The 72,089-nt window shown below is 41.8% G+C and overlaps 3 protein-coding genes across 5 annotated transcripts in view; all 3 read left to right on the plus strand.

Moving 5' to 3' along the window:
- The first annotated feature begins 12,050 nt into the window (after positions 1-12,050).
- Positions 12,051-13,577, plus strand: LOC147886477 (uncharacterized). The gene is made up of 2 exons (XM_087395780.1): positions 12,051-12,073; positions 12,117-13,577. Exon 2 carries the CDS (start codon positions 12,218-12,220, stop codon positions 13,244-13,246), a length of 1,029 nt encoding a protein of 342 aa, XP_087251906.1. The 5' UTR covers positions 12,051-12,073; positions 12,117-12,217; the 3' UTR covers positions 13,247-13,577.
- Positions 13,578-29,231: 15,654 nt separating this feature from the next.
- On the plus strand, positions 29,232-49,296 carry LOC147886478 (small acidic-like protein). Of its 2 annotated transcripts, none has more exons than XM_087395660.1 (9): positions 29,232-29,334; positions 29,408-29,450; positions 29,539-29,621; positions 29,749-29,787; positions 29,966-30,018; positions 30,147-30,210; positions 41,246-41,288; positions 41,367-41,445; positions 48,837-48,965. In XM_087395660.1, the coding sequence occupies exons 1-8, from the start codon at positions 29,279-29,281 to the stop codon at positions 41,424-41,426; spliced, it is 441 nt and encodes a 146-aa protein (XP_087251786.1). In that variant the 5' UTR covers positions 29,232-29,278; the 3' UTR covers positions 41,427-41,445; positions 48,837-48,965. The 2 variants fall into 2 exon arrangements, with proteins under 2 accessions (XP_087251786.1, XP_087251785.1); XM_087395659.1 differs by having other exon boundaries at positions 29,234-29,334; positions 41,367-41,414; positions 48,837-49,296.
- Positions 49,297-70,259: 20,963 nt separating this feature from the next.
- Positions 70,260-72,089, plus strand: part of LOC147886479 (putative pentatricopeptide repeat-containing protein At3g13770, mitochondrial) — a 3,229-nt gene continuing 1,399 nt past the window's right edge. The window contains exons 1-2 of one of the 2 annotated variants that reach the window (XM_087395443.1): positions 70,542-70,655; positions 70,805-72,089. The exon at positions 70,805-72,089 is cut by the window's right edge and continues 1,399 nt beyond it. In XM_087395443.1, the coding sequence (XP_087251569.1) occupies positions 70,863-72,089 (1,227 nt within the window). In that variant the 5' untranslated portion in view covers positions 70,542-70,655; positions 70,805-70,862. The other variant, XM_087395442.1, reaches the window with a different exon arrangement.

Genomic DNA, 72,089 nt, shown 5'->3' on the forward strand with positions numbered 1-72,089 from the left:
ACATGACTGACTCTATTTTTGAAGGCACGACATCACATTGGGATGATACGTTTGAGTCTAAGACCATGATGCAAAATTTGGCATCAACTTGCTTGTATGATGGTGCCAGGATGACAAAACTACGAGCTTGCCCCTTGATCTTGAATTTGAAGGCAAAGTATGGCTAGTCAAACACCAATGTCTCCAGCCTTGATGAGGCTAGTGCAAATCATGTTTGGATCTTAATTATTTTAAAGTTCCTCATTCTTAGTGTCTCCTTCCTAATTGTTTTAATTTTAGTATCTCATTCTTAAGATTTCTTGGATATGCAAATTGCAATAGGTTGCTCCTCAGAATGTTGCTTGCCCCAAATACCATCCCCAATTCCAAAGATGAAGCAATGAATATGTTGACAACGGTTGGGATGGATTATGACACCATCCACGCTTGCCCTAATGATTGTATTTTTTTTCATCATGAGTATGGAGATTTGGTTAATTGTCCAAAGTGTGGGGCATAGAGGGGGCATAGTGCTACAGATAGGACTTCTATGTGAGAAGATCTCAATGAAGGTCTTGAGACATTTTCCCATCATCTCCAAAATACAGATGCAAGTCCATTGCATAGCTAATGACATGGCATGCTTACATACTGGCCTACTGATGACACTTTGAGGATCCCTGTATTATATGCTGGTTGGAAACACATAGACAACATGTGGCCGGGGCCTTTGCAAGGGAGCCATGCAATTTATATCTTGGGCTTGCAATGGACGATGTGAACCCTTTCGGGTTACACTCGACATCTTGGTTGACATGGCCCATAGTCTTGGTGAACTACAATATCCCGCCATGGTGAACAATAAACAAGGGACACCTCATGCTTGCCCTATGTGTGCCAGAAAAGTACAAGGCCAAGAATATGGACATGTATACCACACCCTTGATCGAGGAGCTCCAGACCTTATGGAGGGGTATACATGTCTTTGATGTTTCTAGAGCGCCGAGGCAGACCACAGACATTGCCATCAGGGGAATTTTGATGTGGACCATGCATGACTATCTAGGATATGGGGAGTGGAGAGGATGTAGAAGAATAAGGAGAGGATGTAGACTGAAAGGGAGAGCTTGAGAGGATGGAGACACAAAGGGAGAGCTTGAGTGAATGGTGAACTTGAGAGCATGGAGAAAGCATAAGAGAGCTCAAGTGCACAGGAGATCTTGAGCTTAAGGAAATTCAAAATTTGGCATCACGTCAAGCTTTGTTTAAAAACTTTAAAAAGAATACCATCAAAATGAGTGTCAATACTAGTAAGTTCTCAAAAACACTCTAAACTATCTATATTAGCATTGAAACCTATTTCCAATAGCCATTCTAATTATATTATCGATGGTTCTATTAACTCTTGTAGGTATATATATTACCAATTTTTTCAATGGAAATATCCATGGTTAGGGTTTTTTCTATTTATTTTAAAAAGATGCATATTGGTAAGAGCGAAATTTGAGTCCAAGGGTTTAAATTTGTGAAGATCCATTGGAACTCCTCCATCAAAGTTTCATCTTAACTAAATATTATTAAGCCATCTTAAAAACTTACCCAATAAACATTTTGGTACTATATGTGCAATATGACGTCAGCATTAAAGGGTTTTGAATGGATCATCGAATTCCAACTGTGGTACAGAATTTCATATACTAATTATGTTCAAAAGTAGCCCATGAGAAAAACATTAGTACACTTTATGCACTTGCCCTATGGAAAAGTAGTGAGGATAAAGTGACAAATGTATGGCACATGGAACCATAAGATAATAACTTGTATGATTCTAAATCATCTCTCATAATAATGGTGACTTGCATATATTTTCATTATATAAACTAATAGAGATTAGACTTTCCTTGGTCTAACTCGATTGGTTAGCCCATTGTATGGTGTGAACTTCCACTGGTTGTATCAATGCTTGTATTGACATCCATCAATTACATCAATGCAAAGGGTCGGAAAAGGTCTCGTATTATAGTAGTGACACGACTACCTATTGCCCGTGACACAAACTAGTTAGGATGTTCACTCCATGGAGCTACACCATAAAATATTTTGGGAAACCATTTGCAAAGTAGTGCTACATTGCACAGCCAAATATCAAAAAGCCCAAGCCCACTCGTTAGCTTAAGAGCCTCATAGAGCTTCCCAGGGGAGGTAGTGATCTCTTGTTTTCCCGCCTTTATATGCCCAAAGGAATTTTTGGAGCATCTCACAATTTCCAACCACTACATCTTTCAAAATTTTCTAATTGAAGATAGATAGGCAGTTGTAGTTGAGATAACATGTTGGATGAGTAAAGAGTGGGCATTCCACCCTAGGCATATCCCGCAGCATCCCTAAATTTCATTTTGATCTCCTCTTGAAGCTAGTGTAAGTCCAAACCACAATGAGGTGCCCAGGTACCTTACAATGGTTCCTCCACCCACCTTGTTAATTGAAATGTTGTCAAGCCATCTTGGCTTGGAGCCTGCATCCACCCAAACCAACCCAAATCCTCATAAAATTTCTTCAAGGCCTCTAACAAATGAGCTATCTTCTATTGGTTCTCCTCCAAAAAGGCAACAATGTCGACAACAGACAATAGGGAACACATATTTGTCGACGGGAAGGACTAACCCTAAGAGGAGACCCTCGGCCAAGACTTTCTTCAACATGGTGACCAGTGAAATAATTCATAAGGGAAATAGATGAGGGGCTATCAGGAACCTATTGGAGAGCTGTCAAACTGATCTGTGTAACACAAAACCTCCTAATATCCCTCCATTCAAACATAAAATTCTCGAGGCATTCCCAAATAACCTCTCTACCATTCTCATAAAATAATCACCAAAACCCAAAGGCCTTAACACCAGACTAATAATGTCCCATTGAATTTTTCCATATGCTTTATCAAGATCAAAACAAAAAATAATTCATCTCTTACTCAAGGCATAATCATAATCTAGGGTAACCAAAATGTTCACAATGTTCTCAAAGGTGTCTCTTCCCTTAATAAAACCATTGTTCCCAATCCATTACTCTCATACAGATTTCCCTGATCCTCAAAGCTAGTGCCTTGGCTATAACTTTATACGATGTGTTAAGAATTGTGATTGGGTGCCAATCACCCATTAAGATGATTCTGTCTTTTCAAGAAAAAATTTACAAGACTTGCATTAATGTCTTCAGAGAGAGACCCTCTTGCAACATCTGCATTGCCCATTTCAACCAAATTCTCCTTAAGCAAATAGAAGAGTCCATTAAAACATTCCTTGGTTAGACCATTTGGGCCTGCTGATTTCTTTTTCTTCATGATATCAAGTGCCTCTCTAAGCTACCCATCTGAAAAATCTCAAGCCGCAATCCCAAGTGCATCCCTTCAAAACCCTAGAATTGCCCAAATCTTAGCTAGCCATGCATTATGAGTCAAACTAAGGGCTCCAATGATTGCCCCCATCCCTTATTAAAAGCTTCAACAATTTTCCAAATTTCAATTAGCACATCCCCTTCGGACTCCTCGACCCTGTCTATCATCTCCCTTGATTGATTGTGCTTTCAGCTTGAAAGAAGATATGTGAAAGATAATCACCGGATGCTAGGCAAAGTTGTTGACTTTTCAATCTTTCTTGTTCTAAGGCTTTCCTTCTCCCATTCAATCTTGTCATTGTGCTTTCAGCTTGAAAGAAGATATGTGAAAGACAATCACCAGATGCTAGGCAAAGTTGTTGACGTTTGTCATAAGATATTAGACTGACTGCATTTCACCTCTTGTACCAATACAACAACTAGATGAATATCTTCCTATCGCAACAACCATGAAGGTTTGAAGACATCAATTGTATTGATGCTATGTCAAGCTTGAAAGAACAAACACCCCTACTTGAATCCTTACTAAGTTAATTGATTTGAGTGTACTTTTGAAAAATTGAACATGTTCTCCTTACCACCACCAAGGTGCTGGGTCGCATCTTCAAGACAATTTGGAATGCATCCTTCATTTAGCACATTCCACTCTCTGAACAGTTCCTTGGACAATGGCTTCGAGAAGATCCACATCTGGGCATAACTTCTAGAGCCATGTCCAACCACAGACCCCAGGGATCATATGTCCACTGCGGGTTCACCTTCCTTACCCTTGATCTAAAATTAGCTTTCGTCAACAAATCTCAACCTTTTTTTTCCATTGACAATGAACAACCTTCCACACTTTGCCCTCATTTGGACCCTTCTCAACCCTCTCTTTCTAGGAAGAACCGGAGTCTACTTCACACTATCAGAGCTCCCTTTATCTTCTTCCAAATGTTCTTTGTTCTCCAACCGACCAAGGTTCGTTGGTCTTTGCACTAGCTAGTCCATTTTGCTCCTCTAATAATTAATATGCTGCATGGATCTCCTTTCCAACCTTACTAGGGTATGTGTAGGCAAAATGGACATGCTTTTTACAAATGAAACATGTATGAGGGACTGAGCCAACTTTACTTGTACAAGCTTCAACAATCTTGATCTCCAATTGATCCAGAACATCCTGTGCACACCCCCATAAAATCCAAGCCCGCTTAGCTCCAAAATGACTCTTGGTAGGGTGAATGATCAAAACTTTGCCCAATAGACCTACGATAAACTCTACAGCATCTCCCAACCACTTTGGCTGGCATGTTAGGGAACTCAATCCAGACTGGGCATTCATGGTGAAGGAACTCATCAATGCCGAAGGTATCCATGTATAACCAATAGAGCCACCTACTTGAACACGGAAAACTTTCCATCCATCTTGTTGTGAATGGTCTCGAATACACAATGAAGAAGAAAAACCATTTGCCAAGAAGCTTAGCTTGAGGCATGTCATACTCGAACTCTAAAAATCCTCATGATAGAGCTTGGCATGTGAAGAAAAGGCCCCCTATAGAAGCTTTTCTAAATTAGCTTTTGATCCGGTCCATCAGGATCTCACAATAGTGAGGGCATTTATGGCTCAATTTGCACCAACCTTTAATCTCCAACACTCAATCATCCTTTTACATGTCTAAATTATCAATCTTCCTCTTCATAAATCTTTGAAAACGCCTCTCCAAATTGCTTGGCAATGGTGTCCACATACAATGGTGCCCTTTCTTGCTCAACTCCTCCTTCCATAGAGGCGACAGGCGACACACGTTCACCAACTCCACATCCATCTTCATTGGACTACCTAGCTCCTTTGACATCGACACAGAATTCACATACTCCTTGAGAAAACAACTTTTTCATACAACCCTTTTTTGACAACCTTAACATTGATGCAAACTTAGACCTCTTTGACTCCAACTAATTTAATACATTTTTGAATTTTGTTGGATGCAGCCTCTTCTTCTTTTCAAACATCATGTTAGCAACACCCTTAATATCCATGCAAACTTAGACCTCCTTGACTTCGAACTAATCCATACATTTTTAATTCTTTTCAATTTGGGGGCCAACATATATATTATATATTTCAGGGGGTGCAATTTGGGGGCTTATATGTTCTACATTTCATGGAGTGCAATTTTCAAAAAAAATTTATTTTTTTGCCACAAATACATAGGCCAACTATGAGGAGTACATTGCTCATAGCCTATGTTCAAACGGTGGGTAGTAGTTGAGGTGGGTGAGTGCCCAAGCTATGTGAACACCACACAACCATATATTGAACTCCTGAACACCCCCTGACACACACAACTGTGTATTGAAGGGTACATTTGCTAGAGGCCTACACTGAGAGACAGCAAGGGTTTTCCCAAGGCAATCGAACAACCAAGGGTACATGTGCATGGGGCCTGAGACCAGGCAGGCACGCAAGAGCATACATTTCTCGAGGGAATCAAATGTGGGCAACGAGCTGATGTGGAGCTCCAACCACCGCAAATCTAAAGGGGGAGGAGAATTATATGCAAGCAACAAGAATAGATGCGTGAGCCACAAGAAGAGAGAGACACATGCATTGGTACTCAATTGCTCCACATTGCTACTCAATCCCGTGTCAAGAAGAGAAAGAGACACACACACACCCATGCTTGCCCTAATGATTGTATTTTGTTTCGTCATGAGTATGGAGATTGGTTAATTGTCCGGAGTGTGGGGCACAGTGCTACGAATAGGACTTGTTGGGTGAGAAGATCCCAATGAAGGTCTTGAGACATTTTCCCATCATCTCAAGAATGCAGATGCAAGTCCATTGCACAACTAATGATGTGGCATGCTACATACCGGCCTACCGATGACACTTTGAGGATCCCTACAAATTATGTTTCTTGGAAGCACATAAACAACATGTGGCCGGCCTTTGCAAGGGAGCCATGCAATTTACATCTCAGGCTTGCAATGGATGATGTGAACCCTTTCAGGTTACAAATTTTTCAATGGAAATATCCATGGTTAGGGTTTTTTTCTATTTACTTTAAAAAGATGCATATTGGTAAGAGCGAAATTTGAGTCCAAGGGTTTAAATTCATGAAAGATCCATTGGAACTCCTTCATTAAAGTTTCATCTTGACTAAATATTATTAAACCACCTTGAAAATTACTTTATAAAAATTTTGGTACTATATGTGTAATATAACATCAGCATTAAAGGGTTTTGAATGGATCGACGAATTCCAATTGTGGTAAGGAATTTCATATACCAATTATCTTGAAAAATAGCTCGTGAGAAAAGCATTAGTACACTTTATACGCTTACCCTATGGAAAACTAGTGAGGATAAAGTGACAAATGTATGGCACATGGAACCATAAGATAATAACTTGTATGATTCTAAATCGTCTCTAATAATAATGGTGACTTGCATATATTTTCATTATAGAAACTAATAGAGATTAGACTTTCCTTGGACTAACTCGATTGGTTAGCCCATTGTATAAACTCAAAAAAATTAGAATGTATCTTATCAAAGTGAGATGGAAAATTGCACGAGGTTGGCACAATTGCAGTCTTTATCTCATTAGCATTATTGATTCTTATTTCAAGGTTTATTTTGATGCTTAAGTGGTGCGAAATTCAAGTGGTTGTATTGATGCTTGTATTGACATCCATTAATTGCATTGACGCAAAGGATCAGAAAAGGTCTCGTATTATAGAAATGACACTACTACTTGTTGCTCATGACACAAACTAGTTAGGACATTCACTCCATGGGCTACACCATAAGATATTTTGGGAAACCATTTGCAAAGTAGTGCTACATTGCATAGGCAAATATCAAGAAGCCCCAGCCCACCCATTAGCTTAAGAGCCTCATAGCTTCCTAGGGGATGTAGTGATCTCTTATTTTACCACCTTCCTATGCCCAAAGGAATTTTCTCGCCTTCCTGCCTTCCTATGCCCAAAGGAATTTTTTGAGCTTCTCACAATTTCCATCCACTACATCTTTCAAAAATTCCAAATTAAAGATAGATAAACAGTTGTAGTTGAGAGAACATGTTGGATGAGTAAAGATTGGGCATTCCACCCTAGGCATATCCCACACCATCCTTGAATTTCTCTTTGATCTCCTCTTGAAGCTAGTGTAAGGCCAAACCCCAATGAGGTGCCCAAGTACCTTACAATGGTTCTGCCACCCACCTAGTTAATTGAAATGTTGTTAAGCCAACTTGGCTTGGAGCCTGCATCCACCCAAACCAACCCAAATCCTCACAAAATTTCTTCAAGGCCTCTAACAAATGAGCTATCTTCTGTTGGTTCTCCTCCAAAAAGACAACAATGTCATCAACAACAATCGAGGGGAAGGACTAACCCTGAGAGGAGACCCTCTGCCAAGACTTTCTTCAACATGGTGACCAGTGAAGTGAAATAGTGCATAAAGGAAACAACAGAGGGGCTATCACGCACCTATTGGACTAATCTATGTAACACAAAACCTCCTAATATCCCTCCATTTAAACATAAAATTCCCGAGGCATTCCCAAATAACCTCTCTATCATTCTCATAAAATAGTCACCAAAATCCAAGGGCCTTAACACCAGACTAATAATGTCCCATCGAATTTTTTCATATGCTTTATCAAGATCAAAACCAAAAATAATTTGTCTCTTACTCAATCTAGGGTAACCAAAATGTTCATGATGTTCTCAAAGGTGTCTCTTCCCTTAATAAAACCATTGTTCCCAATCCACTACTCCCATACAGATTTCCCTAATCCTCAAAGTTAATGCCTTGGCTATAACTTTATACAATGTATTAAGCATTTTGATTGGGTGCCAATCCCCCATTAAGATGATTCTATCTTTTCATGAAATTTTTTACAATACTTGCATTAATGTCTTCAGAGAGAGACCCTCTTGCAACATCTGCATTGGCCATTTTAGCCAAATTTGCCTTAAGCAAATCAAAAAATCTATCAAAGCATTCCTTGGTTAGACCATTGGGGTCTATTGATTTCTCTTTCTTCATGGTATCAAGTGCCTCTCTAAGCTACCTATCCGAAAAAGCTCAAGCCACAATCCCAAGTGCATCCCTTCAAAACCCTAGAATTTCCCAAATCTTAGCCAACCATGCATTATGAGTCAAACTAAGGGCTCCAACGATTGCCCTCATCCCTTATTAAAAGCTTCAACAATTTTCCAAATTTCAGTTAACATGTCCCCTTCAGACTCCTCGACCCTGTCTATCATCTCCCTTGATTGATTGTGCTTTCAGCTTGAAAGAAGATATGTGAGAGACAATCTCCGACTACTAGGCAAAGTTGTTGACTTTTCAATCTTGCTTGTTCTAAGGCTTTCCCTTCAATCTTGCTTGCTCCACTCTTTTCAATCTTGCAATCTCCATAGTCACAGTGGCCAAATAGGGACCAACGGTGCATAACTTCAATGCTTCTGATGTTGCTTCCCAAGCATACATTGGGGATGACCTCCTTGAATCTACCTCTATAGATTATACCACTAGTCCCACTTTCTTATATATGCCACAACCCCTCTAGTTGCAGCATCCCACTAAGCGCAAGGGTCCATACTCTTAGTACAAGAAATCTGCCACAACTTATTCTGCAGGAACTTCGAGTGAAACTTGAATTGTATATGAAAGGTTCGCTCAACCGGGATGGGGAGATTAAAAATCACCAAAATATGGACATATGGTTAGATAGGCTAGTTGAAAGCATGTATCATCGATGCTCTAAGAGGGGCTCTCTACCACCCCTCCCTAGAAGCATACATGTGGTTAATTCTACCATCATGAAAATTGACCTTTCCTCTTGTTATTCCATGAGAATCGACCTAGGCCTTCCATATCTAACTCCCCACACAATAACTAAGTCCCAATCCCTTTCAGCCTTTTCCTAGTTTTTTTCCATACTCGGCATCTTCGGGGTTGTTGTTTTGCATGAAGTCTTTCAAGCATTAATAGAAGGTTCCTTTCTTTGCAAAAAAAAGAAAGAAAAAGAAAAAGTCCCAATCCAAACATAGATACTCCATGCCTCACATTACAAAACCAACAAAGACAACTTACAATGAAACCTATCAGACTCCTCAGTCATGTTCCAATCACCACACCGCAACAAGTGGGACCTTGATAGATTCTCTTTTTTAAAATACCCAACAGTTACTACTACCCTTGCTTGATCTATTAGGGGCATAAAGCCATAGTACCCCATAACAAAATCCTATAATTCAGACTTCTACTACTAATACATGCTCAAGCTTTTTAATTAACACAGTCATACGCCCCTTACCTAATAAGGACAATTCACAAAAACATCAAAACCCAAGGACTGGAACATATGTCATAAGATATCAGACTGACTGCAATCCACCTCTTGTACCAATACCACAACTGCTCCCTATCGCAACAACCATGAAGGTTCGAAGACATCACTTGTATTGACACTATGTCAGGCTTGGAAGGGCCAACACCCCTACTTGACTCCTTACTAAGATAATTGCTTTGTATGTACCTTTGAAAAATTGAACATGTTCTCCTTACCACCACCAAAGTGCCGGGTCGCATCTTCGAGACGATTTGGAATGCATCCTTCATTTAGCACATTCCACTCTTTGAACAGTTCCTTGGACAATGGCTTCTCTTCATAGGCACACTTTTTGTGGTTGGCTTCGAGAAGATCCACATCTGGGCATAGCTTTTAGAGCCATGTCCCACCGAAGACCACAGGGGTCATATGGTCCCCTAAGGGTTCACCTTCCTTACCCTTGATCTAAAATTGGCTTTCGTTAATGAATCTCAACCTTTTTTTTCCATTGACAATGAACAACCTTCCACACTTCGTCCTAATTTGGACCCTTCTCGACCCTCTCATTTCTAGGAAGAGCCAGAGTCTACTTCACACTATCAGAGCTCCCTTTATCTACTTCTAAATGTTCTTTCTTCTCCAACCTGCCAAGGTTCATGGTCTTTGCACTGACTAGTCCATTTTGCTCCTCCAATAATGAATATGCTGCATGGATCTCCTTTCCAACCTTATTAGTGCATGTGTATACAAAATGGACATGCTTCTTATGAATGAAACATGTATCCGGGAATGAGCCAACTTTACTTGTACAAGCTTCAGTAATCTTGATCTCCAATTGATCTGAAACATCCTGTGCACACTCCCATAATATCCAAGCCTGCTTAGCTCCAAAATGAGTCTTGGTAGGGTGAATGATCAGAAGTTTGCCCAATGGACCTACGATAATCTCTAGAGCCTCTCCCAACCACTTTGCGTGGCACGTTAGGGAACTCAATCTGGACTAGGCATTCATGGTGAAGGAACTCATCAATGCTGAAGGCATCCATGGTATAACCAGTAGAGCTTTCTCCTTGAACATGGAAAACTTTCCATCCATCTTGTTACGAATGGCCTCGAATACACAATAAAGAAGAAAAACCATTTGCCAAGAAGCTTAGCTTCAAATCTATTCGAGGCATGTCGCACTTGAACTCCAAAAATCCTCATGATGGGTCTTGGCATGTGAAGAAAAGCCCCCCTAGTGAAGCTTTTCTAATTTAGCTTTGTTCTTGTCCATGAGGATCTCACAATAGTGAGGGCGTTTATGGCTCAATTTGCACCAGCCTTTAGTCTCTGACTCTCAATCATCCTTTTACATGTCTAAATTATTGAGCCTCCCCTTCATAAATCTTTGAAACGCCTCTCCAAATTGCTTGGCAATGGTGTCCACATACAATGGTGCCCTTTCTTGCTCAGCTCCGTCTTCCATAGAGGGGACATGCAACACAAGTTCACCAACTCCACATTCATATTTATTGGACTACCTAGCTCCTTTGACATCGACACAGAATTCACGTACTCCTCGAGAAAACAACTTCTTCAAACATCCCTTTTTTGACAACCTTAACATTGATGCAAACTTAGACCTCTTTGACACCAACTAATTTAATACATTTTTTAATTTTGTTGGATGAAGCCTCTTCTTCTTTTCAAACATCATGTTAGCAACACCCTTAATATCCATGCAAACTTAGACCTCTTTGACTCCAAACTAATCCATACAATTTTAATTCTTTTCAATTTGGGGGCCAACATATATGTTATATATTTCACGGGGTGCAATTTGCAAAGAAATTTTTATTTTTTGCCACAAATACACAGGCCAACTATGAGGAGCACCTTGCTCGTGGCCTATGTTGAGAGGGTGGGTAGTAGTTCCGGTGGGTGAGTGCCCAAGCTACGTGAACACCACCACACAACCATATATTGAACTCCTGAACACCCGCCGACACACACAACCGTGTATTGAAGGGTACATTTGCTCGAGGCCGACACTAACAGGCACCAAGGATTTTCCCAAGGCAATCGAACGACCGAGAAGGGCACATGTGCTCAGGGTCTGAGACAGGCAGGGAGGCAAGCAAGAGCAGACATTTCTCGAGGGAATCGAACGTGGGCAGCGAGCGAGCGGAGGTGGAGCTCCGAGCGCGGAAATCTTAAGGAGAAGGGTGTGAGGAGGATGTGTGAGCCACAACTTTTATTTTCTTTTATTTTATTTTTAGTGATCCACATCCTCTTCTTCTTCTTCTTAGTGAACCACATACTCTTTTTCTTCTTCTTCTTCTTCTTCTTCTTCTTCAAACATCCTGCTACACATTGCTACTCAATTGGTGCACATTGCTACTCAATCCCGTGTAAAGAAGAGAGTGAGAGACACACACCCACAATACTCATGCATTCTTACAGCTCCCCTAGCACAATAATTTGTGGCTTTCCCATCTCCCGGCTGCAAAAGACTCCCTGCCCATCCTCCCATGCTGCACAAGCAGTTGTCCTTTGACTCCAGAATGATTGCGTTTCATAACTTGGCCGCCGCAGGCAGAATCGGGACAAAATTTCGTTTCAAGATTGAGCCTCCTCGGATGGTTTGGAAGGGCCGCGGCCTTGACTTGGACTCGGCAAGGTCCTTTCAAATTGCCGTACGCGCAGGAAAAGGTATTGCAAAGAAGCAATTGGAGCGACGGAAGGACAATCGGGGGAAATTTAAAAACCTGGACTTCGAAGAGAAACTTGAAACAGAAGTACTCTCCACGGGTCGGGGCAAAGATGCGATTCGTGCCGATCATAAAAATAAACAGTTTACGAAGGGCTTTGCTGCATTGGCTGAGCTTGTGTCCCAGCAGGATCGCAATTCAGGGTTATTCAGCGAGGGACGAAAATCAGCGTCTACCGTTCGAGTGCATAATCAAAGCGTGAGCTCCTTGTCCAAAGGGAAATTTACTAAAAGCAATTCATTCGGGAAGAATGCTATCCAGCTTCAGGATCCTGATGTTGCTGACAAAAAGTTTTCGCCGGAATGGGAGAATAGGGAAGACATGCTCAACGTACCTGAACGAGAGTCCATTGAAAATCTAATAATGCAGGGACGAGCACAAGCAAATACCTTTCTGGGCACTATGTTCACCATCAATGATGAGAAGGAAAACAATGTAAGCTTGTGGAATCAGAGCCTGGCTGAAGCTACTTTGACCTCGACAACATCATCTGGACGAGGATCAAAGAAAATTGAAGAGGATTCAATCGTAGATGGGACAGAAAAACCATCTCTTCGAGGCCAAGAAATTTTACTGGCTATGCAGAGAGCTGCCATGGAAAAAGCGAAGCTTAAGCAAAAGAATCGTAAAGCCTCTGGCAGGGCTGAAAAAGCCAAGGAAAATGAGTTGTCTCAAGCAACATTGGATTGGAGGAATGCACGACCTCTTATTATACGCCCTGAGTGGGCTTTGCGGATCGAGGACCTTGAAAGACGCATAAAAGAGCTGAAGGACCAGATACAAACATGAGAATTTTGCTCATGCTCGGAAATCTTTTGAGCTATTGACATTCAAATATGTACAGGGATGTTACAGATTGTTTTTCATCGATGATTACAAGAGATAACTCTCGCAATTAGCACCTAAGTCTTCCTTCTCTTTGTCTTTTGCAAGAAGGCTTTTATTGCCACTCATCCAAGATTGGCAGTAGAGACAAGCCACTTTTATTGTGACATCAATGGATGTGTAAGTTGGCAGGTTCGTTGCGGCACATAAAGTCGATGGCTTCAGCTGAGTCCAAGGTTTCTGATTATGCATTTTTGTCAAGTAGTACACAAGCAGTGATTATGTAGACTGCAAGGCATTGGGTTAACATTGATTTGTACGGATCTTAAACACAAGTCTCCTCGATTATACTTGACCTAAAGATAACTACTTACGTCTGGTTTGCTGTTAAAATGCTATCCTTGGGTTACCAGGATCTGTTTTCTTTGCTTGGCTTTGCTTGTTTTCACGTTTGAAGGGTCTTCCTCTCCAGGATTCTTTCCTGCATTAATTTGTCGTTGATAGGGTCCCTCAAACGGCACGATTAACAGGCTTATTTCTGGAATGGAGACTCCCGAATTGGTTTGTTCTTCAGAAATTCAGTCTGACCTGCAAACTCAGATGACTTAGCTTTGGTGTGTTCACCACTTATGTCTCTGCATCGTTGAGACTAGATCGTCCATGTTCTGCTTATTAGTTTTAAGTTCTTCCTTAAGTTCATGAACATCTTATTCTTTTTTGGCCTCAATAGACTCTGAAACTACTTTTGCTGACATCAGTTATTAGTTCCTTCCCTCTGGGAGACTTGTTTACTCCCAATCTCCTAATTGGAACGGAGTGGAAAGGAGTGAATAGGAAACGAGTTGCCCTTCGACATATTCATGGTTTGCTGAAGAAAATCCACTCATTCATACTTATATAGTATTGTGGGTGGGCAAAAGCATTCTGCTATCTGGAAGTTGGACTTGCTCATCACTCTAAATTTGGGTTGAGAGCTGAGAAGTTGTACCTTCACTACTTCCTCTACCCGAAACCTTCACTCAAACCCAAATCTTCTGTCAAAATTTGGGTTCCAAGATTAGCCTTAATTTTTTTTGCTTCAGAGCCATTCTGAGGCAGCCATGCTATCTTCTTCGATTCGCTAACCCAAATGTCCTCTCCATTGCTTCATGCTCTCCTTCCTACTCTATTCGGGGAGTTCTCCCCCATTTTCGTTCCTCCAGCATCTTCATTTCTGGATTTTCATCCACAATCGAAATACTATGTTCCTATCGGAAAGAGCTGATCACAGAAGTATCAACTGGATGGGTAAGTAAAGGGAGGCCCATATCAGCTTTGATCATGGATTTTGCCGATTGTCACGTGCATAGTCTGAGAAATAGCCATAACCGTTATACTTGACAAGCCCATGATGCAGCTCACCATAAGCAGATAAAGAGACGCAGTTGGACCCTGGACCAAGTCCTGCTCAGAGTAACATTTTTGAATGAGGAGCAGTTAGGCCAGTAGAGCACTGGCCTATTTTCCTATCAGCACTTTATTGACAGCAGGATCGTTCTTGGATAATTGAGTACCAATTCTGTGGATTGTCATGTGACAAGCTCCATGACACAGCTTGCTGTAAGCAAATATAGAGCCATAGTAGTAAGTAGCTTGAACCTCAGGGTAGCAGAGTTATATACTTGAAATCAAAAGCAAGCTGCTGAAAATCGATTCCAAAGCTAAGTCCTTGAATAAGGATAGCAAAAGATAGATAGGAGCAGGTTGTCGAGGGCAATGTCTTGATCAGGAGCTAATGAGAGCAAGCAGGCTGGTCGAGGCTTAGAGAAGAGCAGCACACAGGCTGGTAGAGTTGGTGAAACTACAGGTTAGCTGAAGCAACTAAGATGCAACAGGTTGGGGCGGCCAATACTTCTAGAAGCTACACATGCAGGGGTTGCATGTGTAGCAAAGTTACTGTGGCACATAATATGAAAGCTGGGCACGCAAGCCACGTAGTTTCCTTAACTTTAGGGGCAAACCCTATTACAAGTTCATGCAAAGTACAACAAACAGTACTTTTAGGATTCCCAAAAAACCTGAAGACAGATGATTTCAAACCACTTCCTTTTGCCTGTCAAGCATGCTACACCATTCACTATCTACCAAGCCCGTCTTCCTTTGTTGCATCCCACAAGTTCTCTCAAGAGGACCTCTTCATCGCAGTACGCGGGTTACGTGGGAGAGGGAAGGCAGCCTGGACGAACCATGAGTTGCATCCATGCAACTACATGTAGTCGTGCATGCATGCATGCACCTACTTATGCATGCAGCCATAAAGTACCCATACAACTCACATGCAAGTCTTAGTTCAGATACATGGCGACTTGTGGAGACAATCATGGAACGCATGCATGTGAGTCAGTAGCTTTTCTGATCAGCAAGGTGTCATATCAATTTCTATTCCTTCCACTAACAGACCTCAAATGAAGCCAGAATCAGTAGCAATCCATAAGCAGTCCCCCTAAAGCATGTATGCATCCACATGAAAGAACATCAACAACCAGATTCACTGCTGATTGTGATTAAGTAAAATGGCCGGTTGCTAAAGTCTGTTGTCACTCACATACCAAACAGCGAGATGTGATGTTTGCAAACAGCACACTCTGTCACAATACCTATCCCTACTCGCAATGGTCCAAAGCAGCTTTTCCAGCAGAAGGTACCCAAACAAGATTAAACGAGTTTCCTAGCCTGACAGTTTAAAAAATGCTTATAAACTAATAGACTAGGAGGAGCACTCACAAGCTCTAGTCATCACAGCACATACAGACTTGAATTAAGAACTGTTCAGCTATGAAAACATACAGACTCTGTATAAATGGATGCTCAAGTATGTGTGGGTGTGTGGATTTGTATGTGTGAGAGCATATTTTTATACTATGGTCTACACCCACTGTTGGGCGCTGATGACGTCAGTGGGGATGTCATAGTAGCTAGTCCTTGCTATGCGTGAAGGAGTTTATGGTTTTCAACCTTATGAGTGACTATCATGAGATTGAAACTGCACTATGTTGTGTTTTTAGAGGATGAGTTTGGGGATGTTCCTGGATTCATCTAGGTATATGAAAACCAAAATTGAAATTGCAATCAACAAGCACGTATAGGAAGCAACCAGACAGTCGGAAGCCAAAAGATAGAGTATGATCTGATATAGGTTAGCCATGGCTACCCTAGGCGTACAATGCAATCCTCTCCAAGCTAGAGGTCAAGCAACCTCGATCTAGTGAGCTTCCAGGTAAGATCTTATGCACAAATGTTGTCAGGGAATCATAGGCCTAGATAGACTCCATCCTAGCCGGATATTCTCAGGAGGGCCCACTCCCAAGAATGCCTCAAATGAGATAAAGCTCATACTTTATAGGCATAGGGCATCCTAGCTATTTCAACCTTAACACTATTTTAACTGTACCCAAGGGTACGTCATGTCCTTACTATCCTAGGGTTATGTTAATGATCCCAGATTAACCTGACCTTCATAACACTAGCCACTTCATGTCCAAACTGACATAACAGCATAGGAAGGTACATAGGAGCATTAGTAGAGAGAGCTCGTACATGTGTGTGTTGTGTTGGGATAGAGATGTCACTCCCCCACTAAGCCCCCATATGAGGACAAGGAGGAGAATGATCAGGAGGCCCCACTCCCAAGAATGCCTCAAATGAGCTAAAGCTCATACTTTTAGGCATAGGGCATCCTCGCTATTTCAACCTTAAGACTACTCTAACTGTACCCAAGGGTAAGCCCCCATACGAGGAGAATGATCTGCAGTAAGGAATGGCTTGAGAGAGGAGCCACATGGTCAGAAGAAAAGGCTACCACGAGGATAAATGTGAGAGTAAATAAAGGGCTGCCACATGACCAGCATTCAAGCTGCCATGTGGGCAGCAAGTATTGTATGTGTGGCTTCATGCAAGGACTGCACAGAGGCCTTGGAAAGGGGCACAGATGCTGGCAGCAGCAGCAAGAGCAGCCTACGAGGGCTGCCACAAGAGCCACATATAGGCCCCGGTACTAGTCCACACAGGCTGGGGACCAAGTTTTGGCAGAGACAGAAGACAGTCGGCAGTCTGCAAGGACTCTGCAGAGACTAGGTTGGCCGTACTGGTGCCATGTGGCCTGGGATGAGTTGGCAGCCTTGTAGGATGTGCCATCCTTCACACGTCAACATGCTCACAAGCCATGTCACGTCCTCATTTGCCATTGGCAAGTACAGTCACCCATTGAGTAAGGTCCCTTTCAATATATAAAGACCCCTTCCCCACCATTTTCTATGAAACAAGTTCCGCCATTCCTCCACCTCCACTCTTCTCTTCCTAGTCTTCCCCTCCTCCTCTCCTATCTTGTCATTTGCATGAGTAGCCCTATCCCTCACTTTCTTCTCTCAACTCTATAATCCTCTCCCTTCCCCTCTTCCTCTCCGTAATCACTTTTCCTTCTTCATGTTGTGACCTTGACTTGCTTCCTAAGGGTGACAAGGTCTCGACACCCTTGTACATGGTTTCACCCTTGGTCCATGTGTATCTATCTACATGGCAATTTCCCCCATGTTGGTTGATGGTCTTATGCTCTTGTGATACTACTTTATCCCGCCCCCCCCCCCCTCCCCCCCAAATGCGGTTCTTTGGTCTTGTATTTACATGTATATCCACCTTTGGGTCAAGAAAAGGGGAAGGGATTGCTATGTTCACGTGTATCGATTGTGAGAGTGGGGAGTTCCACGATGTTACATTTGGGTGCGATGTGTGGAATTTAATACTAATCCTTCGGATTGGTTTTTCAATTGATGCTCCCCCTCATAGTTTTCTCCCCACTTATTGTCTCCCCATCTCATCGTGCACTCCAATTTCCTCTCCTTGTGGCACTATAGTGATTCCTCCCTCCATAGGTTTCCTTTTTAGTTCTCCTCCCTTTTACACTCCACGCCCTTTCTCCTTTCTTCCTAGCTACTCCCCCTCCAGACTTTCTTGCCTAAAAAGTAATGTATGGACTGGGTGAGTCATAGTTGCACGTAATGCTACTATTAGAGATTTGTTCTTGTAATGATAAGAATGAGATCTAAGCTTTGTTCACGTAATTATAGGAATTGATATCTAAGCTTGGTTAAGGCTAATATAAAGTTGGTTTAATTTTGTAAATGGTTGGTTTGCCGAAGTGTAGTAAAAGAAGGTCATGGTGTGTTTTCTGCATCCATAGCTCAAGTGGTTTCAGAGTTTGGAGAGCCCATTGTTGACGTTGACTTTTGGTAAGATATATTGATTTTCTTTATAGGAATTATTTTTTTGTTTTGAACAAGAGAACTTGTACAAAATGATAGTGAAAGTAATGCATTGCCTTGGTATGCTGAAAATATGGTTAGGCACATGGAGACACAATTTGGGCAATATGTGAGAAATGCACCATCAAAGAAGAGAAGAAACTCTTGCATTTACATGGATGATATTGCTGCGGAGAAGTAGCTTTTTTTTTGTCCATCAATGAACACCTCAACCGACTTTCATGTCTTGCCTTTAGCTTTCTTTTACTTTTGTCTTCACTTTGGAGACACTTTACATTAGATCAGGTTTTGGTGTATTCGCCTTCATTTTGAGCAAAATTTTACTCTTTTTCAAGAGCTCGAAGATTTGGTATCCTTCCAATGAGGTTGGTGGCGTGGTCTCCCTTCATAGCTCCGTCAGTAAGCACCATTTGTGGTGCAGGAGGAATCACCTGGTGGGGAGGGCACTACCCCATACACGGGTTGTCCTGCAGGAGGATCATAAAAGGTCATAGGTCAGACAAAGGTAGGGTTGGTAGTTCTTGAACCACTAGATCCTTGGGCTGGCGTACGTGGCAACAGGCTTGGTCTTACCAGTTGCATTGGTGGCAGCCTAGACATAGGCATTGTAAGAAATCCTAGATTTACTATATTTAGAACTGTGCTAAGGAATAGAAAAGAGACTGAGATAGCAGAGAACAAGGAATAATTGTATTGCTTGAATATCTGTAGGGTGGATGTGATTGTGTCATCCATACAATTGGGCCTCTCTTATATAGAGAGTGAAGAGTCACACATGAAAAGGTGTGTACTCCAAAGGGTATGTGCATGAAGAGGTGTGTACCCCTTGTGAAGGGTGTGTCCCTTGATGAGAGGGTACATTACAATAGGAATGTCTCTTGTGAAGGGTTGTGCCTCATTAGGAAGTGTCCCGTCGAAAGGGCAAGTGTCCCGTCGAAAGGGCATACCCTTCCACAAGTGTCCATTCATCAAACCATCCATAAGTCTAGAAATAGAGAAAGGAATACGTCACAGATCGTGACATCCCCTCCCACTCAAAAGAAGACCCTGGTGGAGATAATGAACTGATGTAGAAAATATCACTGTAAATTCTGAAAATACTGCTGTAAAATGTCAGGGTACTGCTGTAAGTCTTCATCAGACTGCCGAGTAGCGTCGGAGTCGTCCAGATCTCGAGCGTTCATGACTGGCTGAGTGAAGATATTCTTTTAGAGAGTGCTGGTCTGTCTTGACCACCGAGTTGGCTCCCATGAGATAATGTTTCCAAGAGTGATAAGCATGTACAACAGCAAGAAACTCCTTATCATAGACCGGATATCGGGTTTGGATATCAGAATGTTTATGGCTGTCAAAAGCAATAACTCTGCCTTCTTGCATCAAGACTGCTCCAGTAGCGATGTCGGAAGCGTCGGTCATGACCTCAAATGGGAGATTTGGGTCAGCAATAGCCATAACTGGTGTGGTAGTGAGTGCTTGCTTGAGTTGTTGTAAACTATACTCTGTTTCGGGAAGCCACTCGAAAAATTGCTGTGCTTTTCAATAATTCGGACATAGGAGCTGCGATTTCGGAAAACTGATAGACCTTTGTATGGTAGAAGTTTGCCAATCCGAGAAAAGAGCGGACATCATGAACATTCTTAGGAGTAGGCCAGTTTCGGATTACCTCGACCTTCTTGGGATCCATAGAGATACCTTGAGCTGAAATAACATGTCCCAAATATTCGAGTTGGTTCTTGAAGAACTCACTCTTCTCAATGTTGATGTAGAGAGAATTTGCACGGAGAACTTCAAAAACTTGGTGAAGATGTTGTTTGTGCTCATGTAGGGATCTGCTGAAAACGAGGATGTTATCGAGGTAAACGATGACGAACTTATCGAGGAAAGGCCTGAAGATGTCGTTCATTAATGTCATGAATGTGGCCGGGGCATTGTTTAACCCAAAAGGCATGACCAAACATTCATAGTGTCCATACTTTGTTCGAAAAGCTGTCTTGTATTCATCGCCTTCTCGTATGCGTATTTGATGATAACCTGAACGAAGATCAATCTTGGAGAATTGTGTTGCATGTAGAAGTTGATCGAAGAGGTCATCGATGCGAGGCAATGGATACTTGTTTTTTATAGTGAGCTTGTTGAGGGCTCGATAGTCGATGCAGAGGCGCATTGACTTGTTCTTTTTTTCCACAAGTAGTACAGGAGATCCGAAAGGGCTGCGACTGGGCCGAATGTGACCTTTGTCGAGTAGTTCGATGACCTGTCTTTGGATTTCTTCATTTTGAGTGTAAGAAACCCGATAAGGAGGTTTCGACGGTGGATTACTGCTGGGAATAAGTTCGATTGGGTGATCCACTGGTCGTCGAGGTGGTAACTGCTTTGGCAATTCCTGTGGAAAAATATCCAGGTAAGGCTGGAAAAAAGGTTGGTTGAGGTACTCAGGAGGATCCTTTGTTGGTGTCTCCTCGACTGCCGTAACCAACAGAAGTGAAGTCTTTACTTGACGTTTACGAACCCACTTCTTTGCTTGTAGGGCAGAGGCAACTGGGGTTGAAGGAGAGTCCCTAGAACCAGTTAGCTCAATAAGTTTTCCCTGGTGGACAAACTGGATAGTATGGCTGCGAAAGCTGATTGATGGATCATAATCGTATAGCCACTGTTGTCCGAGTATGACATCATACCGAGAAAGAGGCATAATGTCGAAGTTCAACTTGTCCGTATAATGTTGGATGCGAAAAGACAAGTTTTTAATCCTGGTGTTGCACAAGAAAGTAGTTCCATTTGCGAGTTCCAATCTGATAGTCCATGAGGCTAGGACTGGGGGTCAACCGAAGTTTATCGACCACAGAACTGGCTAGGAAATTATGAGAACAGCCACTGTCGATGAGGATGGTGACCGTTGTTCCACGAATCGGATCCTTGAACGCAAAGTACTTGAGTAGCCAAGGAAGGTTCGGGGTTGCTGGCAAGGCTCAGGTGGATGGTATTCGCCATTCAAACAGCTTTGCCTTTCTTGTCTTGTGCTGAGGTAGCATCTTCTTTTTGGGAAGTGCTAGGTTCCATATTAGAATTTTGCTTTGGTCGCTTGGGACAATCGAACCATCTATGGTCGCCTGTACAGATGGTACAAAGTCCTTTTGTGCTGGAGCTGTTCTTCTTGTCAGTGGCCGCACCTTTATGTTGGGGATGTCGGTAATGACTTTGTGAAGAAGAAGAAGCGCGATCCTTGGGAGAGTGCTTCTGTTGGAATCCAGCAAATGATTTCTGAGGCTTCTGGGGATCTTGAGACTGTTGCTGACCTTGATTACCGAAGTTTTTTCGAAACCTGGTGTTATCTTGAGGGTGAGCACCTTTGGCCATAGGAGAGTTCTGTGTGCGATTAGCACTCTGCTTCCCTGTGTTTAGGAAATCTGTAATGCGCTCTGCGTAAGCAATAGCGCCATCTGTGGTGGTGATATTTGCTTTAAGAACATCAATGCGTAACGAGGGATTTAGTCCTGAGATGAAAGCATGAAGGCGATCATCCTCAGTTAAACCATCAATCTCCAGCACCAATGTGGTGAATTGAGAGATATAGGAAGACAGGGAACCCGTTTGCTCCAACTGTCGAAGTTTTGAACGTGCTTGGAAGTCCGCATTGGCAGGTACAAACTGCTTACGGAGCACGTGTTCAAAACGTTCCCATGTTAACACACTTTTTCCGTCCTTTAAGCGTCTTTGCCACCATAGAGATGCTGTATCCTTCAGGAGGGAGGCTGCCAAGGCGATCTTTTTGCCTTCAGTGAGGTCAACAGTGTCAAAATACATGCGCATTTTAGCGAGCCATTGGTCAACAGTTCGGCGATTGCGTTGACCAGTGTAGGCTTCCGGAAGTTTGACGTCAAGTCTTTTAGTTTTGGAAGCTTGAAGTAATCGGTAGAGGGCACGTAGTTCAGTGTTTTCTACCTCTGGTGGGAAAGAGTCCGCATCGTCGTCTGGTTGCGTCACGTCATCCTCTGTATGTGCTGGACTTCGAGAATCTTGGAGTTGTTGAACTTTTTGAACCAAGTCGGAGATGCTATCCTGAAGCTGAGATATTTGAAGTTGTAATAGAGATTCACTTTGGACGTTGCCTTCAAGGGTCTTTTTGGGACTTGATTCTTTAATCTCTGGAGAGGCTTCACGCGAGCGGTGCGACATATCGGAGATCCCTGTGAGAAAAGCGCGAACTTGCGCTCTAGTTTGTACCATTCCTGAAAGAGGGTTCGAGCTGCTCCCTGAGGTTGCTCATGTTGGAGGGGGCAGGCGAGGCAGGATGGAACCACCCGTGGAAATCTGGTAAGGGAGGTCCTGTTTGAGGTAACACTGGAGATTCCGAAAATGGTGTTACTGCTCGTGATAGGACAGGGGTAGGTAGCAGAGTCCACGGATCTGAAAAGGGGTAAGGAGCTGCTGTCGGAAGTGGAGGATATCCAGGAGAGGGAGTGCCTTCAGAGTGTAAATACTGACTTGGAGAAGGTACAACCTGTAGAGGAGGATATCTGGGAGCTGAAGGAGGTGGAGAGTACCCTGGAGATGCCGAAGGTGAAGGGTAAAATTCTCTCCAAAAATGAACAGCAAACTCCTGAGGAATATCGTGTTCCGGATATCTTCGTGTCTCGTGGAACACAACCTGTACTGTGCTGAGGAAATAATGTAACTGAGGTGCCTCACGCAGAAGATAGAGGATGTGGTCCAAGTCACTCGGAGGGCACGTGACACAGAAGACCCAAGATGCAAAGGCTCCAAAATGGGCTGGCTGTGCAATTTGAACACGATATTGTGATGCCTGAGGTGTCCTTGAAAGGCCGGGTGAATTACCAGGGGTTTCCATGCTTTAATGTGGATTCTTTCATTTGCTGTAATTTGTTAAAAAGAATCCTTAAAAAGCAAGTTGGAAAGACTCCACCTGGCAATACTTTAATCTGCCAAGTTATTGCGTAGAAGAAGGCTGCAAGTCGGTGTCCGGAGATCCATGGTGCAATGGTTTTAAGAGGAGAGAACGAGGCTTGTCTGGTCTGGGCTGTCAACAGGCTGTCTTCATCGCGCGAGGAGCTGCAACTGGTGCTGATTTGGCAGGAAAAGATGGCGAAACAAGGGGAGGGCAGCAGGCTGTCAGGAAAAGGCAGGTATCCAGGGCTGCAATGGCAAGGCTAGGGCTGCAAATTGCGAGGGGATTGTCAACGAAAATGGCGAGGCAAGGGCTGGCAGTAAACAGGCTAGCAGCGTAAATGACGAAACAGGGACTGGTAGCGCAGGGAATGGCGAAATAGGGGCTGACAGCGCAGGCTGTGCGGCTGTACGGCAGGCTTGCGCAGGTTTGCGCAGGCTGTACGGCAGGGCAGCGAAAATACGTACAGGGTTGTACGGAATAACTGCGCAGGGGGGGTACGGAAAAGATGGCGCAGGGCTGTACGGCTGGCTGCGCAGGTTGTATGGCTGGCTGCGCAGAGATTTGCTCGAGATCCGCCGTACGGTGCAATGAAGAGGTTCGCCTCTTTTCGTTGGGGGCTGCCCAATGGGTTAATTGCCCAAAAATTAATTTGGGGGTTTAGTTTAACCCTAGGGTAGCTAGGGTAAACCTAGGGGTAGGGGATGGGTTTAATTTTTTGTCCCTTTTTACCCCTCTAGGTACCCTTTTGTAGGTACTTGGGGCCTAGGAGGTGTGCCTATTCGAAGGGGTGTGACCCTTGGAATAGGTGCACCTGTTCATGAGGGGATATGTCCCTATTGTTAAAAGGGGTGCGACCCTGCATGAATAGGTATGTCCATTTGCCCACGATGGGGTATGTCCCATGAGTGAGGAGTCGAGACTCGTCACCAAAAGGTGTGTCCCATGGTGGAAAAGGTGCGTCCCTTGGTTTTGGGACAGCCCAAGCACCTGAAGAGACACGATTTTGGTCGTGTCCATTCACATCAACTTGTGATGTGAGGGAGATGGAGAGGCCAGGATGACTTTAGGCCGGGTAGGCGTTAAAAAATTTTACGCTCATCCTCTCCATCTCTTCCATGCACAATGTGCACGGATGTCCTTCTAGCGGCAAAAATGTATCAGATCAGTGCTAGAAGGTGGGGGGCATTTCCTACAGGCAGGAGCGAATTTTGCTCTGATACCACTGTAAGAAATCCTAGATTTACTATATTTAGAACTGTGCTAAGGAACAGAAAAGAGACCGAGATAGCAGAGAACAAGGAATAATTGTATTGCTTGAATATCTGTAGGGTGGATGTGATTGTGTCATCCATACAATTGGGCCTCTCTTATATAGAGAGTGAAGAGTCACACATGAAAAGGTGTGTACTCCAAAGGGTATGTGCATGAAGAGGTGTGTACCCCTTGTGAAGGGTGTGTCCCTTGATGAGAGGGTACATTACAATAGGAATGTCTCTTCATTAGAATGTCTCTTGTGAAGGGTTGTGCCTCATTAGGAAGTGTCCCGTCGAAAGGGCATACCCTTCCACAAGTGTCCATTCATCAAACCATCCATAAGTCTAGAAATAGAGAAAGGAATACGTCACAGATCGTGACAGGCACACTTAGGTTAGGTACAGGTATGCAAGGAGTAGTCATCAGATAGGGAGTATTCTCTGAGTCGCTTCCCCACGTTGGATCTAATGGGTGTCGGGAAGCCGACATTCTAGGCAATGTGTCCTCCATAGATTCAGGCTACTCATTCCTCATGCCATATGATTTTGTGGCTCATAGGTGTCACTAAATGAGGGTCCTCCCTTGTAGAAGCATACATGCGGTGCTGTAGAACTCACCAATATGGTGGGAATCGATGCACTCCGTGTAGCCTCGAGCATGGTTGGTTGGGGTGGGTCTTGCGGCTCCTTTGACACTCAGTTTTGCCTGACAAATGGGTTTACCATCTCAATTGGTTTTAATCACCTAAACCTTTCCATCATATTAGAAAAAGTTTCTCGAAGCCGAGTGGTTGTGGTAATGGATTGGGGGAACGGGGCCGAATTGAGCTGGAATTGGGGCGATGGAGGCTCCCATATTTGGTTTTTCGCATATTTGTCATCGAAACATGAGCTTGAGATATCATTTGGGATGGTCCGTGTATGGAGTGTGAGCTTAGTGCTGAATTTCGGATTGAACTAATGCTAGGCCGGGCACTTGGCTAGATAGGAGGTTCAGATACAAGCACACTTCCAGACCTTAGGTGCATGTAGATGGATTAGTGTAGGTGGACACTAGGCCAAGCCCTATCAGTCAAGTCAAATAGTGCCACGGCCAGTCAACTGGCTAACCTAATGTGCTCTACATTATAACATAGCATGCGCTGAGTCATACTTAATTCAGCATGGTGGCTACTTTTAGTAGTTTTAGGGTCCAATTGAAAATTTACAGTGCTTGTAACCTGTTTTCAGGACTATATGGATATCACATATTTTCAGAGGCTCCCAATTTTACGATTTTTTCCTTAGTTTAATCAATCATAAAATTTACCCCTTTTATCAATTTTTGAGTTTTAGTTGAGTGAATCTGGGATGGTTGGTGAATAATTGATGATATGAATAGTAAAATTTAGTTCGAAATTTGAACTCTTGTAGTGATCACCAGCTAACTTAGTGTGCACTGGATTAGTGTTAATCTAGCGTGCACTAGGTTACTAACGCAGCGTGCGCTGGGTTAAGAGTTGAATCCTATTTTGGATTAGATTTGGTGCATTAAATGTGCCAACTGGCAGATCTTATCAAGTATCAGAGTGCCAGTTTGTGAGATAGATGGTGGTCAAAGCTAACCTGGCTTGGTCGAAGCTAACCCAGGATGCCAAAATTAGTTCAACATGTGCTGGATCATAATTCAGCGTATGCTGGGTTGAGATTAACCGAGTGTGTCTTCTCCAGATTGTGTTGCCGACGGATTTTTTGCAGATTTTTGAGCTTCTTTGGCTTCTATGCAATGTTTAGAGTGCTTGGGGAGTACTTTTTGACCTACTCCAAAAAGAAACAACAAAAAACAAGCAAGTTTGGAGTGAAATAGAGTGCTTTCTTTAAAAAGAGCACTGTCTGGCATTTCCAAGACCTTGAAACACACACCCAATTATCACTTTTTAGCTTTTCCCTAAGATTTGGATAGCATACAAAGTTTAGCAATGATTACGTCTACCTTTTCCTAGATTTGTACACCTTAAAACCTCAAAAAGGCATCTAGAAACAACTCGAAATGACTACCTACCTCTCTTCGCATTCACTATTCCTCTTTTCTCAGCTGATACATTTCCCAAAATACCAAAACCAACTACTTTTTACCTAGCTAGGAGATATTACAACTCTCTTGTGCCAATATGGTTGCAAGGCAACTTCTAACAAGATTCATGAGCACATTGTGCATATGTACAAGAGTTCGCAGGAAGGGGCTGCCATTGTTAACCCAGGTGGTTGACAATGCTTCATGATTTCAAGCTCATAGAAAAAGGAACATAAGCTTCGTAAAGAAGCTCAACGAGATCATATTAGTGTGGCAAGCAATTTAAGGATCACTGCATAATCAATTCATGAGAGAACATCCATATACAAATAGTTTGCCAAAAATTCTCATATAGTATTTTAAAGGCCAACTAACCTAGTTCAAGCTTGGAGCCAACATAATGAAACAATCATATGGACCTACATAAATTATGTGTGTTGTAATTAAAACAAAAACCATAGGAGAATAGTTGCGAATGATGAAACTACTAATGCCATGATGGATGAAGAAGGGTAGCATGGAGAACAAAGGCGCCACACACACACACACACACACACAGGTTCAAAATCGTGGAGAGGGAGAAAGCTTCATGACATGTATGCATGCATGCATTTTGTAAACTATTAGATTGGCAACTTACATGAAGGCAAGAAAGCTCAATCACTCCAATTCCATCTAGTAGTTAGTTCTTATCTCATCATTTCATAACATTACACATTCCTCAAATTAATGTAGAATCTAGAGGTCCTATGCATAAACATAAAAAATATGCTCTTGTATGGTCATCAAAGTTCATCCAAAGCTTAAGAGAGCATACAACTGGCAAAGTCTAAAACAAGATATTTGTTAGGTGACTCCAAATAAAAAGCCATGGTTCCATGCTTCCAAACAAGTATACTAGGAAAACAAGATTGGCTATCACACCCTTGGGTTAGGTGACTCTATATACTTCAACTGGTTGGGTGACTATATTAAAAGCCATGGTTCCATGCTTCCAAACAAGTATACTAGGAAAACAAGACTGGCTATCACACCCTTGGGTAATCTAAAGCAAAATATAGTCAAAGGTTCCCAATAACCCAGGCTATTGTTGCGTACATTCTCATAAGAAGATAATCCAAAAGAGATACAAGAGCCAAGCTCCTGAAAACTTTGCTATAAGTAGCAGTTTGGTCTCGAAGGAGAGCCTCCAAGTGCATCCTTCAACATCCTACTCAAAGGATAGTGAGTAAGTGTATCTCTCAACAAGATAGCAAATCCACTGGTCTTCAAGCATTATCCACGTGTAATGGGAGATCTGTCACTATGCAAACGAGATGAAAGTTACATAGTTTACGCACTGGACACCCAAGTTTAGGTAGTAGGGGTGTGCCCTAACGTGGTCATCACTTGGGCCTCGGTGATTTGTGGTGCATTTTGGGGAGCACCCCAGACCTTGGGTAGCCACCACCCCCTGCTTATTCCCCAATACATCTTGACAAAGTGTCGATTGTGCCTGGAGCTGAAAAAATGTCGCCCACCTACAAACTTGTCAATTCTTGTGAGTTTTTCTTTTTTACGTCTGCTTAGTCTGCAAGCTATCATCACCCACTCCTTTTCTCGCATGGGTGGGCACCAAGCATTGTCTAAGCGTTCTTTATACTTGAGTGGGATTCCAGTGGGGTAGAGTAGTTGCTCTACCCTTCACAACTCGAAAACTTCAAGGTAATGTAAAAGGACCAAAAGCTGCCCAAGAAGGATGATTTGAAAAATCAAGGAGTACAAACGAGAATATTAAAGTACTAACCTTTTCACATGTGAAATAAACTTATCTATAAAGGTTTAATCATCTCATGGTATTTTCATATTCTTATTCCAATAACATTCTTGAAAAAAGGTAAATTTTGTGTTGAAAGGGAGAAAAACTAAGTTAAGTGAAGAAAACCAATCTCAAAAGGCCCTTTTGTTTATAAATGGGGAAGGCCACATGGTCTCTTGGAAGTCATTTTTGGCCTTTCTACAATGGATGCTATAGAAGAAAATCTGATAACTTACAACACCTTATAAAAAAGTAGATTGCCCTTAAAATATTAATAATTTGAACACTCAATTTTTTCCCTCCTACGCATCCACCCCACTCATGGCTTTGTGGATTTTGCCAATTCAAGCCCAGCATTCCAATGCCCAAGCCCTACGATTGGTGCACAGACTTCAAGCTTCTGCCCGATTGGCTGAAAAAACATGTGAGGTTCTCATTACTCACAAGCTGGAATCACAGAGCTTTCATGGCGGTGTGCTATTCGCAATGCCAGCTCAGCATCTCCCTATTGGAATTCCGAGCTTTCATGGGGGCGTGCTTTTCGCAATGCCAGCTCAGCAGTCAGCGCGAAAAAAAAACTTACTATGAAATAACTTTTGCTGAGAGCGTCCAAGTCTCTCCAAGTGATATATAACGACTCGTGATCAATAAACAAATTCTTTGGAAGATCAGGGTTGTAAGAAGAGGGGATGTCTAGTAGCAAGGCAGGAGGCCTTACCAAAGGTGCCCCAAAGCATCAAAACAGGTATGGACTCCTTTTGCACTTTACTTTTTCTCGCTCATTTACATCTGAACCCTCAAGAATTCCCACTTCTCAGATCCGTTTGGAAGGCCAACGCTGGTATCAAGAAGAAGGATAAGGTACCTGCTCATTCATATCTCCAAGCTCCATCTGATCCATAGCTCATTTGGCTCCTTTACCTCACAAATATCCGTCGCTTTTGATCAGGAACTTGGTGGGAAACTGCATCCATACCCCCCCATCACCGGGGTTTGCCCTCGTTGCAAGGCTCAAATCGAATGGCGCCGAAAGTATTCAATAATGCCCACATCTCCAGTCTTTGCTCATCATGTAAAGTTTTGAGTTTAGGTCGTTAGTGCTGCTGTTTCAGAGTCTATTTTCCCTCAACTGACGCGCTTTTCCGAATCTACGTCTCAGGTATGGCAAGTACAAGGCGTTAGTAGAACCGACAAAATGGTACTTACTATCCTTGTGGTCTGAAAAGACGGGTCTCAATATTGCTAGTACAGCACCTTTCCACATTTGGTGAAATCTTGTTAGGTTCAATTTTTTTTTTTCAAAGAAAAAGACTTGTTAAGTTAATTTTTCTTTGAAGAACTGATGCAAATTACGACTGATGGTCCTGTTCACACAGTAATCAGTGCAGCAAAAGAGCAGTTCGCCAGGCTTACCATGCCTTGTGCTCAGGTCCGATTTCCACTTTCAAGGTGTTGTCTGTTCATGCATGGGAATTTTGATTTGAAAGAAGAGGTATGTTTTAAAGGAACGCTCAAATTCAGCAAGAGTACGTTCACAAACAGGTTGCTAACTTGCAGGTTGTGCGAGGGAAAGAAACGTTTGTGCCAAATGCTGTCAACCTTCAGAGATAATAGTCGGAAGGTTAGCCTTTTAGGAATTTGAATTTAACCTCCCTGGTTACAGTTTGGTCGTGCATGCTATGTTCTACTGAAAAAGAAAAAAAAAAAATAGTGCTAAACAGAGCAAATATTCAGAGTGCAACACAAGCTTTATTTATAAGTCCGCTGGACCCTTCAGGATCTATGGGACTGGCAATCACTATCAACTAATAGTGATCCCTTACATCCTGTGGGAGAAAATATTACAAACTTGTCATGTATTGAGTACTTGTTGGGTTAGCTTGTGTGCTAGACCCAGTACCTTATTGTGATGTTCCAAAATCTCTTTCAAGTAGCTTCCTAGCTTTTTGGCCGGCTGCTCCAGCAGATGTTTTAGACCTCTATGGTCCCCATAGCCTTCTCTGATGTAGATAAGCATTAACAAGGCGTACCTTGCAATTTGAACCCCTTCCTTGCTGTGCATTCACATCCACTCTTCCAACTCATCGATAAAAAGACCAATGAGTGTCGGTGAGAGCAGGCAGCCTTGTTTAACCCCTATGTCACTCCTTATTACAGCTTTCCCCTTGGAGCACGACCCATCCACTAGTGGCTGTGCTAACTCAGCCAGTACATACTCATAGAGCTGGTATGTGGTTTCTCTGAGTTCTTGAGGAACTTTGAGCTTTTCCAGTCTTTCCCATAATGTCTTATGTGGCATTGTGTTGAAGGCTTTCTTGAAATCTATGCAACAGGTTATAGTGCAGAAAACAGAGTATTCTACATATATTGAATTGTAAATCCATGAGGTCTTCTATATATATCCATCCACAAATTTTGTATTGGTACCATAGGTGGATTGGACCTTGATGTAAACCACCACTTTGATCCTTATTGGGTGGAATAGAGCATAGAGTGGCTGCTCTTATTTTGTAATTGTCTATCTTTATATGCCACAAATATATATTGTATTGAGTTTCTGATGTGCTTCTCTTGTGAATGGAAACTTTTGTGCTATTTCCTAAATTTTATATGTGATCCAAAATACAAGTTTTTATTGAGGTCAACTTGTATCCCTAACCTAAATCATTCTATGGTCCTAAAACCTGTTTAGACCCATGTCCCCTAATGATAGCCAGATTGGTTGGGGCTGTGTAGTATGGGATGCACGGTCTTGGGATTGACTAAGGTCAGTAGCGGACATGCAAATTTCACCTTGTGAAGTTTTCGTCCAAGTTGCGGCTTGTTGGTATTGCGATAATTCTTTCTATCTTAAATGGTGCGTTGCCCTACCAGCTAGATTTAGATTTAGATGCTCGTTTGGGAGAGACTAAAATGAAATCGTTTAGACTTAGCTTGAATGAAGAGATTTGGACTACTTTTTGATTAGCCTTCTCCTTTAGTGCTAGCCTTCGTCATGGCTGAGTTTGCCCTTCACCTTCGGAGTGCGGACAGAAACTCAGTACGAAGACTTTGTATAAATGGATGCTCAAGTATGTGTGGGTGTGTGGATTTGTATGTGTAAGAGCATACTTTTATACTATGGTCTACACCCACTGTTGGGCGTTGATGACGTCAGTGGGGATGTCATAGTATCTAGTCCCTACTATGCATGATGGAGTTTATGGTTCTCAATCTTATGAGTGACTCTCGTGAGATTGAAACTACACTATGTTGTGTTTTTAGAGGATGAGTTTGGGAATGTTCTTGGATTCATCTAGGTATATTGACTAAGGTCAGTAGGTTTAAAACAAGGCCCAATGAGTGATTTTATTAGTCATGGATTTGGCAAACAATCTTGATCAGTAAAAGGTTGGACAACTTGCTGTTTTGAAGGAATATTGTATGGTTGATCATGTTGTCATGACAAGAGAAATGATTATTTAGTTAATTAATAGTCATTAGAACTTTATTATTGTTAGGCGCCAATTTGATGGTGCGGTTATATGTTTGTATTTATGATCGATCAAGCGGTGTAAATAGTACCGCCAAAACTATGTAACATTGGCCAATGATTAGTAATAAAGATGTGCACACACGTGTCTAGGTCCTAGGGGCAATAGGAAAGGGAAAGGGTGCATTAGAGTGCATTGAATGGTAGGTGCATGGGTCATAGGCTAAGGGTAGGTGTAAATGGGAAGATGGAACTTGAGTGATCTCAAGGGACATTAATGAAAGGGTATCACCCTTTCATTGTGAATCTCACGTAGCATTCTTTCTACCACATTGCATTCATCCGTCATCTCTCTCCCACCTTGCATGTAGGTCGAAAAAGAAACAAGTACTCTCACGAGGGCGCTCTTCCCCATTGGAGGGCCAATCGGCATTCAAATTCTGCATGCATTGCACACATTTGCATTTTCGAAAAGTGTGGATCTTCACATTTGGTATCAGAGTTGCGACGATCCACGAGCGGGACGAGAAGAGGGCGACAGTTGCGAACGACGGAAGTCGCAAGAGAGGTTGGCGGAAAAGGATCACGACTGACCGATCTCGAGGTTTTGAGACAAGGGATTTTTCTGATAAATTTTGGCCTTGAACGGCGAACGGGGTGTTCTCTCCCCCCCCCCCCCCCCAATGTGAATGTACCCTTAAACCGTGAGAAAAAGGGATTCCCGTTCTACACAACCGGAAGTCGGATCGGAATAAGATTTTAAGGGAGTGATCCACCCATCAAGTACCCCCTATAACGGTATCTAGAGCTCCAATCCGCTCAAAACAAGTAGCCCAAACGGAGCGTACCAGTTTACAGCAGAAATACAAGAAGAAAAGCTTGAAAGAGAAGGGAAAGGAGGTGATTTTAAGTATCTTCTCAACACAAACGAAGCGGGAGTCGGATAAGTACCACCACCTCTACAACACTTGAAGTTTGCTGTAAAATAAACCTTCTTTTTTGAAATTACAGCAAGAAATTTTTCTCTCTTGTATTAATAAAAGGAAAGAATGGAAGGGGAAGGGACATATAACAATGAACTTATTCCTTTTCCTCCATTACCCCAAGGAGAGAGAGAAAGAACACCTTCACCCCCTCTTGAAGAGGATGGATTAGGTGAGAGTTATACACATCTTGAGTATGATAACCCACAAATAGATTTACAGCAGTCTCTCCTTCAAGAACCTACTGATAGGGAGTTCTCCTTTCGTAATGAAAGAAGAAATGAGACCAGCCAAGAACAAGGTGATGAGTTCACTCCTTCAACTCAAAACCCAATACACATGGATTCTAATCCAAGTGCAAGAGGAAGAGAGGAGACTCCTGTTGATAAGCTGGTTTTCCAGCTTAGCAATATGATTGAGCAGTCCATTATGACAAGATTAGGGACTAAGAGGACTTTAAACTTAGGGGATGAAGAGTTGAGTAACCTTTCTAAGAGGTCCAAATTCCAATCGCGAGAGAGAATTGAGTTCCCCAAATATGATGGGGCAAGGGAGGCTGACAAAATCCTCAATTGGATTCGTCATTTTGAGCTATACTTTGCCCATCAAGACAAGACCGAGCAAGAGAAGCTTGCTCTTGCCACATTGCATCTGCAGAAGGATGCTCTAATGTGGTGGTCCTTGTCACAAACAGGAAAAGAGCCTATTCATGAATGGGCTAAATTTGTGGAGCAACTGAAAACCACTTTCATGCCACCGAGGCATGAAGAGAACCTAACCTTTCGTTGGGAGAGGTTTAGGTAGTTCGATAATGAGAGTAATGCAGATTTTACAGCCAGATTTTGGAAACTCTCTCTAGAGTTACCCGAAAAGAGTGAGGAAGATAGGAGAAAGAAGTATTTAGCAGCTTTAAGCCCAAAAGTAAGGTACGAGGTTGAAATGTTTAACCCGACCACGCTTAAGGACCTCACTAAGTTGGCTGAAATAGCCGAGAGAAAATTGAATCCTCGTAAACCCTTCAATAAGGAGTATGGGTTATCATCTAAGACCAATAATATACCCACTTTTAGGAAACCAAACCGGTTTAAAAATAATAAAGGGAAGGGTAAAGCTCTTGTAAGGAATGTGAACAGCCAATCACGTCCTGGATGGGTGCCATTTCCTTCTATGACTGACGAAGAGAAGAGGAAGTTGATTAAGGAAGGAAAATGTTTCGGTTGTAAGAAACATAAGCCAGGGCACGTATGGCATAAGTGTCCCGTTCTCTTGGCTAAGATTGCCAAGACGAATTCAGTAAAAGGGAAAGCCAAGGCATCCAAGCAGGAGGGTGAGGCTTCTACCTTGTCACCCTCGAAATATTGTGACTATTGAGCCAATAGTGAATGCTGTCCATTCAGCCAATACCTTTGGGCCTCATGATCTTTTTAAGGTGTATGAATTTGTGAATGGACAGAGAATAGTGGTTCTCCTAGATGATGGATGTAATTATGACTTAGTAAGTGATAGATTGGCAAAATTACTCCATCTTAAACCAAAACCTATAAAAAACATGTCGCTTTCAGGAGCTTTTAGGGGACACAATGAAGAAGACACATCCATAGTACGAAATATTCATTTTCGTATACAAAAATATAGAGATCGAAGGGATTTTCTAGTAGCCCCTTTACAAGACGTTGACATGATACTAGGTAAACCATGGCGGTATGATTTTAACCCTGCTATTCATCCTCATACTCATCATTGTTGCTTTGTACATAAGGATGAAAACATAAGGATCGTAGGGGATCGGGACGTGTATACAATTCCATTGATTACTCCTACCCAAGCGAAAAGATTGGTAAAAAGAGGGATAGATTGTAATCTTGTGTATATACGGGATTCACGAGATCTTCATATCTCAAAAGAAGATCGGAAGAGAAATGAGTTCCTTAGAGCTTATGAGGATCGATTTTCAAGAGATGACTCATTCGAATTGCCCATGGAGAGAGAAGATGATCATGCCATAGACTTAGAGCCAGGAGCTTCCCCTCCATGTAGAGCCCCATATAGGATGAACAGGATAGAAATGGAGGAGGTAGAAAAACAAATTGAAGATCTGTTGCAAAAAGGCCTGATTCGACCAAGCAGTTCTCCATTTGGAGCACCTGTATTATTGGTTAAGAAGAAGGATGAATCATATCGTATGTGTATAGATTACCGTGCTTTGAATAAACTTACGATTAAGAACCGGTATCCGATTCCAAGAGTGGATGATTTATTGGATATGCTTAAAGGTGCTAAAGTTTTTAGCAAATTGGATTTGAAATCTGGTTATCATCAACTTCGTATGAAAGTTGGGCATGAACATAAGACTGCTTTTCGCACTCTCACTGGACATTATGAGTTTTTGGTCATGCCTTTTGGCCTAACTAATGCTCCAGCCACTTTTAGTAGGCTGATGAGAAGGGTTTTGCGACCCTACTTGGGAAAATTTGTCATAGTCTTTTTTGATGACATTTTAGTGTTCAGCCAGAATGAGGAAGAGCATAAGGATCACCTTGCTAAGGTGAGGGAGCTCCTAAGGAAGGATCGATTGTTCCTAAATATCAAGAAGAGTGAGTTCTTCAAGACAGAAATAGAGTATTTGGGACACATTGTGTCTGCCGAGGGAATTCGGGTTGACCCTAAAAAGGTCAAGGCCATAATTGAATGGCCAATACCCAAAAACTTACATGAGCTGAGATCCTTCCTAGGGATGTGTAGTTATTATCGCAGATTCATTAAGAATTTTGCACGTCTTGCTTTCCCACTAACAGATTTGTTGAAGAAGCATTCCTTGTATGAGTGGGGAGAGGTTCACCAAGTAGCTTTTGAGGAGCTTAAGAGAACATTAGTGACTGCACCAGTGTTAACACTTCCGGACATGGACAAAGAGTTCTTTGTTGTATGTACGGATGCAAGTGGTACCTCGATTGGGGCAGTGTTGATGCAAGGAGGGCATCCCATTGCTTATGAGAGTAGAAAACTTCAAGGGGCTGAATTGAAATATATCACGTATGAGAAGGAGTTATTGGCAGTCATTCATGCTCTAAAGTTATGGAAGCATTACTTATATGGTTCTGCTTTCAAGATTAAGACTGACCATCAAAGTATCAAGCACTTGTTTTCTCAACCCATTGTCTCTTCAAGGCAAATCAAATGGGCTGAATATATTCAATCCTTTGGGCAACCAAATATCGAATATCAGCCAGGAAAGGAGAATTTAGTAGCTGATGCTTTGAGTAGACGGCCCCAAGTTAATCACGTTTCTGTGATTAAGGAGAAATCATTAGGAGCAATGGTTGAAGCTTATCCTTTAGATGAGGACTTCGCTGACATTTATGGGAAGATTCAGTGTAATGAGGTTGGGGATTTAGAGGCTTATTCCATCGTGGATGGATACTTATTTTTGGGACGTGCCATATGTGTACCCAAAACATTTCGGTATCTAGTCATGAGTGAGTTACATGCGAGTCCATATTCTGGACATAGAGGCATTAGAGGAACCATTGACAATATTGAGAGATACTTCCATTGGCCTAAACTTTGCAAAGAAGTTTTGACCTTTGTTCAACAATGTGACGTATGTCAGCGCATTAAATCTGACACAAGTAAGACTGCTGGTCTTTTGCAGCCTTTGCCTATTCCTTCGGAAAGGTGGGAACACATTACAATGGATTTTGTGTCTGGTTTCCCCAAGGTTGGTCAGTTTGAGTAGATTTTCACTGTTATAGATAGGCTGAGTAAACAAGCTCATTTTATTCCCTGTAAAAAGAGTTGTCTGCTCCTGAAACAGCAAGGTTATTCATTAGGGAAATCTTCAAGTTACATGGGTTACCAAAATCCATTGTATCCGATAATGATGGCCGTTTCATTAGCAACTTTTGGACAGCTCTATTAGAGAATCTCGGAACCAAACTGAAATTTACTACAGCCTTCCATCCTCAAGGAGATGGACAAAGTGAGAATGCCAATCAAACCATAATTACTTTACTTCGAGCTTATGTCCATGACCAACCTAGAAGGTGGCCAGAGTTCTTACCCATGTTAGAGTTTGCTTATAATAACACTGTACATACTTCCACCAAGAAAGCCCCATTTGAAATCATCTATGGGCAATGTTTACCCACTCCAATAACACACTTGGGGGAGCGAATTTTTGCTGCTGACCAGTTTGCTGAGGATATGTCACAGGTTATTGAGCAAGTAAAAGAACATATTAAGAAGGCCCAGGTTCAACAATCCAAGGCAGCCAATAAAAAAAGAAAAGAAGTTTATTACAAGGAGGATGATTGGGTTTTATTGAAGATTGATAAAAGAAGAATCAAGTCAGTGAGAGGAAGTACCAAACATGTCAAGCTAGCACCGAAGTTTTATGGTCCATTTCAGATTTCAGCAGCTTTATATCCAGAAGAAGGATCCAGAGCGTATGAGCTGAAGTTACCAGCCCACTGGCGTATGAAGAACATCTTTCATGTGAGCAATTTGAAGAGATACCATGGCGATACTTCTGCGTTTTTGGACACTCAGCATCAAGAAGAACCTGAACTTGAAGATGGGACTGAAGTTCTTACTCCGGAACAGATCGTGTACCATAAAGAGAAGAGTACTCGTGGAAAGAAGAGATATATGTATTTACTGAAGTTTAAAAACCAGCCAGCTAGTGTTTACAATGGATGGAAGAAGAGTTCTTTACAGATTTTCCACAGATACTCGCAGATTACAAAGAGGCGATGCAATGGCAGAAGTAACAAGAGAAATGCACATAAGAGGAGGAGATAAACAATAATCCAGAAGAGGACTTCTGCTCATTCAAGCAGGAGGGAGTGTCATGACAAGAGAAATGATTATTTAGTTAATTAATAGTCATTAGAACTTTATTATTGTTAGGGGCCAATTTGATGGTGCGGTTATATGTTTGTATTTATGATCGATCAAGCGGTGTAAATAGTACCGCCAAAACTATGTAACATTGGCCAATGATTAGTAATAAAGATGTGCACACACGTGTCTAGGTCCTAGGGGCAAAAGGGTGCATTAGAGTGCATTGAATGTTAGGTGCATGGGTCATAGGCTAAGGGTAGGTGTAAATGGGAAGATGGAACTTGAGTGATCTCAAGGGACATTAATGAAAGGGTATCACCCTTTCATTGTGAATCTCACGTAGCATTCTTTCTACCACATTGCATTCATCCGTCATCTCTCTCCCACCTTGCATGTAGGTCGAAAAAGAAACAAGTACTCTCACGAGGGCGCTCTTCCCCATTGGAGGGCCAATCGGCATTCAAATTCTGCATGCATTGCACACATTTGCATTTTCGAAAAGTGTGGATCTTCACACATGTTACTTTTTATGAATCTTGGATGAGACCTTTCAATGCTTGATATCCTAAAGTGAGGATTAACTTGGATAGTGGCAAGCTGGTAAAGGAACTTAGTAAGTTGATCTTGTGCTTGGATTGAGCACGAGATGGGAACACAAGACAACTGCTAGACTCTATGTTTGTGTGATCATAGATAAATTTTGTGTTCTCAAAGAGAGAATTCATGATTATCAGAGAAGCAACACGAGAAGTTGACTCCTTTGAATTTTGGTAGCTTTTTGGGTAAACTCTGGACAGACCTTATGGACAGGGTTTTGGGATGTTGGATGACATCAATCAGCCATTGGTGAGTGGGTGTTCCCAAACCTACCCAATGGGCTACTATTTGTTACCCTAAAGTAGCTGGGTAACGGATGACCTCAAACTTGCAAACGAGCACATGGGCCACTAATAACTTTTGGATAGAACGTTGAGGGCTATAAATTAGTTGCGGCTATTAATTAGTTGCAGCTCGAATTTTGTTTTCCCACCTTAACTTAAACCAGTATAAGTCTTATTTTAAAGGAAGGAGAATGTTATGTCCAGCACAACTAGACGTAGCACAAGCATAGGGTTCACTAAATCCTATGCCTAGTTGGCAAGGATCTAGGATTAGATTTGGAGTCAATGTTGGGTCTAATCTAGGGTTAGGATTAACCTAAGGATAGACTTAAGCTAGGAGATGAGGTCTAGATCACTAGGAGTGAGCTAGCCTGCTATATTTGGCAATGGAGTGCTAGCCAATTCAGGGTAAGCCAAATTGGGTTGAGGCTTGAGCATAAAGCAAGGGATGCCTGCTTTAGAGTAAAGCTAAAAATATGGCTAGAGCCAATAAAGTAGGAAACCTAGCCTATAAGTATAGGCTGGGGGCTCATTATCAGGGGTCTTGAGTATGTTATCCTGAGTGACCAGGACCTGCTGGCCAAAGAGCAATAGCTAGGGGAAAGGGCTTGTGGTATGGGGCATAAGTTTGGACTCTGAGGCTGGCTAGATCTCTCCAGGTAGTTTAGACCTCTAGGGGGGTGGCTCGGATGAGCCTTTGGGAGGGAGGTGAGTTGCTAGCGCCAATCCTTATGGGTTGTATCTATGGCAGATGCCTGACCTGGATGGGTTGCTTGCAGGCTTGGCCCGTTTTTTGTTAGGGTTTTTGGTTATGGAGTTGACGTGGATACCCACACGTGGCCTATAGGGTTCTCTTCATAAGATTGCTTGTAAGCCCATATTTATGTTGACGCGTCTACTTGAGATCAACAATTCAGCTTGTCCAAATATTGATTTGATTCTTCTAATACTTATGTTTGCTGTCGACTTCATGAGTGAAGTCTCATCCAATGCTTGCCCATCAGTTGTTGAGAAAGACACTTAAGTTCACAGACTTATTATTAGTCTCAACCAATGGAACTTCCCCATCCTTATGCAAGATAGTGTGAAAATTTGTCAAGGGAGCAAATCCCAAGCTTGAAGGAAATGCAGCTGCGCTAATTGCATGGAATGACAAAATGATCGAGCTTCATACCATTATTGGTATGGATTTGGAAGACATTTATATTTAGCATATCGATCTTGATAGTACAACAAAAGAGGTATGGGACAATCTGCACGATCTTTTTGGAGAAGATCTAAATAATTCCAAATCAAACAACAATTCAATAAGATGTCCATTAAGGCCTCCTTGAAGGACCATCTCAGTGCTTTAGGTGTCCTTGTGCAACAACTCATTGTCTTGGAGCTCCTCCTGATCATGATGATAAGAAGGTTTTGCTTCTTAATAGTCTCGAAACAATCCTAGCAGTGTCCTTCAAGTTGCTTGTGTGATGAAATATGAAGAAATGGTTGCTGTATTGATGGACAATGATCGTTGTTGCAACACACCCATCACTCCTAAACTAGGACCAATGTACACAAGAAGCAAGGGCAGCACTAGTAAACACTTTGCTAGCAAAACGGCCAAGAGTCCCTCTTATGAGAAACCGCCTATTGATGCTTCAGACGACTTGAAAAGCTTGAAGAAGAAGAAGCAAATCTTGTGGAGGTAGAGTCTGATCTAGAACCTAACAACCCACCAGACAATGCACTCATTGTCATGGCAGATCTTTCCATTGGGAAAGATGGCCCTTACTTTTGGGCTTTCTAGTTTTCTTTGTTGAGTCAAGAATGGTTCCTTTTCCCTTGCATTAGAATAAAATGAATGTTTTGTGTATGTCTCAATAATGGTACTCTGCCTTGGGTAGTCCCCCAAAAATGATTGTATGTGTGCCTTGTCCTCTAAAAGCTTCATGCTATCTTCAATACCCTACTTAGAGCAAGGGGGTTTGACCACAGGGGGTGTTATGGGGGTCTTCACCCCCACTTGTGCCTTTACGATGGATCAGAGTATAGGCATGAACAGTAAGCCTCTTATCAGGCTTAAGATGAGAGTACAAGTGTTGGCTCATTAAGGACCAGTAGTAGGCTTCTATCTTCAACCCTCAGTTGTATGCACACATCCTTGCATACAAAATTTTCATGAATGCATCCTCACAGGGGCACGTGTACACCCACACATACACCCTTATCGTCACCGTCACCGTCACTGTCACCGTCACCTTCACCCTCACCCTCAGCCTCACACTCACACTCACACTCACATTGAGATGCACGTGCCCACGCCAATGCATGCATGTGTGCCCACGGCACGGTTGTGCGTTCGCACACGGATGAAAAACCATGTTCAATGCCCTTGCTCACTATCTCCTTGAGATTGTGAAACTAGTAGGCAAACTAAGAACTAAAAATTTTCTTTACATGGAACCGAATGATAAAGATGACATATTCTTGCAGGGATGCTGATAAAGAAGAAGGGCAACGAAGAGAGCTTGAACAGGTGAGTGGAGCCATGAATGTGTCAACTAGATGTCATTGGTGACTGGTCTATATTAATGTCATGCTGTATTGTGAACAGGCTTTGAAGACTTTGCGTGAAAGGGACAAGAGAACTTTGCTCCGCGTGGTAAGACAGTGATTGAAGTTTGCAATTGTGTGTGAGTTTTCAAATTCCTACAGCCTTGTTGTCCATAGCCATAGAGACTTGTGTTCACACACACACCCACACACACACCCACCCACGGACCGACCCACCCACCCATCCACATACGTGTGCACATGCGCACGTGCACTCACATTTTTATAGTGTGGCTTTGTACACATCAACTCAAACATATCTAATGTGGCTTTGTAAAATTAAGTGTGCTTTTATGTGCCAATTTAGCAATTTAAGGGCTATAATTCAATAAATGTAATTAAAAATGTACACTCTTTTTTGGCTTTTTCTATGTTTAGGATCACCGAGAATTAAATAAAAAATGAAAACGGGGAGCCTCAAAGTCTTTTTCCTTTCTAATGTTTAGGTTGGTTCCATTTTTGGATGTTGATTTTGTTTGTGTATTGTTTTGATGTCATTTTCGCCCTTGAGCCCTTTGTCTCTGTTGATGCTGCTGTTGTTGTAACATATAGCTTAATGTAATTCTCTCTTTTGCGAACATCGCAAAGAACATGTCCTTGACACCTTGACACAATTTTTGACCAACTGGACGCTGAAAATGATACACTGATGGAAAGCAATGCCTCTGAATAAATGCAGTAATGAGACAATGTGCAGGCCTTGGGAAATGCAAGTCACAAATACATCAGCAAAAGGTGATTAAACATGCCCATGAAATGGAGGAGCACGTGCACAGATGTACAGTTAGCCACCAAGAAGGGAGACACAATAAAACATATTTACAAAAAATAGAGATCAACTACATATAATGGAAGGGAATCTCAAGGATTTGAGAGAGGAAAAACAGAAATTTTACGGGTACAGCTCTTGATCCAGCAACTTTGGAAGCTTATTTCTACCAGTCAGTATTGCTGAAATGTATGATTCAGCCCATTAAGAAAAATCTGAATGCTGAATGTAATGAAGGGGAAAAAGGGCCAAGTTAGAGGTCTTTGAGGTGGAAAATGTGGAGGGACTATGTAAGTCCCCATCCACCCCCTACTATGTACATTTGATGTGACATCGAATCCTATCTACTCCCACCTCCTTCCTCCTCCGTGCTCTCTACACTCTCTCTCTCCCAATCTCTCTCTATCTCTCTCTCTTCCTTCTCCCAATCTCTCCCAATCTCTCTTCCTTCTCCCTTCTCCCTTCTCTCCCAATCTCTCTCTTCCTCTCCCTCTTCCCCCTTTCCACACTTCTCTCTCCTTCTCCCTCTTCCTATGATTGCTACTGAGATTGATCATGGGCTGAGAGTAGAGGTGGCAAATGGACAGGATTTGGTCCGTAAATTTTGTTTCCAAGATGCAAGGATCAAGCTCTTTGAGGATTGGCAATCTCTTGGCACTGATATGGGCCCAATTGATGCTGTCCTGGGCTGCGTTTGGCTGAAATCTTTGGGTAAAATCAGCATGGATTTAAATGCCCTATCACTCAACGTTGTCCACAAGGGTAGAACTGTAGCATTGCATGGCATTGCCACTCCTAAATTGTAGGTCATTTCAGCAAGGCAGTTAGGGAGAGAGCTCAGGAAGGAGCATGCCCTCTACGCATTGAATGTGTCAGTATCTCAGGGGGGTAGCATTCCCTGTGTTGAGGATTGTGATATGCAGCAGTTGCTATCGGAGTTTACTGATGGATTTACTGATACACCATCCCAATTGCCTCCCAAGAGGGATGTGGATCATGCCATTGTTCTAGAGCCTAGCAGTAAGCCCATAAACAAAGCCCCATACCGTCTCTCTAAGGTTGAGCGGGAGGAAGTGGGAGTGCAGGTGCATGAATTGCTTGAGAAGAACTTCATCTCTCATAGCACTTCTCCTTTTGCCTCTCTGTTGCTTCTGGTGAAGAAGAAGGATGGATCATACCGCATGTGCATTGATTACAGGGATCTAAATAAGGCCACTATCAAGAACAGGTTTCCAATCCCCAAGATAGATGACCTGTTGGATGAACTCAAGGATGCTCAGTTTTTCATGAAGATAGATTTGAGGTCTGGTTACCATCAAATCAGGGTGAAAGGAGATGAGCACAAGACGGCCTTCCGCACAGAATAGGCCTTGTATCAATTCAAGGTGATGCCTTTTGGATTGACCAATGCACCGGCCACCTAATGAACAAGATATTGCAGCCACTTCTTTTCAGATGCAAGCTGGTTTTCTTTGATGATATCCTCATTTACAACAAGGATAGACAAGAGTACATTAAGCATGTGAAGCAAGTGTTGGAAATTTTGAGGATGCACCAGCTTTATGCAAGAGCCAGCAAATGCACTTTTATGGCAAAGGAGGTTGAGTACCTAGGGCATATTGTGAGTAGACGTGGCATTCGGGTGGATCTTGCAAAGGTGAAATGCATCAAAGATTGGCCACAACCACAAAACCCCACCCAGTTGGTTGAGAGGATTTTTAGGTATTGCTTCTTTCTACAGGTGCTTTATTCGCAAATTTGCCAAGAGGGCAGCTCCTCTTAGTGATCTCTTGAAGAATGATGCTTTTGGGTGGTTAAAGGAAGCACAACGCAGCTTTGAAGACCTCAAATTTTCTCACTCATGCATCTGTCTTGGTATGCCCTGATTTTTCGTATCCTTTCATTGTGGAGGCAGATGCCAGTGGCAAAGGATTGGGGGCTATTCTAAGGCAAGAACACGGGGTGCTAAAGAACTCAATTTTCATGTTTATGATTAGGAGATGCTGGCTATCTTGGCACCACTATCTGTATGGAAGTAAAATTAAGGTGAAAACAGATCATAGGACACTCAGATTCTTCCTCACCCAGCCAAATTTGTCATATAAGCAGAAGTGTGGTTGGCTGCAGTCCAATCCTATGATTTTGACATTGAGTACAGAAAAGGGAAGGAAAATGTGGTTGCAGATGCCTTGTCCAGGATATGGGCTTGCAATTTGTATGCTATCTCTACCATATATCAGGAGTGGATTCATGGCATTCAGGAAGAGTATATGCAGAATTCTAAAGCAGCTCCCATATTTTCAGATTTGCAGAAGCCTTCTAGTCAGGGTCATCCGGATTTCAAATTGCATAATTTGCTGTTGTGGTGCCAAGACAAGATTTATTTAGTGCTAGAATCATCAAGAAATGCACTCTTCTCCCATGGCTGGACATGTGGGGATCACTAAAATATATGAAAGAATCAAGCAGAGCTTTACTTAGAAAGGCATGTGGAGAGATGTGGTTAAATACGTGGCTGAATGCTTGCCTTGCCAACAGAATAAAGTGGACAACAAATTACCCGCAGGTCTCTTGCAGCCATTACCCATCCCAAAGGGCAAATGGACGCACATAGCAATGGATTTCATCATAGAATTGCCTTCTATAGAGAGGGGATGGGACAACATCTTTGTTGTGGTGGATAGAATGACAAAACAAGCCCATTTCATACCTTCAACAGCTCTGCTACTTAACCACACAGCACAGTCGAACAAACTCAACCTTCCGTAGACCAGAAGCATGGGCACTGTTCTCCAGTCATGGAAGTCGATCCCCAAGAGCTTCTGAATCAGGGTCACCCTTCAGCAAAGTCTTTGTCTTCAGGCTCCCACACCTGTGAGCCTCCTACTTGGGCTCTAATACCATGTTAGAAATCGACCAACAAAGGGTATGCACAGCGGAAGACTGATAGAATAGCCTAGGAGTTCATTTAGTGTGTGTGTTAGGGTTGGAACGGCAAACTTCTTTACTTAATGTGCATCACATAGATGTGTAGACTCATCAATAGACAATGATCCAGCGAGATATAGAAGCTACCAAAAGAATCGTCCAAAGCTATGGACACAATACCAAAGAGAGATAGATCCAAAGTCCCACTAGAGTGTGGTTCTTTGATCTTACCACAAGGTACTTCTACTATCTGTCGAATATCTCTAGACTCGAGCCCGTGTGCTCCACATCGAGCGTATGTAGACTCTCCATCCAGATCCCTTCCACCTTGCTGTCTTTGCACCAGCCTAGGTGGGCAGCACCCTCAGCTAAGTCTGCAGCTACTGTATGCTCTCTTCTCCTCCAGTGGTTAGGCCTAAGACAAGCTCCCTGCTGCTCCTTTCTGATGGGGCTTGTCTGCTGCTCCAGGTGATGATTTTTGAGGGCTGAATGGCCCCCTTTTATAGGACAAGGGTCTGCTGCAAAAAACCAACCAGTCAGCATCATTCTGGCCGACCAGACTGGCCAACCAGTCTGCTGCAGGTCCAGCCCTTTAGGGCTCTCAAAACGGGGCCTTAGGCCCCACTTCTAGGGCTTTAGCCCTCACTTCAAGGCAGGGTCCCAGCCCCCTTGGTCTGCCCTATATAAGGCCTGGTTGGCTGGCTCCAACCAGCCCAACCAGCCTCTTCCTATACCCGACTCTCTCTGCTGGTCTGCCCCGTCCTGTTGTGCCCCTTTCTGGCACCCTGTTGTGCCCACACGTGTGTGCCTTTGCTGCTGCAGCACCCCGCCATGTGTCGCCATCCCTCAGCGCCATCTTGCTGCTCTCCAATTGCCTTCTGCCAGGCCAAATCCAGGGCCAGATGCCCCATCATCTTTCCTGCACATTAGCTCCACTTGATGGAGCCTCTGTTTGCTGTAAGGTGCTGCCCATGTGGCAGCCCCCTCTCTCTGTCTTCTTTGGGCATATCTTGCCCTAGGTCTCCCTCCCCCTTGCTCTCCTCATATGGGGGCTTACAGATGGGGAGGTGACCTTTCCAACAGGGTCAGCTTTGCTTTGCTCACACTCTCATCCGAGCTTCTCTCTACCAAGCTATTTCTTTGCCATGATCTATGCTCATGGCACATTTTCACTAGAGACTCAAGCCTTCCACTCAACAAACTTTTCTACTCAAGCCTTTTGCTTGAGGCCTTCTCTCATTGCTAACCTTTGCTCAAGACGATGCTCCAGCCATCTATTTCGCTCATGCTTCTGCATTGATCATACGCTTATGTTGGGCATCACTCTTCTACAAGTGTGCTCGTGCTCTAGCCACAGCCTCATTTGTGTTGGTTGTCACATACGCTCAAGCTAGCCACTAAGCATTTCCCCTTGTCCACAACAACGTTGCTCACATCCTCACTAACAAGGGCGACTGCCAGGATGCATGCCGTTGAAGCTTTGTGCCCACGTGCAACAACCTTTTCTTGGAGCCGCATACAACCTTCAATAACTGGTTGGAGCTGCGTACAAGCATAGGCATAGCTTTTATGCTCTATTTTTGCTTTACAAGTGTGAGAATGGGTGTGTGAAAGACCGAGTCTGGAAACAGGTGCATGTGGAGGAGTCCTATGGTGATGTGGGACAAGGAAGTGGATGTGCAAGCACGTTTGGGACACTTTTCATGGAAGTGCACCTTGTGTGAGGGAACGTTCGCTTGGCATCACCGAAAGAAGTCAATGGTATGTAGGACTCATTCCAGATGGATTTTTTCCTGCTTTGAGAGGCATTCTAGGATCATCAGTAAAGAGTTAGGAGGCTTGAGGCCAGATGCTACTTCAGTGATGAGTCAGGAAAAGTTATCAAAACCCAAGTCACAATTTCCTAGACAAAGTGCACGGAACTAGGAGATGGAGAGTAAGCGAACACTGAGCTTTCTGGGCACAATCTGTGAGCAACTGAACAAGTAGGATCTTCAGGTGCTGTCAACTTCTGGCCAGTTGAATTGATGATGAACCAGAGCCCTACGATCAAATCATAATTCCAGGTAAGGAATCCTGTAGCAGGCTGAATTGGAAAATTGCCAAAGGGAACATTCATGAAGTCAACGATTCACATGGGTAGGGATAGATGTCTGCTGTAGGCACCATTGGAGCAGACAACACTGAAATTAGAGCAGACAGCACGCACGGTATTAGCGGACATGCAAATTTCACCTTTTGAAGTTTTCGTCCAAGTTGCGGCCTGCTGGTAGTGCGATAATTCTTTCTATCTTAAATGGTGTGTTGCCCTATCAGCTAGATTTAGATGCTCGTTTGGGAGAGACTATAATGAAATCGTTTAGACTTCACAAGCAGTTGTAGCTTGAATGAAGAGATTTGGACTACTTTTTTATTAGCCTTCTCCTTTAGTGCTGGCCTTCGTCATGGCTGAGTTTTCCCTTCACCTCCGAAGTGCCGATAGAAACTCAGTATGAAGACTTTGTATAAATGGATGCTCAAGTATGTGTGGGCGTGTGGATTTGTATGTGTGAGAGCATATTTTTATACTATGGTCTACACCCGCTGTTGGGCGTTGATGACGGCAGTGGGGATGTCATAGTAGCTAGTCCTTGCTATGCGTGATGGAGTTTATGGTTTTCAATCTTATGAGTGACTATCGTGAGATTGAAACTGCACTATGTTGTGTTTTTAGAGGATGAGTTTGGGATTGTTCTTGGATTCACCTAGGTATAAATACTGAAATTAGAGCCGACAACACACACGGGAGCCGATTGTACAGAAATTGGAGCAATAAAGAGCTATGTGGGTGATTTAACCACAGGAGCTCTCCTCACATAAGTTGCATACCAAGTTCCAACTGATGTGAAAAGCAATCTTTTCAGCTAGATATAGGTTGGGTTTAGCTTGAAATAGCTTGCCTTGTCTTTTAGGGCTTTGGTGGACTAACCCTAGGGTCAAGCTAACTAGAAGCACTCGTAGGGTTAAGCTAAGCTAGGAGTAATCTAACTAGTTTGGTTATTCTAATGAACACACATGCGCTACCCCCCCGCCTGCATGCTTGCGCGCCCCCCCCCCCCCCCAAAAAAAAAAAAAACTATCAATTATTAGTTGTGGAAAAACTATGGCATGCGCAAGCAAGCAACATGCAAATCCTGGATGCTTGCATGCACATAAAGTCTAGACTCTGCACCTCATTCATTTTACAATTGTAATTCTAGCAGGAAAGGTTTCCAAGTTTGAAACATCAAGCTATGGAAATGTCTTGTGTGGCAATATACAACCAGAAAACCTGAGGTAGGAGGCTAAATCTGCTTCAGTGGGAGATTAAGTAGAGGCTAGGAAAAAAAGCATTAGACTTTGGAGATGTCTCTTGCATTTCAGGGACTCAAATAGATCACTTCCACTCTTGAACAGAAAGTGTAAATTATTTGTATGGTCTTGTAAGGAAGCTGCGAGATAACTGTACACAGTGAATGCCATAAATGCACGTGCCCACACACCTGCAGCGGCACCATGTATCTGTAGGTCCTCTGCATGTATTTATGAGTATGATATTGTAAGGAAGCTGCTAGCTAACTGTACACAGTGAATGCTGTAAATGCACATGCCCACACACCTGCCCTCGCACCCGCACCATGTATCTGTGGGCCCTGTGCAGGTATGACATGTGTACTCACACTGCAAACCTTCCTTTTTCTCATTGCCACATCATTAGTATCAAGACCACTGAAATTAATCAATTAACATTTCCAGATGAACCGCGGTTTACCCAAGGGAGGTGTACAGGAAGCAAAATTAGAGACAAACACAGGGAAACATGAAGCTGATGAAGAGACAGAAGAAGACAGTGAGTTTGAGGAAGTTGAAGAGTTGGGTTCGAGTTGCTCTGAAGGAGAGAGCGATGCATGTCAGGATCCTAGTGAGGACCTTTGTTGCAAAAAGGAAAGAGAGAGCTTGTGGGATGGATCCGACTTGCAGAAGCTCTCTGTGAGCAGAGAGGAGGCTTGATCTTATAGACGTCTCATTTGGTTGATTATACGGAGCGTCGTGGACTCTTGCGAGAATGTGGTAAAAAGGCTTGAATTTTCCGATGGAAATGTAGTCTGAAAGATCTTAATTTCCTTTTCTACAAGGCTGTCCCAAACTCAGGCATTTGCAATCTTGATTTGAATAAAATGTTTGTAAAATTATTGGCTAGCTTTTTCTTCTCTCTTCTCATTTCGGTATATGGAAATATACTTTGAGCATGCTCAGGAGGATACATCTTCCATGAGGCGGTAACGTATGTGCTGTGCTTGGATCTTATGGTTTGTAGGGACTTGAAGTGTCTTGCTGAGTCTTACTTCATTGGAATTGAATTAACTAGATATATGTTGTAGCTTTGTGTCCATTTGCTTACTATTGATGTGATTGATCTGATTGGAGTCAAAGTGCATGCAATGCTTATTTGCTGTACCTTCAAATTTTTGGGGGAGAGAGAGAGAGAGAGAGAGAGAGAGAGAGAGAGATTCCCACTAAAGAATGGACAGGGTCGACAAATGAATCTCATAATTAGCCAAAGATCTTCGTGATTCTCCCCGAGTAGGGAGGTTGTGAAAGCCATTTCTTTTCAGGGGTTAAGGGAAAATATAAATCTCTATTTTCTATCCTTTGATCCATGTTTGGTGCTTACTAGTGGAGAAGCCATAAAGTTTAAAGGATGTGAGTGCTTCTTGATCATGCTCTCATGAGTGGATGGAATAATTAAATAATCCGTTACTTTGTGAAACTACTTTGGTTCAACCGTTGATATAATTGCTTATGGTAGACATCCAAGAAGTTCTTAATTAATGGTGCAAGGAAAGTAATCAAAGGTCAAGAATGGAATACAAAATAGGAAATCTTTCTCTTGCAAGCCAACTAAGAGAGAGGGCAATATGTGATAAGATAGAATTTGAGGATGCATCCCCTAGGCTAAGCCTTGTTGGTGGTGGTCATGTGCTTGAACTCAATGCATCACAAATAAAAATGTTAAGAAATGATGATCCACTCCTCTCTAGAATGAATGCTATGCAAGCTTCTCAATTAGCTAGTATAGACCTAGGGTACAAAGGTTTGTATATCAAGGAACACATTGCTAAGGCCTACATAAATTGGCTATTAAATGATATTTTTCATTAAGGTAAAAATGTCACATTTTTCTTTTTATTAAATCTCAAGTGACCATGATGGTTTTTGAAGCTAATTAGACTTTTCTTTTGTCATGTAGAGAGATATACATTTAAATAATGCTTGAGAAGGTATATAGTAGAATGTGATCCGCTTAGGAAAAAAATTCCTATAAACATGGTGTTTTGAATTAAAGGTGTGGCTTTTGAGGTGCAAGGGTCAATCACTACAAGTGCAAGCCTAGGCTTATTCGTGTATAATTTCCTCAAGAGAGAGACTAACATTCTCCATTGTGGAGGTGACAAGTACTCATATGGAGATCGAAAAGAATTGTGTAGGGTTCATCCAAGGCTCATCCAAGAGGACCTTGTTGTTCCTATGAAGGATACGGTGCACATTGTTGGTGATGTTTGGTATGGCAATGTGACAGTGTTTATACACATCAATAGAGATACAAATGAAAAGATAAATGTATTTTTCCCAGGTATTCCACCTGGGTTTGACTCCATGATGGAAATAGATATTGCAAAATATGGGGACATTTGTGTTGAAGTCGTAGATGATATACGTGCAGGAGAGGAGCCATTTGTCAGACTATGAGTTTTGATTAAAGACATTGTGTTTTTTTATACATTCATTACTAATCAGAATTATTACTTTCCTACCAGTTGTGTAGCTTGATGCATAATTGTTGTGTATGATGTTTGATTGAACGTTATGTGAACATAGTAAAGGCAATGTTACATTTTCCATAACCCCTTGTAAGGAATAGCTCCTAATACAACTTGAATGTCTCTAGTAGCATTCTCCCCAATGGATTATGGAGAAATGGCACTAGGGTCATTCTCTCCAAGGGAGTCGACTATAAATCAAGTATTTTTCTAGAACCATGTTTTTCAATCATGCATCAATGGACTGTTAAGTTTTCATGTCTTGGCAATGAGCAATCCATGTAATATGTAAAGTTTTCCTTTTACAATGAACTGTGTTAGTCTAAAGATCGAAAATGCAAGATAAGTTTTTTGTCATTATCACTTGATTTGACATCACCTACAAATCTTGGATTCCTCCTCCTATAGATTTCTCACGTTTGTCCTTACTTGGCCAAGTTTACGATTCGGTCCAATGTGATTGCAAATCCATGGTTATCAATTATATATACTTTTCATCTTTTTAAATGGTGTTTATGAACACCATATGAATCATCATAAATGAATTCGACCAGCCAAAGCGAGCCATCATCCAGACAACAACCGGCTCTACTATCACCTATATATGATATATATAGGTATATAATACTAGAACAAAGCAAGGTCAATACGGATGGACAAAGAAAGCCATCACCTGGCTTTGATCATCATACTACATAAAACACATCACTCGGGGCGATATGAATCTGACCGGCTAAAGTGAGTCATCAACCGGCCCTATGTGATAAACACATCACACATGCATGCACACACAAAAGCAAGAAAACATACACACATCTCTCTCTCTCTCTCTCTCTCTCTCTCTCTCTCTCTGTTGTCTTGATTTCTTTCTCTCAGCTACGGCAAGGTGAATCCGGCCAACCAAAGTGAGCCCTCACCCGGCCTCGGCTTTTTAAGAAAAAGTAGAAAACTCACAAAAAAGGAGGCGGTGAAGGCGTTTGATGGTGAAGGCGTCAAATGGGAGTTGGTAAAAAACTTGGAAAAATGGTGGGATCCCCCCTTTTATAGATCTCGCCTGGACATACCATGCCTTCTCACAAAATACCGCACGGTATCTTTGGACCAATAAATTGCACCACCCGATGTGCATGCATTCGTCAGATGCATCTTGCTTGGTATCCTATAGACGACATGGTAAAACTCCAATTACACCTTGCGGTGCTCTGTTTTGCTGAAATTTTGGATCAGATGTGGAGGCCTGTATGCTTGTAGTTGATTGGTGTCTTGTATAACCTAAAGTTGACATTTCAATTTGATCACCTATCAACCTGTGTATTGTGTCTTTGTTGAATTTAGTGCCTGATATTTCTGTGTATTTTAAATTCAATGAGGATTATTTATGCATCTACCATGTTTTTATGTGGAAAGCTTGTATGTGATTGTGCATCTAACTTCTATGTCTAGGTGCATAGACTTACTATATTGTAGGATGTGAAAGTTCATATTTCTTAGTTTGCTACATGTTTGTGGAACCGTTTTGTTATTCATGATTCAACCTCTATGATGACACTATTTTATTATTGGTTTCTTTCTTTGTTTCAAATACTAAGATATATCTTTTGAGATTTGATCCAAAGAATTCCAAAAATAGAAACAACTTAGACAATATACAAGAGAAAGGAGAACACCATCTGGTTGGCATATGCTTAGAAAAGCAAAGAAATTTAAGTTGAAAGCACAATTTATGCTCTTATGATAGTACCATCATGACTATATAAGATCCAGTGTACTTTGAGGATGCTGTTTGTGATAGGACAAAATGGTAGATTGCTATGAATGAAGAAATGGGTGCTTGTACAAAAACAACACTTAGAGATTTATGTGACTTGCTGCCAGGAAAGAAAGCAATTTCAAACAAGTGGTTTTACAAAGTCCAATATGATCCAAATGGAAGCATTGAAAGATACAAAGCTAGGCTAGTTTGCAAAAGGTTTTACACAATAGTATGGGCAAGACTCTGATGAGACATATGCATTAGCAGCAACAGTAGGTAGCAAAGATGAATTGAAGGAAATTTCAAACACATAGGTTTACAAAGTCAAGTACAATCCAAATGGAAGCATTGAAAGACACAAAGCCAAACTAGTATGCACAAGGTTTTACACAATAGTATGGAAAAGATTATGATGAGACATATGCATCAGGAGCAAACATGGATTCCATAAGATTTTTGATATCTCTAGCCACACCCAATAGATGGAATGTCAAGTAGTTGTATATTGCTGTGTGATGCTTAGTACACCTTCTTCTCAACAATCTTCTATACTCATGGGAATTTTTTACCACTCTTTCTTACAGAGACCATCCTCCCACTTTAACTCGTATATGGTCACCTCATCACTAAGGAAACCAAAAGACAGAGCAAGAAGTTAGATAATCGGGATGATATAGCTTTTATGGCTAAAAATAAAATACAAAATCATAAATTTGGGACCAATTCAACCATAAATTAAAGCAAAAGTTTACTTCTTAGTATCAACAATATAAATATGATAATCATGAACATAATGACACAACAAAGAAAGGACCTTGCTTTTATTATGGGAAGCCTAGCCACTTTTCTTTTGAGTGTTGAAAAATAACGGTAGATATGGCTAAATGCAAGGAGTATGTTGGATGCCTGCAATATGACCAACTACTTGTGGGTTGAAGCAATAAATATAGATAATATCTTCATAACTATATTCTATGAAAGCCATGCTAAACCAAACTCTTGAAAATTTGGCCTTTATAGCAATAAATCCTAGAATATGTCACACCTAAGAAGCTTTGGCTACATAACTTACACTCGTATCCTTGATACCAACAAAAGAAAATTTGATAATAAATCAATTAAAAGTGTATCTGTTGGCTATAGTGATGTTCACAAGGCCTATCGTGTTTGGAATCCTAAAGCACACAATATCATCACTAGCAAGGGTAGAATTTTGATGGAGGAGGAACTGGTTATACTTCACAACAAAATATTCATAGAAACCTCAAAAAAAACATAAACTTAGACCTTGTAGTCAATAAACCATAGCTATCAAGTGAATTTGCAATCATGAAACTGCATTTGAAATCTTTGTAGTGTGAAACACAATTTGCTCTAGTTGGAGGATCTCTTCCATGTCTTCTGCTTCTTGTGGCTCTTCCTAAACTGGTTTTGTCAATTCTAGTCCTTAATATTTCTTTAGAAGACTCATATTCCTAGGGTTTTTTGTCCACCATATTTTACATTTTTGCGAGACATTCGGTCACAAACTTATGGATGTCTTTCCGCATACCTAGTAGATAGGAACACAAGAATACACACCTTTATTGGACAACAATACAATATATGACACATGGTGGTCCGCAAAATAGTGGGACCACAACACTGGTCCTCGTGTGCCACTGTTGCGCTGGCTTATAGTTCCACTACCACCATGCTTGTTCAACAAGAGAGGTACTTTAGCATTTTTAAGTCTATTTAAAACCATCATGGTGGTCTCAAGAGATTTTGTTATAGCTATTTTGGTGCAAAGAAGTATATAGACCACTATTTTATATTATGATGTACCAAACTTCCCCAAGAAATACTTACCCAAAGAAAGAATTTGTCTGCCCCATTGCATAAAACAAAAATTCTAAAGCTGAACACTATGTTGAGGGCCCCCAACCTATAAATTGGTGTAGCAGATAATTGTGTGAAATAGATCTCATTGATTACCGCACCAGGACGGCTAACAAATATGACAACCTAGTAGCCCAAGTAGCACCCCAACAATGGCGGTGGTTGGAATGAAATTTTAGCAATGCCCAAGAGTTTTGGGCACTTTTTCAGGGCACTTTTTAGCTCTTTTAGACCAAATTCTGACGACTGAGGTCATGGTGATCCAACGAGTCACCACACCTTATTATCCCTAGTGGAATGGACAATCTAATTCCACTAATAAGCCTCTCAAGTCTATTTTCACAAAGATACAACATAGATTGGGACACCAAGCTACATGTTGAACTATGGGCATATCGGATAGCATATAAGGTCACCACGAATCTGACTCTTTTTAGAATGGATTTTGGATTAGAGGACATGGTTTCTAAATGGAATTTTTTGGTTCCAAGTCTCCAAGTTGTAGCCAAGCATCATCTTGGGAAATCTGGAGTGAATCCATACCCAAACTCTACTTGCTTGGTCACAGTGGTAAGAACACAAATGCACGACAAATTGCCACATGGTAAATGAGCTCTAAAACAGGCCATAACTAGTCGTCATCATCACCTACTTGATTGATTATAGTGGTAAGACTAGGAATGCATGACAGATTGCCACCTCCTAAATAGGATGTAATTAGACAACATCATCAAGTAAACATGGAGTTCACTTCAGTCAAGGTGCCACATGCAATGATTAATTTGATGGTGCATCTTCCTAAACCACTTGTTGCATTGCTTTACACTTTTCAATGTATTTTAAAACTTGTTGTGTCTCCCACTCCCTTACTTGCACCTTCAAGCTTCAGTCTCACTTCAATCAAGGTGCCACATGCAATGATTAATTTGATGGTGCATCTTCCTACACCACTCGTTGGCATTTCAAAGAAGATGCAGCTAAAGAAGAAGAACAAGAAAGAAATTTTGTTAAAGAAATCTATCTTAGTGAGTAGAAGAATATTGACACTATGCAAAGAGACACCCTATTCCATTAATGAGCAGGTCACTGACACATGGGAGAGAAAGGATCTTCCAACCCCACTCCTCCCTTCCTTCACATTGGGTGATAGGGATTACGTCTTGATGATCAACATTCAAGCTCTTTTTGACTTAAGGGGGACTACTACATTCACAATTCATAGCACTAGATTGAAATGCAAACAAGCATTTCCAAATGGATTCAAACATCACGGACCATGACTTTGTTATATCTATAGACACATTAAAGATGCTATATAGGGATGCAATTGAGTATGAAGCTAGCCTTCCCACTAAAGAAGAATTCTAAGCTATCCAACAAAGGATGAAGTTCCAAGCTATCCAACAAAGGATGAACATATCTCATATGGGACAGGTAGTAAAATCTTCAAATGTTGAAGATACTAACTCTACAATAGAAATATGCGATTACGTTTCAATCAAAATCAAAAGGTGTGTGAATGATTGTAGACATTGTTGTAAAGCTCGTTTGTCAAATTACTATTATTGTACTCATTTGAACATTGTGTTTTAGCTGGTCATGCATGATGATGGTTTTATCAATCATCTTAAGGGTAAACGTGTTTGTTTGTTGGGAAAGGACTCCACATTGGGACATTTCATCAAGTGGAAAGGACTCCACATTGGGACATTTCATCAAGTGGATGAGATTCCATAGGTGATTATATTCCATAAGAAGTTTTCAAAAACCAATGCAAGTTTTCCTTTATTTGCACTCAAGACACTGTCTAGGTACCTTAGGGGGTATCCATGTGGGGGAATTCAGAGAAAGTTGCTCTTTCACAGAGATAGTTAGAGCTTTCCATCTTTGGTTACGCCCCTAGAATGTACTCTTTAAGGACAAAATATTGCTTAAAATATATGATGTATGCGTTGTCATGTGGCATTAGAAATTCTGGAATGCTAGCTGCCTTTGGCAAACAGGAACTTATTAGATTCAAAAAATAAAATTTAGCAAGGGTCTCACATACAAAAGAAGACAAAGATAAGCTGTCTTTAAAAAGAAAAAGGCTTGATGTAGATGAACAAGCTAAAAAAGAGGAGACTTCTTGGTGAAAAAACTATAATTGAAATTATAGAGACATTATAATTTACATCATGATAACCATTTTGTGCTTCCCATGGTGCCAAAGTTTGACAACCCAATACATGTCTTCAGTTTTGTAACATAAAAATATTTCTTCAAAATTCAATTAGAAATTAGGGAAAATCTTACAATGTCGCTATTTTGGTTCATTTTTTGTATCCAGAAGCATGACAAAAATATTGATAGAAATGGCAACGAAAATAGCAACACTATTGTGGAAAAAAGTCTCACTAATGTTTCATCACTCTCATTTTTGGCTTTTAAACCTCCAAGCTCTCAAATTCTCTACCCTGCAAAGTTCCCACCCTTTTTGTACACTATAGAAATACGATGCAACGGAGGGATCGTTTGACAAAAATGATAGTACAATAACCAAAGAATAGATACAATAGAGCAGAATAAAAACTTCATATCACCAAATAAGATACAATTGACGATGCTGTCCACCCATGCGCCCTTAGTAGAGCGTCAACGATGATCTAGATAGTGGAGCTCGCACCATGACTTCTCCTCATAATGGGGGCCTTACAAAAGGGCACGATGGAACATTGGTGGTTACATATGAGAGGTGGGCATTGAACATATACCAACACACACTTCAAGTGTTGGAGTCAGGGCCAAAGATGGTTCCCACCCTTCAAAGGTGAGTTTTGTGACAAATTTTGCATCTCTTCTCTCTATTTCCTCCTCCCTATCTCTCCCTTTTAAGTCTTTCTTTCTCTCCCTTTCCTCCTCCCTTCCCTCTCTTTTTTTGCATGTATGGGAGTAAAAATGTAGTTGGAATGGGTAGATAATTCTATATTTGAGGGAGAAATGCACCTGTTTCATGTTCTTGGTTTAGTTTCATCTCATTGTTCTTTGCTTCACTGATTCCTTGCTTTTTCGGTGGTTCTCTTAAAAAGTGATGTGTTTTTTTTCTTTTGTAGGCATCCAAAGCATCCACATTAGCACCTAATCACATAGTAAGTATTCATCCCATCTCTCTCAATGTTGTTGTTTTTGTCATTTATTGTTTGTTGGTTTGTTAGTTTTTAAAAAAAATTCATTTTTCCTATATGCCACCCTCTGAATTTTCCCCCATATTCAACTCTTTTTTTCCTCATTCATCTCACCCCCTTCCCACTCTTTCTTACCTCCTTTCTTCCCTTTTAGCCATCTCTTCATCCCGCTTCCCCTCTTTCTCTACCCTTTTCCCTCATCCCCTGTCCCCCTCTTTTCTTACCCCTTTCAACCATTTCTCCATGCCACTAGTTGTTCCTAAGGGTATGTTGCAAGATGTGGTCATCTCGATAGGTGGCATCTATTATATCATCAATTTCATCGCGATTGCTATGGAACAACATGCCTGCCCCTTTGAATCTCAGTTAATGGAGTTGCATATCTTACCTATTGGTGAGATAGACATTTTCCAAGTAGCTGCAGATATCAAGCAAAAGTTAAGAGATGAATATCTTGCTAAATAGAAGGATCTTTTTTTGAGCTATTTCATAGAAGATACTAAAGGAGAAAGGGAGATTGTTGAAGTACGAGTAGCAATCACACTTCTCAAAATTGAATAACTAGTTAGTTCTAGAACCTCTACAAGAGTTGAATCTAGAAACACAAGATCACTCGACCATGGTACCAATTTTAGGGGAGTTCCTCCTAAACCATGTTAGCATAATATACCTTTAGTGCCAAATGCTAAGTCAATCTGACAGTAAAGGTACAGAATGAATCCCAATTATGCCAAGCAAGTCAAAGCCAAGTTGGATCAACTGTTACAAGCTGGATTTATATATGCCATTGACTGTAGTGAATGGCTCTTTCCTATTGTGGTTGTGCCTAAGAAAAATGGCAAACTCTGAGTATGTGTAGACTACATGAAATTAAATGCCCAGACAGCTCTAGTTCCATTCCCAATACCCTTTAGAGATTGAATCTTAGATTAAGTTACAAGACATGAGGTGTACTCATTTATGGATGGCTATAGTGGGTATAATATGATTACAGTGGCTCTAAAGGATCAATCAAAAACGGCTTTTATTACAAAATGGGGTGCCTATGCAACTAAAGTGATGCCTTTTGGATTGAGGAATGCCCTTTCAAAAGTTTATGGTGGAAACTTTCTGATATTACCTCTCTGAGTTTATTGCAATATATTTAGACGATTTCTGTGTATATTCCTCGGATATTGATCACCTAGGATACCAAGAGAAGTTTTTTTTGAGATGCAGACAAGTAGGTATCTCTTTGAATCCAGCTAAGAGTGTGTTCTGTGTTTGAGTTGTTATTTCTAAGGATGGTATTCAATTCAAGCCAGATAAAATAAAAGCCATAAAATAGGTGCTTGAACCTGAGAACTTAACTCAGTTACGTTCTTTTGTGGGGTTTATTAGTTTCTATTGCACGTACATCAAGGACTTTGCCAAGATTGCAGCACCCTTGTATAAATTGACAAAAAAGGATGCTAAGTTTGAATGGAATGCCATGTTGGCTATTGTTTTCCATGATTTGAAAAATCGAGCAATGGCTACTCCAATTCTCAGACAACCAAGATGGTGTGTTATTTTCCATGTGCATGTGGATGCTTCTAGTTATGCTTTGGGTATTATTCTAGCTCAACCAGATGGTCGATTGGACTATCCAATGTATTATGCTAGCAGATGGCTAACACCTACTAAGTCAAACTATAGCACCATCAAGTGAGAAGCTTTGGGGATGGTTTTTGGTGTGCAAAAATAAGGTATTATTTACTCGACAATCCCTTTAAACACTCTATTAGAGAATTTGGGAATCTCCCAAGTCCCACTTTCAAATAATGGGTTAAGATTTAACCATATGGCCAAATCTTGGCCCCTTATTTTAAAGTGAGGCCTCGGATGATTCCCTAGTATAGCTTTTAGGGTGGATTCCACTTCCAATGAATGGGTTAAGATTTGACCATTTGGCCAAATCTTAACCATGTTGGGAATTTCCAAACTATATGAAAATTCCCAAATTCCCTAGTATAGTGTTGTGTTCTATGCAGACCATCAAGCTTTTCTTTATCTTATAACAAAACTGTCGTTTAGGGGCGGATTGTTCATTGGATGCTTCTGTTGTAAGATTTCAACTCCAAGATTATTCATAAACCAGGTGAGACCCATGTGGGTGCTGATTGTTTGTCTAGTTTATTGACACCCAAGCAAACACATGGAGTTGACATGGACTTGCTAGATGCTAACTTGTTTGCAATTGATTATTATGAAAATGAATATGCTGAGCTGGTAGATTGCCTATCTAAAGGTACATTTCCTAAAACTATGGCTCAGAATAAGTGTAGGCAACTAGCTCTCAAAGCTTGGAAATACACTCTCATTGGTGGATAGGTCTATCGACAATATCCAGATGGGATTCTTGCCGATGGGTGTTACTCTATGAATGTGCTGTTGTAGGAGGACCACGCGGATCCATCCGGAGGACACTTTCATGGTGAGATAACTGCTCGAAAAGTCTTACAAGCAGGATTATGGTGGGAGACATTACTCAAAGATGCACAAACTAGGTGAATGCAATGTGATGTGTGTTAGCGCATTGGACATTTATTGGCTAATCAGTCTGGCTAATCAGTCTATGCCTTTGCAACCCACCAGGCCATGGGAATCCGTTCAATGTTGGGGCTTGGAGGTTGTTGGTCCTTTTAAACCCACAAGGTTCACTCAAAACAAGTATATATTAAATGCCACTGTCTATGCTACTAAGTGGGCAGAAGCTAACGCAATCCAAGACAACTCGGCTCAGAGCACAACTAAGTTTGTCTATGAAAATATCAATGCAGATATGGATGCCCTCTGTAGCTATGGATGCCCTCTATAGCTTGTCAATGTTCAAGGTACACATTTCCTCAATGATGTAATGCCATTGCTTAAAAAGATCAAGATCATGCATATAGTTTCCATTACTTACTATGCTCATGGTAATGGTAAAACCAAGTCAACTAACAAGACATTGAAACTTATATGGAAATCAAAGTTATCTTCCTTGCATTTTAAGGCTGCAAAAAAATTGATCACTCTTGACTCTCACTAACACAGTGCAGTCTACTAAAGGTGCATGGGATACCAAGCTACACTCTACTTTGTGGGCTTACCATACTGCTTCATAAGGTAGCTACAAATATTTCACCTTTGTGGGCTTACCGTACTGCTTACAAGGCTAAGAGGAGCTTTTTCCCTTAGAATTTGTGGTTCCAAGTCTTTGAGTCACTGCTAAGCATTATTTAGGTGAACATCAGGGGGTGTTTGCATCAGCTAAGCCACCTAGATGAGACATGCCTCTGAGCTGCCTGGTCATACATGATACAGCGTATGCCAAAAGCTTGGCATGATTGACATATTGTGCCTAAGAATTTAAATAAGGATATGCTCGTGTTACTCTACACTGCTAAGTTGAGGCCTATCAAAACCAATTTTAAGCTGGGTTGGAGTGGACCCTACCGGTTGGTGGAAGTTCTTGAGAATGGGATACTGAAACTCGTAGACTTGGAAGGTAATGTGTTTTCCAAGTTGTACAATGGAAGCAAACTAAAGCCATATTGAGCATCAAGTTCTTCAGACATATGGAACTCAGAAATAAATAACTCAGTTGTTGGCAATGCCTTGGTAAAATTTTCAGAGACAGTGTGCTAGCTAGTTGTTTGATTGTGATGGACCATGGCATCATGTTCTACCATGTGGTATGATTAACATTCAGGGCATATTAATGTAGAATCAACATGCTAAAGCAAGGGAGACTCATGCAACCATTGATTTAATAGAAACTACAATTGTAGATGCTGATTGACTACATTCTTTTGTCAGGATCTGTACTACTCAGATTCATTTTCACACTTAGTATATGCGCATACTGAGATCCAAATGGATCACATTAATCTGTAGTGTGAGGTAAAACACCTGAAAGACCTCATGAAAAAGGCCCAGGGTGAGGTTGTATCCATTGCCGCCAAGAACATGAAAATGTAGCATGCCCTTCAAAACAACAATAGCAAGTCTTAGAGAGACAATAGCAGTAGGCAACTCAAGCTTGGGTCAAGGCATTCGAGTAAGAGAATGCATGCCTAAGGGAGGCGATCACAGAATGAAAAGACTTACAGGAGGAGAATGCACAGTTACAAGCTAAGCTGGATTAGTATCAATAGCTCCAACACCTCATCCATCTCCCCTAGGTACCCGACGATGAGCATCCCAACAACCTGACTCATAGACAACCACCAGATAATGATGGAGTTGATGGTCAAATTGGTGGGTTAAAATAGTCTATTTCGAGTGAGTAGGCTGGTACCTCAGGCCAGCATTCCTCAATCAGGGGAGGTACTTCATAGACTAAGGGGCTAAAAAGAGTCATGGCCCAGACACCTCTTATGCTGCACTCAGGCCAGGTAGCGAGAATTGATCAGGCAACACAAATGGACTGCAATTTTAATGCTTTAGTGCAGATCAAAGTTTTGGCAGAAATGATGGATAAGGAGGTGTAGATAGAGTAGATAACAGACGCCGAGCCAATTTTTTTGGTTGAGTGTCCACCATGGAAATCTTGCTGCGTATTCCAGGTAGGGGAAAGATGCCCATCATTACAGGGTTTATCACCATTGATTGTTGGAAGCAGATGAAGTGTTAGCTGCACCTTCCATGCACCAAGAAATTTTGGAGCTATACAGCCTATTATCTCAGTATATGACAAGGTAATCCGGGATTTCAATCGTTTTATGGAGAAGCACGCTCAAAGGCAACACAACATTTTAAAAACTGAGTGCCAGTTGATTCTCACCCAAGTACAATAGTTGTTCAAACCTACTATGGCCGAGTTACTCGTTTACTACGGCAAACTTTTATGGGAACTTGAGCAACTGATTAAGAGTCATGTAATAGAAGCCAAATCCATGCAAGACAATATCTGTGACGTGCAAGAATATGGGCATCAAGTGGCAGCAGTGAGTTAACCAACTTAGAAGGTGCCATATACCAATTTTGAGACGCTAGGTATCAAAATTCCATCCGAAGACCCAGTCACCAAGGCCTTGACACTAGACTGGCTTGCCAAACCCAAGTGCCCACCTATGGATATCAGTAATGTTTATCCTTGCCCACCAAGATCTCCTCCTCAACGTCCAACTATAGATGAAGCTTGACCATCTTGACAACCCGTTTGTCCCTGACCTCTTGTCCGATGAAGGCATTGGTGACCACATGGGTTCAATCCTCAAGCATCCGCATTCTGGCATCTAGTCCCTACCAGTCTGTGAGGACACAAGCAAGGATAGCCAAGGCCAGATGTTATCCTTGAGTTAGGCTAACTAGTGCTACATGGTCACCGAGGAATGACCTCAGTTAGGAGCAACGAGCGGTGGAGACGGTCAAGCACCCATTTTGCAGCAAGAGGTGCAGTTGATCACTGCAAGTTGACCAATAGGTGAGTAGCAGCTGGCACACTGAGTGCACACTCAAATAGAAGTCGATTCTATAGGTAGAGATCTAGTTGTAATAGGCGAGAAAGAAAACAAGAGAGCAGTGTGCCGAGTTCTCTTTTTCTAACCTAAATTACTAGGTTAGGGAGTGTTCATTAGAAGCCAAGGTGGCTTGGTTGTATCAAGTTGATTTGATCCAATGATAATGAACAAGCAATTGAATCTCTTCTGTTCAACTCTATTGTTATGCTTGATTGTCTAAGTGTGGAGTGTGTGGTAACTTGATATTCCATCATCATATAGTTCTCCCCCATTAGCTAACCCTGGCCTTTGAGTGTTTATTTGTTGGCACCTATTCTGCACTCGAGCATGCTTATCTTAGGACTATAAGAGAAAGCATCTTCACAAAGCGTAGCAGTGGGGTGGGAATTAAAGCAAGCAATTCTGAGTTAGCTAGGTGAGAGACTAGGACTGTCAGCAAATATAATCCCTGAACTTCATTAAAAAGGGGTACAACTAATCATGCATTGAACCTACCCTTAAATTAAGTGCAAGTCCAAAAGAGCAACCATCAAAACCGCCAATAAAGAGGCTAAAAGGGTAGCTTTTGAACACCCTTTTTGCGCCTTTTTTGTGTAGTGTGACACAACTATTTGGAAGAGTAAAAAGAAATCTAATATGAATCGTTTGAGATGAATTCTTTCAATAATGTTTACTGGTATGTTGAGAATTATTGAATTCTATGGAATGAGAGAAGATGATAAGAGGAACTCCAGCTTTTCATTGCACTTTTCTTAGTTTCATTTTCTATATCGTAACTTTTTTCTCATTCATTGTATAGAATGTAATGGTAAGCTAGTATTTGTTATCAAAATGGATGAAGCTCAATTGATCAAAGAACACAAGCTAAAGAGGGTGATCATTTGTATTATGAGCATAGCCTTATGCTTTGTTTGACAAGGGGATGAGGAAGTTGTGCAAAATTTATTTGTCCAATCTAAGAAGGACATATGGTGGTATGTAGCAGTTGAGACTCCAAAAGAGTGCCATGAGACATTGAAGTGGGTTCTAGAGACAAGAAGCCTCCCATTAATTGTTCAAAGACAAAAGGAAGGAAAACATTGTCAATGGATAGGCATGGAACATTTTTATTTGAATGGCAACTTGCTATTGATTTGAAGACACTCAAGTTCTTGTATGGTTGTTCTCTAGGGCCAAATGCAACATTCACGTGCATGTATTACATATCTTCTCGACCAAAACAAAAGGTAGCATTATAATGGGAGAATGACATTCTCTCTGATAACCAAACATAGCCCCCAATTGCGAGAAGAAACATCTAAAGTGGGATCCCATCTCTTGCCCATACCACTATCGAGTATACAAATATGTACCTTTAGATGATGAGCTATGTATAATTGATAAGTTACTATATTTGCATCTTGTTTATGCTTGGAATCTAATTCCACAAGAAGTATTCACATATTTCATTTCACACAAGGAATTGCATTTGAGATGAGATTCCATGGAGGACACGTGAAACTTAAGGTGGACAAGAAAATGTTTGGGGCAACAACAAAATCATCCTAGTGTCTTCTTATCCAACTATAATCTTGACAAAGAAAAACATACATTGTCTCACAATAGCTTGGGTTGGGAATGGGTCAATGTTTGCTTGGGTGTAGCCAATTGTGGAACTATTTTCGAGGCCATTTTGGGGCCGCGATGCGACATACTCTTGGGTGAGATTTTGAATTTTACGTGGACCCGCGCTCTCGTCAAAAATTTTCCTGACGTCATATGATGCTGCACTGGCATAATAGTGGGACACAATCTATTTATTTTGAACATTGCAGATCTTGACACATGGCAGCTCTGCACTACATCATGCATCTTTGCACTACTTCACGTAGCGCAATCTCTGGCATGACCACCTATCATCGTGTAGCCTTTTGCTGCAGTCCTTTTGCTGCAGTTTGGCCACCTGTCACTGGATAGTGCACCCATGCAGATCATGAAAATTCAAGGTTGGCTTGGATAGACCAGTATAATAATGAGATGCAATCTATCATTCTGAACACCGCCACATAGCATAGTCTCTGGCCTGACCACCTGTCATCTCATAGCCTTTTGCCATAGCTTTGCCATCTACCATTGGGCAACACAACCATGCAGATTATGAAAATTCAAGGCTGGCTTGGAGAGACCACCACGCTAGTTTTTGGCGTAATAATGAGACGCAATCTATCATTCTAAACAGTGCCACTGCAACGTGGTCTCTGGCCTGAGCACCTGTCATGTGCAGCCTTTTGCCGCAACTTTGCCACCTGTCGTTGGATAACGAGACCATGTAAATCATGAAAATTCAAGGTTGGCTTGGAGAGACCACTGTGCTAGTTCTTGGTGTAATAATGAGACACAATCTATCATTTTGAACATCACCACAGTGCAATCTCTGGCTTGACCACCTATCATTGTCCAGAATACAAGGTTTTCTTGGAGCAACCACCATGCTGGTTCTTGGAATTATAGCTCCATAACCTTTTTTTATGTATTATAGGAGGAGATCTATGATGACGACCACGTTGGCAAATAGAAGGAGATCTATGACAACCACCACGCTAGTTCTTAGAGTTATATATTTGTGTACCAAGGAAAATGTATTTCCTTGTGCAACCAAGGAAAGTGCAATTGAAGATATGGCCCTTGAGGGGTCCCCTCTAGGAGCAAGGGCCATATTGACATGCCATATCTATCTAGTGGCATCCTAGATATTGTATAATGCATGTCAATATGGCCCTTGCCTCTAGAGGGGACCCGTCAAGGGCCATATCGTCAATTGCATTTTCTAAAAGTTTAGTTGTATTTTTCTAAATGTATCTCCATGCAACTACAGCGGTGGGTTGTTGGAGCTATTTTAGCACTATTTTGGTCCTAAACCAAGAAAACTGTAGTCTTACTTTACCGGTATTTTAGTTCTTGCTATAGTAAATCCTAAATGAGGGCAAAAGTATTCCGAGCCACTGTGGTGACTGGAGGTTAATTAGATAATCAACTACAATTCATCAATTGAAAATTGATCAAAAGAGACTACATCTACATCCATTAACAAGTTATATAAAAATTAACAATAGCTTATACTAAGCAAAAATTGAACAGAGGACCTTACATTTATAAAAACTCAGCAATTGCTGAGAGCCTTGGAGATTACATCTAGTGATCATAACCACTCAAATATAAAAGTTAACAACAGTGCATACTAAGAGCCTCAAATTGGACAAAAGATATTACATAAATGTAAAAACTTGGTAATTGCTGAGAGCTTTACAAGTCAAAAGATTACATCTAGCGAGCCAAAACATTGCTTAGAGCCTTAGAGGCCAAAAGATTGCATCCAGCCATTGCTGAGTAGTTATGAGCCTCGTTGAGCAAGAGGAAATTTGTACAACTTAGTATCGCCACTAGCCCAGCTTGTTGCATTAAAATTTTTTAGGAAGCCAATGGAGGAGATGATGGAGAGGCCAAAGACCATGCACATTGCCAGGACTCAGATTACGGCACCCCCAACAAGTCGAGAGTACTCTGCTATGAAAATCCTGAGGCCTTTGTCGACATCTAGGGGGAACCCATACAGCACAGCCATAAAGAGGCTAGAGGTGAGCATGTCATCTAAGGTGGTGACATGCAGATATGGGGGGAATCGACTATGGGAACGAAGGGTGTCCACTAGTAGATCCAGCAATTCAAGTCTAGGTGAGTGCAATGCAATCACCTTTTACAAGATGAGTGGGTAAGCAACAGAGCAGATGAGTAGGGGATCAGATGAGTGATGAGAGTTGGAGGAGGGAGCGTGGAGCAAAGTAGAGCAAGGGCAAAAGAGAGCTAGAGGAGGATGTGCGGAGCAAAGTAGCAGAGCGTGTGGAGCAATGTAGCAGAGCAGGGATGGATAAGAGCAATGTAGTAAAATGCCAAATGCCACGAATCTTATATATTATAAAGTTCAAGCCACCGTGGTGGTTGGAGGCCCAAAGGCCCGGTGTTCCATCCATATTAATTGAAAGCCGCCGTGGTGGAATCTTAGGTACCACCCTAGGCTAGGCAATGGCAATTAATTACAATCTTAGGTGCCACCCCACACCGAGAAATGGCAATTAATTACAATGTGGATGGTAATCATGAAGCAGATATCCAGTGGTGGTAATGGGAACAGTGGTGGTAACTAGAAGGTGAGTGATTGTAGGCCACTACGGTGGCTGGTAATTAGCTGCCTACCAAGTGGAATCTTATCCATGACAGACGTGGCTGATGAGAGCCACCACCACCAGGCAGTAATTACCACAAAAGTAAATCATGAACCTTAATCACCTCTAATAACTCATTAACTTGCACTCTAGTACTCTACTGAGCATGCAAGCCTAATGACTAGTAATTTACTACACTTGTAGTAATCATGCATGCAAGCCTAGAGGTGGTAATAAGCTACAAGACCCTGCAATAAGATTACAATAGGGTTGTGCACGAGCTTGTAGTGGCTTTCAAAAGTTTTGAAAAGTAGTCCGTCATTGTGAGAGATTTCCAAACTAGAGTGGAAGTCTTGAAAACGGCCCACATTGATGTTTTTGAGCAATTTAAGCAGCTTCAAGAGATGTTGAGGGAATCAGATGAAGTTGTTGCATGGAGTGAGCAAAGAGTGGAGGAGATGAAGGAGAACATCCATAGCCTTAGGATGAGGGAGGAAGCAATCAAGAAGAAACTTCATCATGTACAGAGAAAGACTATTGTATTGATGACTACACTAGTTAAATCAAATTCCTATTGTGTAGCAAGGTAGGAAATGCATGGTATGCCATACCCCCATCATAGATGACTACATGATCCGATGGCCTACGTGCTACCACCCTATGAATATTTTTTGCTTTGGGGTGTTTGTGCATGCAAGATCACTATGTAGAGAATGTCATTTGCCATTGCCCAGGTCATGGACAAATGAAATGTGCTTGCTTGCTACTATAGCTATCTACGATGAGAAAGTAGATGCTACAGCTCAATTTGCCATTTGGGCAAAAAATGCAAAAGACAAGGAGCTAGAATTGAATGATTGCAAGGAAAAGGAGCCTAAAGGGAGGAGCCAGTCCTCTTCAGGAAAGGAGCAAGAAGAGATGAGCCTATAACCAGGAAGCTCAAAGCAAGGAAAGAGGAAGTGACATGAAGAGAGGGGCCAGGCCCTTGAAGGAAGGAATCAACCCCCTTCAGGAAAGGAGCAAGGAGGGTCGAGCTTGCAGTCAGGGAACTCAAAAAGGTGACTTGCTCAAAGCAATGTGGAAGCAGCCCCCTGAAGGAAAGGAGTCTTTGAGATGTAATCTATGTAATGTATATGTAATCTATTGAATTATTAAAATTTCCCAAAGTTCACTTGGGCAATGTATCTATTTTAGGATAACACTTTGCTAGCAATGCGATTCCTTCTAGTATAATAGCACTGGTTTGTTGCAACTTGGAGGTTGGTTGCACATTAGGATATTAACTACCACCAGTGCGGTGGTTGGTCTCGCTAGCATGGTGGTTGGTTGTACACTATGAATATAACTGCCACCAACGCAGTGGTTTGCTGCTATTATTATTATTACAAGACAAGATGAATGGCATACAATTCATTCATTTAGGAATTGTGAATGTGTGGATTAGTTATGGGATTTCACATTTCTCAATGTAAGTGCAGTTGTTAAGACACACACACACACACATATGTATGTATATATATAAATAAAATAATATATGTATACGTATATATATGCAATATTATAATATTTCCAGTGATTGAAGTGATGTTTTCTCTGGTAGCACTTAGTACGGTAAGAGAACACTCTAACTCTAGAAAGCGTGAAAATAGGCCAAGGACCGTAATGTCACAACAACGAATATCTACATATATCTATATCTTTGTATATATCCAATTTTATAGACAAAGTGATGTTTTACAAAGTTCCAAAGTGATTGAAGTGATCCTTTGCTAGGACAAGGACCATAATGTCAGATGAAAGATTTTGAATATCTATATACATCTATATGTCTATATATTTAAGAAAGATCGCTGAAATTTGCATGCTCTTCATTGTTGTGCCATTGTCCTAAAAGCCTCCTTTCGCTAAGGGTCCTCTTGATCGTGCTCTTGATGCTCTATACACCATCGAGCCTCCGCCATGTCCTACCAAAAGAAACGCATATCATGAGCTTGACAAGTACCTTAAAAGAATAGGAAAAATGATAGCCATGGAAATGAACATTCACTGTATCTACTGCCTCCATATCAAACAACCAGTTACGAAGCATGTCCTCCTTGTAACTATTTGCCTCCCTCATCTCCAAGTCTATTTTTGTGAGGAGGTCATCCAACATTGTTCTCAGATAGAACATGAGCATTCCAAAGTCTTTTGGGTATGCCATAGATTTGCAGCTTGTTTGAAGAGCTAACATCAACAAAGGGATGAACAACCCATTCTTTTGAAGCATCACAAAGAATGCCACCACACCATTTTGATATGCATATGCATATTCTTTGCACATATCCATACAAGTTCTTCCCATTTTGAGATGCTAACATTTAGAAGAATACTTATTAGTTCAAATGACTCTATAGAATATCCAAAGTATTTTAAAAACATAAAATAATTGTTCCACACATATATGGACACAATTGTTCATTTGAAAGTGCACTACTTGTTACACACCAGTGCCCAAGTACAACCCAAAGTGTGCGCACACAAAACGAGTCCAGGGAAGTTTGGGAATGGGTGCACCCCATTACACACTAGTTACCCATTATGGGTTTAGAAAATTGAGTGCCCGACAATGGTGTTGAAGGGTGCAAATGATTTGTGGGACCGTGAAATACAGGTGGTTGTTGGCAGCTTTGAAGGTATGCCCATCATTGCAGTGCAGCCAAGCTTGGCTACCCACGAGACGAACGGGCTTGGAGAGGGAGAGTTCACATAGGACTGAAAGGCTTGGTGATTGTGTGTGTAAAGAGATGCCTGCCACGTGTCAAAAAACTCGTCTATAATTAGGATGGGGGCCTCTCATCGAAGGTAATGCGTGAGGGTGTAAAACTCCTCAAATGAGATGGGCTAGCTAGATTCATATTCTTAGAGGCTCTTCACTCACAAACCTCCACAATATTTGATTGAGTGTTTGTTTCACCCGATGGTCGAATTGTCCTCCCTTGCTTACAAGAGAAAGAAGAAGAAAAAGAAGAAGAAGAAGAAGAAGAAGAAGACAGGCAGAGGACCTCTTAGAAGGCCGAGCAGGCAAAAGAAAGAAATATCAAGAGCCTTGCTCGCCTTAGAATGACTCGATCAGTTGCTTTGCGCCCTCTTGGAACCCTAACGCATAATGCCTCTGCTTCTGCCTTCGGTTTTCTCGGACCCCCGCAAAGCGAAGATTCGCATGGACGTGTTTTAGCATCGAGCGAGCACGAATTATTGAACCACGCGCTGGCGCTTCTCGATCGTATTGACCATACAAGCTGTCAGGCAAGCTTTGATATCGATGCTCGTCTCACCACAGCATGCGACCAAATCATGTCCTTAAATGCTGCCAATCACTTTCATGCGCGTCTATTAGAAGCTGGATTAGAGCAACATATGTTTCTAGCCAACCACCTTGTTGGCATGTATGACAGGTGTGGCAGTATACAGGACGCTCGTACAGTGTTCGACAGATTACTTGAAAGGAATGTGATGTCATGGAATACAATGATTGCTGCATGCAATAACCATGGCTATCGAAAAGAGGCCCTTCAAATATTTAACGAAATGAAACGGACAGATGTCCGACCAAACAAAATCACATTCATACGTGTCCTTAGTGCATTAGCGAGTCGGGCAAGTCTACTGGAAGCAAATCTCCTCCATGCCCACATTGTGGATAGCGGATTGGAGACAGATCTGTTCGTAGGCAATGCCCTGATAAATGTGTACATGAAGTGTGGCACTTTAAAAGATGCCGAGAGGATATTTTGGCAAATGCCTACACGAGATGTTGTCTCTTGGACAGCAATCATTGCAGCATATGCCCAGCTAGCTGACACTAAAAGGACTCTGAAAATGTTTCAACACATGAAAGAGCAAGGTGTGAAACCAAACAAAGTCACCTTTCTTGGCCTACTAAACGCATGCACCAGCCCTGCAGCCTTAGCAGAGGGCAAGCAAATACATTCCCTAATCAGAGACAGTGGAATGGAATCAGACATAGTCATGGGGAATTCACTAATCAGTATGTATGGAAAGTGTGGAAGTCTAGAAGACGCACAGAATGTGTTCCTCAAATTGTGTGAACCTAATGTGGTCTCCTGGAACGCAATAATTGCAGGATATGCTCAACAAGGTTGTGGTAAGGAGGCTCTTGAATTGTTCAGGCAGATGCACTTACCTGTAACTCCAAACAGAGTTACTTTTGTTAGCACTCTTGATGCATGTGCGAGCCAAAGAGCACTAGCAGAGGGCAGGCTGATACATGCGCACACCCTGTATAGTGTGATTGAGTGTGATGTTGTGCTAGAGACTGCACTTCTTAATATGTATGGAAAATGTGGGTGTTGCAAAGATGCACAGAGAATTTTTGACAGGATGGCAGAAAGAAATGTTGTTTCTTGGACTGCAATGATTTCAGCATATGCTCAACGTGGTTATGAGAGAGAGGCCCTCCATCTTTTCCACCACATGAACTTAGAAAGCATGAGACCAAACAATGCAACCTTTGTCACCATCTTGAATGCATGTGCCAGCTCAGCCTTTCTAGCAGAAGGCAAAATGATCCATGCTGCCCTTTCTGGTAGCCGAGTTGAGTCAGAGATTGCGGTCGGGAACGCCCTTATAAACATGTATGGCAAATGTGGGAAAATTGAGGATGCCTTCAAAACGTTTGGCAAATTGCCTAAACATGACGTGGTAACATGGACTACCATG

Source organism: Dipteris shenzhenensis, chromosome 24 (genome assembly GCF_047967505.1).
Source record: "Dipteris shenzhenensis isolate YYH24624 ecotype China chromosome 24, Dip_SZ_1.0, whole genome shotgun sequence".
NCBI classification, from domain to species: domain Eukaryota; kingdom Viridiplantae; phylum Streptophyta; class Polypodiopsida; order Gleicheniales; family Dipteridaceae; genus Dipteris; species Dipteris shenzhenensis.

What these genes read in the sequence shown, in the direction of transcription:
- LOC147886477 (XM_087395780.1), top strand. Translation starts at nt 12,218, where the DNA reads ATGCTGCACAAGCAGTTGTCCTTTGACTCCAGAATGATTGCGTTTCAT.
- LOC147886478 (XM_087395659.1), top strand. Translation starts at nt 29,279, where the DNA reads ATGTCTAGTAGCAAGGCAGGAGGCCTTACCAAAGGTGCCCCAAAGCAT. An exon ending in GCCCCAAAGCATCAAAACAG is followed by an intron (nt 29,335 to 29,407) that starts GTATGGACTCCT and finishes CCCACTTCTCAG; the next exon opens with ATCCGTTTGGAAGGCCAACG. An exon ending in CAAATCGAATGGCGCCGAAA is followed by an intron (nt 29,622 to 29,748) that starts GTATTCAATAAT and finishes TCTACGTCTCAG; the next exon opens with GTATGGCAAGTACAAGGCGT.